The sequence below is a fragment of the Cyclopterus lumpus genome, chromosome 21 (assembly GCF_009769545.1).
Source record: "Cyclopterus lumpus isolate fCycLum1 chromosome 21, fCycLum1.pri, whole genome shotgun sequence".
Taxonomy (NCBI): Eukaryota; Metazoa; Chordata; class Actinopteri; order Perciformes; family Cyclopteridae; genus Cyclopterus; species Cyclopterus lumpus.
The window spans coordinates 9,384,378-9,437,320 of record NC_046986.1 but is presented as its reverse complement, the minus strand read 5'-3'; the positions used below and the strand labels follow the sequence as shown (position 1 = coordinate 9,437,320).

The following is a 52,943-nucleotide window of genomic DNA, read 5'->3' as shown; positions in this document are numbered from 1 at the left end:
TAGAAAGATCACACTGCAATGTGACCGAAATCTTTTTTTCATTTTGGAGATAAAAGCCTTGCAGGCGGTTGCCTTTTTTTATTGGTCTGATAGTTAATTAACTACATTGAAATAAAAAAACGCTCCAATGATTGTTACGCAAAGCCTTTTGAAAATGGACTATTACACAGCAGTGTTTGAGTTTTTACCTATAAAGGAGTGCCATAATGTCTCTGATGAGCCGTGGCCCATTTTCACATGCAGCAGTCAGTATGTTCTGCAGTGGATTCATTGCTCATCTCATCTCCCACTCAAGGCAGGATGTGGTTGTGTACACACACCACTTTCAAAATAACTTCAACAGCCGAGTCTCTCCTTTTATAGTAAAAGCCTTGCTCATTGTGCCAGGGGCCAATGTAAGGGATGCTGAGTGGATATATGTGCGTGTGTCCTGCGTAGGGGCCACTATAATGTCTTTAAAGAAAGATCATACAACTAGCAGGGAGGGGTAACTGTGGTTACCGGAGTCTGCTAATCCTAGTTTCAGCAGCATTATCACATTATAACTCTATCGACTGGTGTCTGCAGGCTTGGAGCCGTGTTAAGTGTGTGGAGAGCATTGGCCTGAGTGAATGCCAGGAAGTGGGGAGGCACACTTCCTGAAAATGTGCAATGCCTCGACAAAGTGCAGCACCACTTGCCAGTTTTAAATCATAAGGAGATGAGAAGAAACGCGATACAACAAGTCGATTCATGTGTCAAGTCTAGATCTAACACATACCCTGTAAAAAGATACAACTAAAGCCCTTTAAGGATCAGAACACCAGAAGACCCAGGAAACAGCTAAATAGACCACTGAATATTAAAACCAACCCTCTTTAATGTGCCTCTCTCTGTTCTTATTATATGATGGAGCTTCCTTCTATATATATATATATATATATATATATATATATATATATATATATAGACAGGAGGGACACAAAGCACACAATAAATCCCCAACACTAGTACAATTTCCACTCACAGTTGAGACTTCTGTTCAGACCAATTATGCAAAACACATTTAATCAAAAAACAATAATTGCTATGCATAGTCAGTAAAGACACGTCCTTTACCACAGTTCAAGAAGTTCAAGTAGTATATGTGTGTGTGCGTGTGTGTGTGCGTGTGTGTGTGTGTGTGTGAGAGAGTGTGTGTGTGTGTGTGTGTGTGTGTGTGTGTGTGTGTGTGTGTGTGTGTGACATGGCCTTTTGTCTTCCTCTTGGCTCTTCCTGTACGTTGGCCATGAAAGTTGAGCTATGTCTCCCCCTCCTGGAAGAAAAAAACAATTGATGAAAAATAAGAAGAAACAAACTCATCTCCGTGGTATTAAAGGAAAAATCACACCAGACCACAAACATACAAAATGACACACTACACATACTTACAAATAAATATGTGTAATAGTAGCACTAAGAACACAACTAAATGTGTCAGGCTTTTGTGAAACTCATTTATATCTAACCAACAGCACAGAGTGCTTCATATTCATACGCGCACAAACGAAACAATCTATGTTTCTTCACTGAATGGATGGATGGATGGATGGATGGATGATTCAGGTTGGAGCACAGGTCTACATGCCAGGGCCTTCTCCTGGACAGGAGATGGTGCTGTTGTTGTGAGCATCATGGTCACCACAGACCGAGCACAGAGGAGCTCACACAGAGGAATGTAGAGCATGACATACAGAGTCAGGTTGCAGACTAGAAACAGAAATGTTATTCTGCAGCATTTAGGGGCTTGGATTGCCAGAGGTGGTGAAGACATCAGGCATGAAATGAAACTGGGGCTAATGACTCCACAGAGGCCAGAACACTGTTGTAATGCACCGTAAAGTATGCAAAACAGGTACGTGTTTGTTTAATGAAATAACACATAGAGCCTGACATCGTACAGACAACCACAACACAAGCCATTGTTTCATTGTTTTATCAGAATACGTCTTCTATTGTCATTCTATCATATTCCATCATTTTAGCTGTAAACAATACAGTGCTAGTCGCACATAATTCATTGGGGAAGAACATTTATGAACACCTATCTCTTCAAAAATACAGTGAAAAATAAAGAAATAAAAACTGTTGCCATGTCAATTTTTCTTTTCGAATACAAATTGTGTGAACAACTAAGCTCCCTAAAGGTAGTATGGTTAATCGGAGGAAAGTAAAACTACCTCTAACTATGTTACTGTCCATGGGGATTGTACGAATATTTCCTCCCCTATTATCAGATATTACATACTTTCTGCAGACGCCACAACGCAATGCTGCATATTTGCGGCAACCACGGCCTGCTTCCCGGCCACCGCACTTCCTTCTGGATTAGCATTTAGGAAATGCTGCATTTGGTGCAGTTCAGGTTCATCTTGCTCTATAAAGGATTGTATTGTATATGAGACATAACCAACTCAAATGTGTATTTTTGCACAGAATTGGTGCAACAATGGGAGTATCCAGACCAGATTTGTGTTGACCTGTCCAAACAAAATGAGATCAAATCAACAATAACGGGCTGAAACATTTCTGCTACCTGAGATGTGTATTGCTATCTGGAGAAATAATCACATACTTTTATTGTTAAGTGTTTAACTTCAGACCTCCATCTCATCTGAACACGTTTTCCAGTACAGTTTTTAAATCTTCAGTTTGAGCTTAAGTGTCACAGGGCAGACATGCGGCATGTAAATGAAGTCTTTATCTTTATGTATTTCAACAACAAACGTGAACTAACACAGAAACATCACCTGTCTGCTTTTAAGGGTGTGTAGAAGACCAGATGTTTTGAGCAGACTTTGAAAGCGTGAAAACTCATTAAACATTTTTATAGCTGAACTTGGAATTAGCCGGTGTGAGAGAGCAACACTTTATGTGCTAACTGAGAGTAAGACATCAAAGAGCGCTGCAGCTGCTAATGACAGGCCCGTGCATGTCTGAGTTAAAAAATTAGCTGATACAGCTAATTATCCCCAAAAAGGGGAAGACCGTCAAGCAAAACAAATGCATGTAAAGCTCAAGTTATCCCAGAAAGAAAAAACAACAACAAATCGGATCAATTGGTTGCTCTTCATTTTACATTTGTCCATCTGCATGATGTTTTCTACTGGTGATCCACAGGAAGATTTTCATGTGGTCTTGTATAGGATTTCAGTGAAGAGAGGAGCACCCCTAAACCTAATCCCCACCCCCCTTACAAACCCAATCCTACCTCTGAAAGTCACAACCTATCCCTCACAGTGCTGTGTCAACCCACCTCTGGAATTTCAAAGAGGAAGGGACATTGGGACAGAGTGTAGCTGCACCACTGAAAAGAGGGAGGAAAAAGAGTTGTTGTTTTTTTTCCCCTGAAGGAGAACTCAACTTTGAGCTTTGGAAATACATAAAATCTGGCGTGCCTTGTGTAGAGGACCAAAGACTAAGACCTGTTCCTGTCTAAGCCTTTTAATGAGCGTAAGCCCTCAGGAGGAATAGTCGGAACTCACAGAAACCAAAATCAGCCCCGTGGGAAGCAGAGCTCTCCGGCTGCTCACCGCCACAGACATGCAGCCGTTCACCTTGGTTGGTGCTCTTCTTTTCATCGTCCACATCTCCTCTGTTGGTGCAGAAGCCCATAGGTAAGTCAATGAACTAGAGCATAAGGACGTTTGATGTCGTATGGTATGTTTTGTACCTTGAAACCTGCAGCAGGTGTTAACTTTATATATTCTAAAGATCTAAAATGTCAGATATATGTATCACAAAGTGCGTATCACACTGGCACCAATAATAAACCAAAAGTGCCACCGACAGTATTGACTCATTTGGCCCACTTCCTGTTGCCAAAGGTAATTACTACCATGGTAACGGGCAGATTCTCTATATGCTTTTTACTTGACGTGGAGCTTCTTGAGGAACAGGAACCCCCATATTTGACACAGAATTGTTCGCTTGAAGTCTTTACAGGGTAAACTGTTGCATTGATGGTATGTACACACTGCAGTCGCTGCCAGCAGAGGACTATGACGGCGATGACAGTGTGTCAGCTAAATGTGGCACAGCAACTGTTAATAACTGAAGAGCACCTGTCGCACTTAGGAGCCGCTCTCCTGTGGGCTATTCTGGTTGATTTTGATCAAGTCTCAGATTCCCCCAGTCCAACTGGAGCCGAGGCTGCTTTTAGGATGCTATCCCTGTGACACCTAAACATCTGGGATATTAAAGTTTGGGATATTAAAGTGATGCTGAAAAAGCTGTAAAGTCAGATTTAGACGTGTTATTCTGACGTGAATTTACGTATGTACTAAGTCGGAGTCAAATGGCATCTTAATGTAATTTACGGGTTAAAAATACACACGTGCAATATAATCCATTTGTACTGCCAGTTATTTTGAATGCAATGCTGACTTGCTGACCGCGACTGAGGATGACTTAACCGTGAATTTAAAGTCGAGTAAAGATCAAGGTACAGTGAAAAAAGAGGACATATGGTTGTGCATAAGGTATCAATGTGCAACGCAGGAAGTGTGGGGTTAGTGTGTTTTTCTCCTGCTGTAGCCTACATCCTGTCAGCTGGCTGTTACTCCACAGGGAGCGCCCTTTTATCACTAAGCAAGCCTGTGAGGGGACATTTTATTTAGGTTCTTTGTTTTTTTTTCACACAACTACCATCGGGACCAACATTAGAAGACAAGGTGGCTGACATCTACAGTCAGGATTCAGGATCAATTCCTGAAATAAGATGTTGCTTTTAGGGCAAATTTGCTATCTGATGTCTACATTAACCAGATTGGGCTATACATTAAGCTGAGACAGTGAAATTACACATCTTACCTTCTGTTCCTCTCTTGCTCTATGAAGGCACTACCAACAAGTCCTCACTGGAAACCAACCAGGTGTATGTCGCTATGGTAGGAGGCTGGAGTGTTGCTATGGCTGGAAGAAAAACATTAAAGGACAGTGTGAGGGTAAGAGCATACATATGTATATAACGTCTAATGTACTGTCACCTACAGTGGTTATTCTTTTCATGAAAGCTATTTTCCGAACCAAGAAAATGTGGAAGCAACGATAATAATAATAATAGTAATGTGTGGTTTGACTTTAATCCATCATTCTCAAACCACTGATATGTCTGCTGGTATTCTCTTCATTTCAAATGTTTTACCAGCTCAGTGTGACCACGGCTGCAAGCACGGAGAGTGTGTTGGCCCCAACAAATGCAAGTGTTTCCCAGGATACACTGGAAAGACGTGTAATCAAGGTGGGTAGCATGGGGTCTGGAAAACGTGGGTCAAACTGGGTACAGGACAATCTGATTTCAAGTTGACACGCTTTACTAATTCTGGTTGTTTGACTTGAAGCAAATATTTTTTTCAGTTAAAAAGTAAATGTTTTAGGTTTTAGAAAAGGTCTACTCTTATTTCTAGATCTGAATGAGTGCGGCCTGAAACCTCGTCCCTGTGAGCATCGCTGCATGAACACCTATGGAAGTTACAAATGCTACTGCCTCAACGGTTACACCGTGATGTCTGATGGATCGTGTGCAAGTGAGTCCCATTGTGCTGCTGTCCGTGCATAACATGAGTGGAAACACATGACAATCAAAGTTTGGCAAGTTTGAATATTTATACGTGCAAGCTTTTTTTGTGCATGAAGATTCCCGGACATGCTCTGCTGCTCACTGTCAGTATGGCTGTGAGGAGGTTCAGGGGGAGATTCGCTGCGTCTGCCCGTCTGCGGGGCTGCAGCTGGGGCAAGATCGGAGGACTTGTGTAGGTGAGCTACTCCACACACACACACACACACACACACACACACACAATAATACTTTCTATGAATGTTTTTTATGCATACGGTGACATGTAAGTTAAACCAAATATGATAAATGATTAGAGACAAGCAAAATGTAAGGACAGTGAAAAATCTGGTGGAGCAATAAAGAATACAGAGTTAAAAAAGACTCATGGGTGGTACGTTTTTGCTTCGGGGAACAATTCTGTACAGATTCTATTAAGTGGCTTTTGCCTGCTTGGCTTATAAATAAGAATGGTAAAATGAAGTTATGTTTCTACCCATAACACAGTTTGACCTGTGACAGAGCCAGACTGGCATACTGATCACACAGGGGAGGTAATATAATAATAAATAAACTTCAGGATTACCATTGATCCAAGACACACACACACAAAAGTATTTTTTTAATCTGAAGCCATAGAGTAAAATTCAATAATGACAGAATTAATTTATGACGGTAAGTTAATTCATTGAATAATTAGATAGGCTGATGACTACAACTTGTTGGCGCTCTCTCACGTTCAAAGGCCTTACTAATGGTGATGTTACTATTAGCTAAAAAGAACTAACAATCCTGGACACATTCCCTCCTGTGTTAAGTCATTGATTCATTGCGTCCATAACAAACACTGAGTTTGGTATGGACTGAGTTTGGTACTACAACTTGTTGGCGCTCTCTCACGTTCAAAGGCCTTACTAATGGTGATGTTACTATTTTTTACTAACATGCATTACGTGAGCTATAGATTTTGTTATGGACGCAATTAATGACTTAACACAGGAGGGAATGTGTCCAGGATTGTTAGTAAAAAAATCCTTTGTCTCAATATTGCCTCATCCGACATGTATGTCAAATCAAACACTCTTTAATTTGCCCCCTCTTCTGTTTCTCTTCAGATATTGATGAATGTGTAACAGGGAAGAACCTCTGCCCGTACGACAGACAATGTGTGAACACCTTTGGAAGCTACTTCTGCAAATGCCAGGAAGGCTACGACTTGAAATACGTCGACGGCAAATACGACTGCGTAGGTAAGGTATACGCGTTCGCAACGAGGACACATTCACGATCAATTCTGCTCCTCAAGGTACAAATAAGCTTCTTCCTATTCCAGACCTTGATGAGTGTGCAGCCAGCACCCACAAGTGCAGCCACCACGCTGTCTGTGTGAACACTCAAGGATCCTTCAAGTGCAGGTGCAAGTCTGGCTTCAGAGGCAATGGCTTTGAATGCTCTGGTGAGATCCGAGAACAGCAACACAGAATTATGAATGACCTCGTTTTGGGGGTGACTTTAAATATGTAATAAAACGTGTCTATCAATGTCTTTCATAATAGATTTCAACAACTCATGTCTCAGGCCTTTTCCCGGGTGAGAGTAGTCAGTCAGATTGGTCAGGAGCAGTTTTACAGCAAGCAGGCCAAGCTATAGTTTCCTGTTTTAGACTCCACACCTCTTTACAGATGTTAGCAAGAGAGAGCCACAGATTGAATACACATAATAACAGGTGAAGCCTCATGATGCCAAATTACAGAGGCCAGCGGTTTCAGCATAAATGAAAGATGCCTTTATTTTTTGTAGTCAAGCCGTTTTATCAGAGATCGTGGGACGGAGACAAAGGCAGTGCAGATGATTTCCTCAATGGTGAGATTGTGTGAAATCCAAGACCGCTTCCCTGCCCCTGCAACCCCATTCGCCCCCCCCCCAGCATGGCTCCTAAAATACAGAACTCGTGTGAGAAAATGCTTGTGCACTTAAAACACTAATTCAAGTTATGTGCAATGAATGTTGCTCTCGTGCTTCATCTGCATGGAGTGGGTCAAGAGCAGCAGCTGCCGAATACATGACAACAAACGCATCTGAAGCCTGGCAACAAAACTGTCTTTCCCTCTCATGATTGCAGTCCCACATGTCTCATGTGATTCCTCTTCCTGCCTGCAGCCATCCAGGACTCCCAAGTGAAGCCCGGGTTTCTGGGAGGTACCCTGGACAACGAGGACATCGGAAATATAATCCCTGAACCAGTCGCAACACCGCCTCCTAAGATCCATCAGCAGCCCTTTGACTATGATGGAGAGGTCTACGTTGGCCCCCGGACTGAGCAAAGACAGGTGGAGGAATTTCCTGAGGAAAAAGAGGAGGAGGAGGAGGAGGAAGAAGAAGAGGAAGACAACCAGCTCAATCCAAGAGGAGACGTTTTCAGTAAGTGCCCTTTCGTCTGCCTCCTTCGCAGTAATTCTGGGTGGTCCACAATGTATTAACCTTACACAGACTAAACAAACTCAGCCTTTGCTCTCTTGTCTACACAGCATCTAGATACAATTATCAATTGTTTTCAGTAGGCAGCTGCAATAAGTATTCAATTGCAGGTCAGGCCTAAGACCTTGACCAGAGAAGAAAGAGACCTGTTGCTTCATGTCCCCAGTCACCCACAGGCTCCACCAAGACCTGTATGACGCCTCTTGGTGATGTTACTAACAATGGAGCATATTTATTGACTCTCTTTAACAAGACATATGGAATATGATTACTTAAAAGATGTCCCAGATATTTCCACCAAGAACCACAAGCATTGGTGTCATGCTGTCATGTCAACTCTAAGCTGACATTTAATAAAACTAATGTCATAATATTAAACTATTTGCTTAAACTAAAATATCTGAATAAGAACCCAGCAATGTAAAATGAATACATTTTTCTAATCAATCTAATTGCTTATGAAACATTCCATTCACGCCTGATTTGCGTGTATTTACGCTCTTTTTCTGACACTTTCATCAGATAAAAAGAGAAGTGTGGACAGTGTGGTCATGTCGTGGTATGCACCTCAATGAGAAACCCCATACATGAGGTTACCTTTCACAACTAATCTTGATCTTCATGGAAACACCCAAGCCTGTGTAAGACTCAGATAGCAAGAGGAGACAGGCCCCAAGACATCCATCACCTCCAGGGAGGAATTTTACTCTGTCGGCATTAGAGAGCCCAGGGATACAACTCGTCCTGCTTCCCCTCTCCTAGGAGGAGGGTGAAGAAGGGAGGGAGGTTACTAAGCCTCCAAGCCTTTTATTATGTTTTCCCCAAAACAGCTGTTGTGCAAACAGTCTTGACTCCTAGTTGGAAAGTCTGTCATCAGCACTCTAGACCTTCTAACACTAGCCCACTCTAGCTGAGCAGGTTCAATAACCCCAGCTGTCACTCGTCTAACTCTCTAAGGCCGCTTGCCATGGGGGTGGTTAGCTGCAAGAGCTTTAAAATACTTGGGGGGGGCTGTTTCCTAAAGTTGTAGCTTCATCTCAAGACATGAGTGACAGCAGGGCAGGTCTACACCTGTTGGTTAAAAGGTACTTTCTCACTTTTGTTTCACTGTGGAAATTCTCTTTGCTGCATCATTTTGGAATGTTTTTTTTTTTTAAGATCACATATTTTAAGAGGAATTCATAGACACAAGTTCTTTGTCATTTCTGTGAGGCAAAATGTAATGGGGCATATTTTATGAGATTTTGCAAGACTGTAATTGTGATACAGTTTTGGCTGCTCTTACTTACTGGTTATCACATGTAGCTGAAATATTATACACTCCACTGCCAAGTTATTAGGTGCATATTGTTAAATCTCAGCTTCAGTTTTTCTTAAACAGAAATGTATAACCTTCATGACAGTTGGTTTTATTGCAGGACTGTTTGAATGCAATAGTTTAAGATAGATAGGTGTAAGTGTACCTAATAAACTGGAAAGTGGATGTATATCAAACTGAAATTTCATGAATTCACACAGATTGTTCTCTTTTATTTCTCAACACAGTATCAGAGGACTTTGAATCAGTATTTGGCCCCTCCACAGAAGTCAAAGAAATCCAAATATCACCGGTTCAGGAAGGTAATCAAATATCTGTTTATGTTGTATTGTTATTTAATGACTGTTTATGAGACTTTTCCTTCACGTGCTCTTTTGGTTTTACCCTCTAGAATTCATCATGGATTGCAACTTTGATCAGGGAGCATGTGAGTGGGTCCAGGACAAGGCTGATGACATGGACTGGAGCGTAGCCTACCATAACGGTAACAACATTATTAATATGCGTATTACAGCTTGTTTAAGTTAAGTTTAGGATGTAGATGCATTCACTTATGCTCCAAAACCTGTTCAGGTGCTGAGTACTACATGGCCATGAGTGGGCTCCTAGGGGAGCCGGAGGATATAGCCAAGCTGAAGTTGCTTCTCAGTGACCGGGCCCAGCACGGCAGCTTCTGCCTCACCTTTGACTTCCGTGTGGTGGGTCATAATGTGGGAACTCTCAGGGTGATGCTGGATAATAACGCTTACTCCGTGTGGGAGCAGAGCAAAAGCAGAGATCAGGGCTGGCAGACCGAGCTCCTCACTGTGGCCTGGAAAGAGAAAGCGCCAGAATCTGTGAGTAATTCTAACACTTATTATCAATAAATTATCCTTGAACCAGGGTTGCAACTGCTAACAATAATAAAACCAGTCTAAGGGAACAGCACAAATATATGTATCAGAGGCCTATGCAGTACCTTTGTGCTGGGGTTTTCCCTAAAACCTAAAATTCATGTAGTTCACAGTAGCCTATGTTTGAAAGACAACCCCCATATTGTCGAATCTACAAACCTAAAATGCCATGGTACCTTTGAATGTCTTTCAGATTGTCTTCGAAGCTCAGCATGGGAACGACGTTGGAGGGGAGATTGGACTGGACAATGTTGTGCTGACCTCAGGGCCCTGTCAAGAGGATGTCAGTCCATTCGTTTAAGCATCTCCACCCCGGATTTACAATTTGAAGAATCTGACACATGTCAAAGAATCCTGTTTCCTGTCTGTTTATTGGTCTGGAGTTTCACACTGTCTTACAAGACATCCACATAAAGATACAGATATGGTCTCAAGGTAGGATATGTACTATCAGTGCGTGCATGTGTACTTAATCATGCTGCTACATCGGTACATTCGGCTTCATTCTCTATCGTGATTTTCAAAATGCTCTCCTACGATACGGATTACCCAGATCTCAGGAATAGGTGGAAATGCTTCCTTTGTCTCTTCTTTAGATGTAACAGTATTGTGCTTAGTCCTTTGTTGTGTATGTGATTGCTGAAGTTACCTGAAAATAATCTATGACATGTGATTCTTAGATGAATTAAATCTGAAATTCAATCTTTGATGAATAACTTTTTTGAAGGCCGGTTAGTTTCAATGATAAAAGTAACAGTACATAACTGCTGTACATTTTGCTTTCATATTATATTGTACTATTACAATAAATCAGTTTTTTTTCTAATTGTTTATTCCTCTTTCTTGATTGTGTCGGTTGTAAGTTCATGCAAACATAAATCTATCATTGCCTAGACTTTTCTGGTAAGGGAAGTAAATGTATCATAAACCAGTGCTATATTGTGAAAAACATCCAAGGTAATATGATAAAGAATGGGGTTAATTTTAGGAATTTCAGTCTACTAACTGAAGAAATGCCAGGACTGGAATTTGATCACAAAAAAACATGTTTGTGGTAGATTTTTTTTTTGCCAACTTCAGTGACAAATGTATGATTTCTTAATGACATAGATATATCAAAAAGGGGAAAATTGTTTGCTCGAACATCTGGTGAAAGGTAACAGAGCATTGGCGGGCACCATCTGTTTTGGGGGTTTATAACGCCAATAATATTGCTGTCTGATTACGTGTGAATCCTTCAAGAAGTAACGCTAGTGAAGGTACAATTAAAATGAGTGCTACTATTAAATGTCAGAAGAACATGCTGTAATCTGTGCTCCATAACATTTGCACCATCAGAATAAAACAATAAAAACAAAACAATAGAAATCTAACTGGACCATTCGGCATTAAAGCACATTATAAATTGAGTAGTGGTCGTCAGCTTTAGTGTATTTTGTTGTTATGATTCTTGCACATGATTTAGTGGTTTGTTTACATTCTGGCTGTCCTTAAAATTCCATTCATACCTGCTGAAGACATCTCAGTAAAAACAAAGTCATAGTGCAACAATTAAAACAACTTTATGTACATCGGGGCTGCTAAATTACATCTAGTGTCGATAGGGTCGAGTGGGTTTTAGTGCAGCTGGGATGCTGACAGATAACAGCTAAACTAACAAAGCTAAATTCGAGATGGGGACGTTAGAGTAACGTTGGATAAACGCACACAGTCTCTGGTTAAATGTCGCCCTCTAAAGGTTGAGCGTGAGTATTACAAACACGTAAAACACGTTACCGATGCAGAACATGGGAAGGCACTCAGCCGCGGTTTGAAACCAATTAACGCGTTATGTTGGTTGCCTTTTTTTTTTACAAATTGAGCGATATAATGCGCAACTCTAATAATATAAGAATATTGTACGTATAAACTGTCAGCAGTCTGTAGGGTTGTCAAAGGCTCTCATTGGCTGTTTTCCGTCTGACACGATCACATGATCCGGGGCGCCCACTTATCGTTAGTTTGTTAGCAGCTAGCTGCGTTGGCATCGAGCCTTTGGGGTTCACCAGGAAGCGGTGTGACCTGACGTTATCGCAAAGCCACGCCAGGGCGAGGGACTGTCAAACACAGGCTTTAACAGTATTCCCGTTGTTCCGTTTCTTGTTGACCCCGTAGCTGTTTGGCCCGAATTGCAAGGTACATTACTAACGTTAGCAATCTCGCCTCCAGGTAAGATAGCGAATGACTATTTCGATGAGCTAACTCTAGCTGTGTTCCCTTGTTGTCATGTTAGCTTAGCTTAGCTAACGCAGAGCCGGCGGACAGACCCACAGTTCAGACTTTGCTCTACCTGCGTGTTTCAGCTATTAGTGTATGACTGTGTGCATTATCTTTAATACGCTAAATGTGTCGCTATATGTGATAAGAGTGCTCGCAAACGGTGTATTGGACCTTTGAAAGCAGAGTATGCTTTATTGGGCCGTCTGTTAATCAGGAAACTTCTGTTTTACAGCTGGTTGAATGTTAACGCCTCGCGTTGCATGGCTGCTCACATCAACATTACACATATGAGCATGTGACCAAGGACCGGGGTCGACAGCACATGATCTGGACAAGTGGAGGAGGCTAACATCTTTCAGGTTTGAGATAAAAAACATTTTGTTTTAAAAGGCTCAACATTTCGACAAAAAAAATGTGGTTGGAGTAAAGTGGTTATTGCTCACAATGTTGTTTTTTTTCAAAATGATATTAAAGTGTCATACAGGTAATAAAAATATATCTTGCACATTTCATCTCTCCGTTAGGTAAATTATTTTAAAAGTGGTCGATCAGGATTGAATAGCCATGACAACAAAGACATCCCTGCTTAAAGTCATTCTGCTGGGCGATGGGGGTGTCGGGAAAAGCTCCATCATGAATCGTTACGTTACCAACAAGTTTGATGCACACCTTTTCCACACCATTGGCGTGGAGTTCCTCAATAAGGAACTGGAGGTTGATGGCCACCAGGTGACCCTACAGATCTGGGACACAGCTGGCCAAGAGCGCTTCCGCAGCTTGAGGACTCCTTTCTATCGTGGCTCTGATTGCTGCCTGCTCACCTTCAGTGTCGATGACAGCCAGAGTTTTCTCAATTTAGGCAACTGGAAGAAGGAGTTCATCTACTACGCAGATGTCAAGGAACCAGAGACGTTTCCATTCGTGGTCTTGGGCAACAAACTGGATGTGACAGAGAGGCAGGTGTCATCTGAGGAGGCTAAGCAATGGTGCCAGGAGAATGGGGATTTCCCTTATTATGAGACCAGTGCCAAGGATGCCACCAATGTAGCGGTGGCCTTTGAGGAGGCAGTGCGTAGGGTGTTGGCATTGGATGAAAGAACAGACCACCTCATCCCCACAGACACTGTCAAGCTCCACAGAAAGCCTCGCTCTGCTGCCTCTTGCTGCTCATAACATCCAGGAGCTATCACTAACATTAATTTGCTGTTATGCGATGAGGCTGTAGGTTTACAATGCTGTTGTAACAACTTATTTAAACAAATTATACCACTGGCTTTATGATTTGTTGAAGTTTGATCATCCGAATAATTGGACTTCTGTTTGAAGAGAGAAGAACACTAAATGCATCCCTAATTCCAAATAAACAGGAAATCATTGAAGCATTCATGTAACACTTCCACAATTCAAAAGTGAGGCTTTGGAGGAGTAGCAGAAAAATGGGCTGTATTTTGTGTTATGCGAAGACTACCTGTGGGGTACTAAACATGTCATGATGGAACAGAGGAAATATATTTGAAAAGTTTCACTTCCCTCTTAAATAGTTAAATGTTCCATTCTGTCATGAAGGCACATTATGTTACTCTACAATGTGTACTACCTTGCAAGTGAGATTATCAAAGGGTTTCTGAAAGTCACTCCTAAATGAAATAATACACACTGATGGCCTATACATTTATAAACAGAAAGTGACTGCATAATTAAATCAGTTTTACAGCCCTATAGTCTTGTTTCTGAGAATTATAAAATTGCTATGTAACTAACCAATTGAGGCTCATCGTGATTAATGCACCTTCAGGTATTGTTTATGCACGTTCTGCTTAGTGAATATATTTTGGCTGTGGGACAAGATCCCCAACAGAAGATGGTGTAATTAAGTTTCGGGAAACTTTTGTATTTTGTAAATTGTTTTTACCTTTAAAATCAATAATACCTTGAGGAAAGTGTAATGAAAGAGCGGTCATGATTGAGTAAACCGTTTTCTTCATTGTTGGGTTTGTTTTAAATAATGATATTGATCATATAAGCACTATCAACATTTTTTCCATTTTTAACAGTTTGAAGTCTTTTCCATGGCTTAATATTTAAAATGGTGAAGCATTAATTTACTTTAACTGTTTGTCATTCATATTCAAAGTTGTACTACTGGTATGCCAAATAATAAATAAACCCCTAGAGAATCGTTTAGGCATGTTTTGTAGCCTTCAAACTGATTGTTCTCCCAAGGTTTTGATTGAACTGGATGTTACCATTCCACTGTGCTGTGCTTAAGCACTGCAATTATGTACTAAAACCATTAGATAAAGTACCTAACTATGTCAAGGATCAAAATTGTGGCTATTTTCCAAAATGTTGTCATTGTTGGTCAAGCTCTCTGGGGATAAGTTAAAAGTCTAATGTTGATAATCAACATACAGTTTCCATACTTACAGCTCATGAAGAAAAAAATAAACAAGACCTATTACCGTAGAAACTACATTAGGCAAGAACATGTTTTATAGAAAATTGTGTTGAATACATTTTACATTGGTAAAACAGGAAAAGAAAGATATGACATAAAATATCTGTTAGGTATATACACAACAATAGACGGGCACATGCATTAAATCCTTGTGCATGTGAAGTGATTAACTCAGGAGATGTTTCTTTCCAAGAAACTGCACTTTCCTCTCAAAAGCTGTTGAGCGGATTGGTGCATTGATTTCATAGAATGGATTCATCGCAAACTGGAAGACAAAATGAATGATTATCAAACACAGAAGGCATAAAACAGACCAAAGGTTACCTCATGCCAAATGCTTGTAATCAAATGGGAGACAACTCACCTTAATGTATAAATCATAAACATCATTAAAAAAGTTTTTGATTCCATCTTCTTGTCGCACATCATGCAGCATGATGAATCTTATATGTACGGCAAATAGTTAAAGAAAATAAAGTAATGTCAAAAAATGTCTTGAATAGTACATTGTACCACAACAATATGACTATACTATCACATTATTCTGCAAACTAACATGTTAATAAATAATGGCAGTGGGGCTTCAGCGAACAATTACTCTCATTATCGACTAATATGTTGATTATCTTATTTGATTATTGTGTAATCTATATTATGGCAGGACAAAATTAAAATGCGTCAACAATTTCCTAGAACTTAAGTGACATCTTCACTTTTGTTCAATCATCAGTCCAAAAATAAGATATGCTATTTAAAATCATTGCATCATCAATGTACAATGATGTCAGCATTGTAAATTGATCAGGAAATTAATATTCATGAAATTAACAAAGAAATGCAAATAATTAACCACTTGTGAATTAGTCAACTAATTGTTTTAGTTTTCTTGCATCATTGTATTCAAATTACAAACGTTAAACATGACCTTAGCCATGAGGGCTTTTGTCTGTCTCTTCACTCAATAAACTACAACACAGCAATATATCATTATTCTAATTGTGATTATTCACATTTATAAAGAAGTATGTATAGTTTTCGTTGTGGGACTAAAAAGGGAAGAATCAAATGAAACAGAAAGGATATGTCCTGCAGTGACGAAGGCAGAAACAAACCACTCGTTGAACTTGTCCACCGTTTTCAAGTACATATTGTTGGACAGCCACATGTTTTCATCCACCAAATCCAGGGCAGCGTGTGCAATGAACTGGTTCAAGTGACGATGGTCATCCTGTGGTCAATGAAGCAAATCTTATCAAACAAAATAATACATTAACAGACAGACAATCTAAAGGCCTTGTACCACCTACAATAAACACTGGTGTGGTCATATGCCTCATAGATTATATCCTGACAGTAAGCTGCAGTATATAGCTATAGGCTCATGAACAACATGTGTTTACCACTGTCATTGCAGTATTAAGACCTGGAATTAATGCTCGTGCTATTAATCAAGTGTCACCTTTGATTCAGGCTTCCCAGCTGGCAAGAACTCCATCTCAAACACTGGATTGTCCTGATGACCAACCATGACAAAATAAAAACTCCCAGACATCGTTCTTCCCTTCGTCTGAGCAGAGTCAAACTTTCCTAAACACAATTCAAACCAAATGAAATGGGTTAAACAATTAAATGTTTCCAAATATCAGTGTCAATATCACGCGATCGATTGTGATCCTTTCAGCTAGCAAGCTAACATGAGCTGCGGTGCTCCACAGAAGCATGACGACGTCTAAGTCTTCAGGGGATTCTTAGTCAAACTAAAATATAGCAAATAATAATAAAACGTCTTGAAAAAGTATAAGGACATAACGTAGACACAATATACAATCGACTTTTATTTACCTGTTAATTTTACTTCCTGGTGACAAGCGATCACAGACGCAGGAAGATGACGTCACGGTTATATGTATCGGTTATCTGACGTAAAAACGGTTTAGCGACAGCTATTTTAAGCTTGGCTTCATATAGAACACGTTTATTATTGCTTTAAATATATGATAAGTTATAGAATAATAATAATAATTATAAACACATTGCAGATATTCTCCTTACGTCATAACTATGAGCCCCGGAGCCGAAATGTCCGTTGACGGATTTAAATGCTCGACGCACATCTTCTCCAAAGGGACGCCGAAGCGGTTTCTGGTCGCTAGGCAGGTAACGAGAGACACTATTCTCCTTTCAAGAATGCCAATTGTTAAGAAATCAGAGTGATTCCAGTCAAATAATAGGTAAGAATACTGTAGCGACCCTGTAAAGGGGGCTCACGTTACAATACTTTGAAAGTAGTTGAACGATAAGCGTTGTTGTATAACATCAGCGGTACTTGAGTGTTAATTCTGTCAGGACCGACAACACTCGGTAGTTGGTGTCATGTCTTCGGCCAAGGAAGACACGTTATCGCCAGATGAGCTGAGGAAAAGACTCTATCAAACTTTTAAAAATAAAGGACTGCTTGATACGCTCAAAGTAAGTCGTGCTAATCAGCTAGTTGCCGTTGACTCTTGTCCCGAGTCCTGTCTTCAGTCCTCTCTGTTACTCTTTTGACCTCATTCAGACACAGCTGCGGAATCAGCTCATCCAGGAGTTAAAGCAGCCGCCTTTGGCTGGAGGAAAACCCGTTCCCAGACCAGTACATGTGAGATCTGAACCCCTTTTGGTCTCGGCCTGTAACAGCATAGTGGCTGATCATCTGCGCACCTCAGGCTATGAGTACAGCCTTTCTGTGTTCTACCCTGAAAGTGGCCTATGCAAAGACAAGGTAAGCACGTGCACGTGTCTGATGTGCTGTAGTTTAATGAGTAAAGAACATCATAGCAGATCAAGATGTTGGTCTCTGGTCCATTTCGGCAGGTTGTCATGACAAGAGACCTTCTTCAGCTTCTTAAAATGAATCCTGAATCAGCGCTTTGCAGATCCCTGGTAATGAATACTATGATTATCATGTAGAATGTTCAAAATAAAAATAATAATGACATTGTTAGCAATAATAGTGTTTATTATTTTGTATTGTTTACAGTCATCAAACGAAGGCAGCGGTGATAAAGGTGTGTGGAGCACACTGCTCCTTTTAAATACAATGGCTAATGCCCCCTTAGGCTTGTCCTTGATGCATCTTCTCTTTGTTTCGCAGGGTTCCTGATCAACCTCCTAAAACACCTAACGCACCATTATACTCGCAGCCCGTGCCATGATGCTGACACTCAGACAACCAGCATCGCAAGTTATGGAGAGTCTCTTGGTATGATGAGATAAAGTCTCACATTGTGCTGCACAAACATTCCTTTCAACGCACATTTTTAATGTTTTTTGTTTGTTTTGTCTTCCATACACAGTTGAGAAGATGAAAATAATCGATAAGGAATATGAGAGCTTCAATTGCAGTGGGGACAAATGGTTTTCATACCAATCAAAACTCGCTGCGTATAAAAAAGAAATTGATGCGCAGTTGCAAGCAGAAATGAACACAAAGGTTTGTGTATTTTTCTGCAATGATAATTAATCAAAAACCATATGAGAAAGTCTGAAGCGCAGCGGCTGATGTTGAAAAATTATTCCACAGTTCAATCTTCACTTTCATGAGAATCAACTTTATTAAATATATGTTTATTACAACACACAATCTGATCAGAGAAGCTTTTATCAAATATTACATTACATTTGCTCAGCCTTATACATTATTCACCATGTTATACATAATCACATATAGTCACGCCACGATGGAGTTGGCACAACAATGTTGTGTAGTCCTCGCACCAGACATGGGAGTCAAGACACCAATAAGGTTAATTTCCATGAAAGCATAATTATTCAGCTGCATACTAATATCTGCATCAAGCACCATTGTAAAAGGTTTAAATATGTAATGTTGTAAATTTATGATATAAAGTGCTTTATTAAGTGCCTAATATATGATCATGTTGCTTTCCTGCTGGCCTCAACATTGTGTCTTGTTAATTCAGATGCAACATTTCAAAGATGTTGAAATTGCAACGGTGAAGATGGAAGAAAAAGCTACATTTCATAAAGAATTTGATAAGATGAAAAAAGAGCTGGAGAGGACTTACGAGTTGAAGGCAAAGGCATTGATGGAGCGAGAGAAAAATGCCATTGATCGATTACAAAAACAACAAGAGGTAGATTACTGCTAATTTTATGTTTTGTTATTTTCTCAAGATAAAACGTAGCAAATCATAATTTCTTAAAAGTGAATTTGGATTAGGCTCAACGTCACAGTATTTGTTTTGCCATTATTTCCAATTGCTCAAATCTAAGACGGCGTAATTGATGCTGTTGTTTGTATTTGTCTCTCCTTTTAGATTGAAGAAAGAAATGTGTATATGCAGAGACAATCGGTCCTGAAAGAAATCGAAACCGTGCGAAACAGAGAGAATGAGCTGAGGATTAGAACGGAGGCCTTTGAAAAGTAAGGCCAGTAAGGCGATGCTATGCTCTCTTGTTGTGAATACTAGTACATAGAGAATGTTAATGTGTTTGTATGATGATAGGACATGTCAAATTCATGAGGAGAAGATCAAGACCACGGAGGAGCTGCTGAGGAGGAGAGAACTGGCAGTGAAGACGATGGAGGACTTATACGACCAAAGGCTGAAGAATGAACTTTCCAGGTATTTCTACGTCGGACTGTTTTTTTGGGTAGGGGGCCGAGGGGGCAGATTGTCACATTGTCACCATCAATTTGGATATATATATATATATATATTCTGCAAGTTAGGGGTATTGTCATTTTGTGACCAGAGGGTGTCACTGTGTTGTAAGTTTAAAAAACTACAGTATCCTGTAAAATCATTAAACATCTGCAGTCATCGATTTATTAAATTCTACAGCAAAGATATTTTAGTTCCAACCGTTTGAATGCTGTCAATGAGTCTCAGAGTGCATTGTTTTCTTTTTTAATGGATTTGAGTAAATAGGAGAAAATTTAGAAAATTCTATATTTAGAAAAGTGAATTTCTGTATGCTTACTATTTTTGTTATTACATCTCTGGTTGGCCGTCAGTCAGCAGCTATGACTACAGAGTAACATATAATAGGGGACATTGGTTTATGAATCTGCTTGTCTGTAATAGGAAAAAGCAACATGGATTTCCAAGATAGTTTGTGTTGATTTAATTTACGAAGCACTTTATTAGTATTTTAATTTCTTTATAACATTAGGTACCAGCTTGAGTTGAAGGATGAATTTATCAAGAGAACAGAAAAACTAACCGAGAATGAGAACAGAAACAAAGGTGAGACGTTTGATTCTTACAAGGTTGCTGTTGTTGTTTCCTGCTGCCCATGTTTCGGTTTGATTTTGTCAACAAAACATTGTGTTTTTTTCTCAGTGGAAAATGTTCATATCCAAAAGGAGTCGGCTGTAATTAATGGCAAATTAGAGGAGCACAGCAGAGCATGTTCCGAGCTGAGACGACTACAGGTAACACAGCACCACCCCAGCCATCCTGCAGTATTAACTATAATGGGAACACTACTAAATAATTGAAACATTTTAATCAAACCAAACTTTCAATCATTTTGTGTGATGTGATAATAGTATACTGTAGTAATTATATGTATGTATGTAATAGATAAATTGGCTCTCCAGCTTTGTCTGCTCTTTTCATGTCTCCTCTGTTGATTTCCAGGTTGAGCTCGGCACAGCACAGCAGCAGAGTTCTCTGCTGACTCAACAGACGGAGCTGTTAAGGGAAAGACTGGAGACCACGAGTGACTACCCCAGCTTGAAAAGAGAGAAAGCCGAGCTGCAGGGGCAGCTGCGACTGCTAAAGAAACAGCTGGAGGAGGCCCAAGAGGAGAACCGCTTTCTTCATACAGGTGAGGATTAGCTTGGATTGGATCACGGTTTTCTTTTTAGCAGTAATGCACCGCTGATTCCTGTGTGACTCGTGAATTGAATGCCTGGGAGTTATTGATTTTAAACCTAGAAAATTGGTAGCTTTTCATAACCGAGATGAATTCAGTTCCTATGTTCGTTCACAGCGCTCGTGTGTGTGTGTGTGTGTGTGTGTGTGTGCTCGCTGTGAGCTGTGGGAGATGCAGTGTACTGTGAAGCATTCATGTTAGTCTGTCACACTGCTTCTGGCTCAGCACTGTCTTTTTTGAATGTGTCTTTCTTGCCAATGTGGGGCCTCTGTGCTGTGGTTGTGGCTCTGCAGACAACTCTCTAAAACAGAAGCAGTGAGGGAATAGGGATGTGAAGGGGAGCAGAGACAGAGGGCTCCCTTTACCCATGGCCGAGAACCAAACATTTGCCTTTCTCTGAGGGATCCCGTAGTCTTCCTGTTAGAGGAGCGGTGGGCCTCTTTCCTCATCACTAACAAAAGGTAGAAACGTGGTACAAAGCCCCATGTGCTGTACTCTCATGCTGGTCAGATCCATACAGCCAAACCTTTTGATCTAGAGCACTTAAACATGACACCCTAAATCAGCTCCTGTGTATCCCCAGAAGCTTATTTTTCTCAGATGGCTCTCCCACTGATATGGACACTGGACTGGCAAAACAAAAGGAAGCGTTTTTAAATCACGTTTTAACTCTTATAACCCCTCTCTCAGATTTGGGCAGACCGTCCAAGGAGCAGCTGGCCTTGCAGATGGATCTACGGAGGCTGCAGAGCGCACGCAGTCTGGATGAGGAAGAGTTTCACAACCAGAAACAGGTGCTTCAGGCACAGCTCCAGAGTGAGGTCAGTCACTTCACAGCCTCCTGCTGAGTGTGGGAAACTATGTGCTCGGCCTTTTTCTCACGGTTTTGTCTCACCTTGGGATAAAATCGTGTGTAATCCGGCGACCTCACGGATTGTTATACTGTGTGGAAACGATAACTTCTCGTGTGATGTCCTGTTGTCTGCAGGTGGAGAGGTGTGCTCAGCTCAAGGCTCAGTTGATAGAGTGTGAGGAGAGGTCACAGTGGATGACGAACCACATCGAGGAAATTAAGATGCAGCTTCGCCAAACTCAACAAGGTACCCCATGACGTGTCTGTATGCGGTCATTAATGTTACAATACATAACTGAAGTTAACTTTATTTCTGCTTTTCACAAACTGGCTTCCTTTTCTTGGTAACAAATATAAACCTCAAACGTTCTCCCTTTTTGAATTACTAGAATATGTTTTTTTTAAAAACATGTAAGCATGTAGAGTTGTAGCAACCCTTTTTTTCCTGATTTGTATTCTTTAATGGTGGTTGGTCTTCAGTATTAGTGTTCATCTCTCCTTTTGTTTGCCTTTTCTTTCCTTTTCTTTTGTGTAATCCATGATGGCAGCTCTTGAAAATGAAGTGCTGCGTAACCCCAAGCCATCTCTTGTTGATCGCTCAATTCTGGAGCTCAGCACTGACAAGCTCGTTCCCCCGGACATCTATATGGACAGAGCTCTGCTGAGGGCCACCGTGGGTTATGATGATGTTTGTGAAGCAGGTGGGCCCTTAAGGGGACACAAGTCGCCTTGGAGTGACTCTCCAGACTCCGACACGGAGCTGGTGGCAGAGGCGAAGGCTCGGATCCAGGAGCTGCAAAAGGAGGCTGAGACCTTGGAGGAAGCCTACAGGAACTACCATCAGAGGGCAGTGCGCTCCACCGTCTCACACATGCTTCCCTCAGGACCTCTTTCCCCACAACGAGCACATCCTTCACATCGTTCGCACTCTCCACTAAGAAAACAAGCCGCTCACCATTCACACACCCACTTGCCAAACAAATCAAAGGTCTCACAGAGACCGCTGTCTCCACCTACTACCAGAACCCTCGCCTCAGCACCCTACGACTCAAGAACTGCGCCACCTGCCCAACAAAGAGTGACCTTCTTAGACGACCATAAGCAACCCCAGTCCACAGTTTTCACTGACCACAGTTTTTATTCATTGACTGAATCTCTATTTCTGAGAGATGGACACCCTCAGGATGCAAACGGCTCTCCTTCCAGACGCCTGTCCTCCACACCGCACTCGTCCTCTAGGAAAAAGCCTCAAGGAGAGATTGCAGAAGGTACATGCTTTATCCCTGTGAAAATACTTCAAAGGGGATTAGACCCACCAACCATTTTGAACTGTCACAAAATAAAGAATGAATTGATTTTATAAATCGTCAGCACCCATATACGGCACATTTAACACTTACTGCAAATATTTTATGAATGTGCCAGAATGTTAAAACAGTTTAAACCATACAAACAGACAGTCTGAGACATTTCCATGTCAGCTTTTGGCTTCTAATATGTATCCCATGAGGATATTGCCTCCCAATAAAGTCTTTAAATTTGATTGAAGCAGTTGGGTCTCCGGTGGCGTTTCCGGAGTTGTCGTTTGACGGACAGCTCCCTCGTGCCCCCCACAACGAGGTGGCGACCACAGGTGACTTTTCCTCTGAGCTCATCAGTCCACCTTGCAGTCCTCAGCTCAAGAGCACAGCACGAGACCAGTCCAGGTACCATCTGGCTTTGTTTGGGCGAGGACATTTTTATACACTAATACGTAGAGACGGTGAATACTAATATGCTCATTTTTGTCCCTGTGTTCTCCAGCTCAGAGTCTTCCCCGCAGCCTGAAAGAATAAGCCTAGAAGATCTCACAGGGATTTTGTCAGGTGCTCTAGACTAGTATTTATTTATTCATTTGTATTTCTGTTTTAACTGTGCTACTGCATAACTCAGTTTTGTTTTGTTCATTGTATTCATCCACTCCAGCCTTCCTCTGGCGATGTGAGACCCAGTTTAGTTCTTTCCCAGTTTGCAAACGCATCATGGGAGTGTGATGTATAGTGTACACTGAACACATGGAGCAGAGATGACAAGCCCTCTAGGTGTCCACTTCAAAAGCACAATTCCCTTAATAATCAACACCGGGAGGTTTTTCTGTTGTGCCAAAAGATTTCACTGTTTCTTGGGTGACACAGCCATACATTATTATTCATTTTTTTCTTTTTCTTGAATTTCATTATCAATAATTTTAAACAAAATCCCAGAAACAAAATGGAGTATATCCGGTGTGGAGGTTTAGGATTTTGGAAATGCGAATGGCTGCTTTTTAATGAGTGTGTGACTGGCCTCCAAAGTGCCTTTTCAGTGGCCTTGCACAATGGTGAAGATGAAGGGCATCTGATTATGTATTCTGTGCCGGTCCTCTGGCCCTTTTGCATTATGGTGGAGCATAAAAGATCTCTTTGTGCATGTCCCCCTCCAGAGCCCGGCCACATTCCAGAGCTTCTCCTGGACACTGCCATCCCTCTCTGTGAGGAGGCCCCTGACAGCCCCGCTGTCCCCCGCCCACAGGACCTCCCAGAAGACCCAATGGACTTGCAAGGCCAGGCGGGTGAGTCGTTAGTCCCCCCCCCCGCCCCCCCCCCCACACACACACACACACACATTATTGAGGCATACTCTTGGTTGACCCCAAATTACAAAAATGGCCACCGTCAGTCTGACTGTATGAATCTCTCATATATTGTCGCCATTCTGGGGTACATTGTGTTGACGGACAATTGAGTTGTCTCATGTCAATCCTTATGTTTTGTAGAAGTCCCACAAGCCTCGGGTGAATGTGCCGGGGAAGAAGCTGAAGAGGATGAGGAGCAGACGTGGGAAAGGGAGCGAAAGGAAAGACTAGAAACGAGGCAAAAGGAGCAAGAGGAAGCCAGAGAGAAGGTGCTGCAAGAACTTGACAGACTGGAGAAAGAGGAGGTAATTGTTATCTTACACCGAGTTATTTTTAAATCACCTCTTTACCAAGTAAGGACAACTTTGTAAAAATTAATATTGACGGTATTTATATCTAACCAGCTTTTGAAAGAGATGGAGAAACCAGGACTGGACAAAGAAAAGGAAGAAGAAACTAAAATCAAGAAAAGTGATGAAGAGCAGGCGCAAGAGGCAGATAATGACGGGGAGGAGTCTAAAGGTGAAAATCCATTACAGAAATACATGAAGATGGTTCTGGAGGCCAGAGAGAAGCAGCATGAACAGGTGAGTGTCTCCTCCTCTGTGACTTGACTTGTAGCAGCAGCCCTGTGTGTTAAACCAAGTGTGTCCGTGGTTTCAGAGCCCTGGAAGAGAAGAAGCAGCACATACCAGTTTGTCCGAGGAGAAAGATAACAGGTAACTAAAATCAGTTCACTAGACTTATGACTTTGCTTATGAATACATCAACTTAAGTTGTATAATTCAAAAGCTATGTTGTTACTGTAGGGAAGTTTAATAAATATATAAGCCTACAAAATACCCCTCCAAAACATCTAGTTTATTTTGTGGTTTTCTCATCTCTTGTTCTTTTTAATGTTATTTGTTCTAAAATGATATTATCTTAAGGATACCTTAATTGAGAAATACTATTTTGGTTCTGCTTTTTCTTTTTTTGTCCCGCAAGGCTTTCACTAATTATCTTGATAATTGTGTTTCCAGTGTTGCATCATATTCACACAAGGATGAAGATGATGATTTCTGGTGAGCAGCTTGTTCCAGAGTGCTGCCATAAACGGATACATTATACAAGCCTCTGCAGTCGTGTACTGTTTTTAACGTGCGTGTGAAGCATTTATTGTTTATTTTAAAAAATTGTGTTTTTCAGAATGTTTATTTGTCACAATTTACACCAACTCTTATCTGTTTTCAAATAAATCATATTGGATTTTTTTGTAATTTTTTTTTTGTTTGGATAGACTGTACACCACCAAACCAAGATCTTTCTGTCACAAAAGAATAAAAACATCACAACAGAGAGAAGATTTTTATTTAAATTGTTTTTATTTTCATAGAAACAGTCAACAGGCCAAAGTAATGTCATAAAGGGGTTTTCAGTCAGACAGGATGCAGGATTGTTGTCCTCCTGGTGATTGATAGGATGCCTTTTTAATATTTAATTATTATTTTTTTGGTTCATTCAACAGGAAACGCAGCATACAAAGAAGAGATGAGATGTACATTAGCTTCATGTAGACATCTTTCTCCCTGGCCACTGTGCCCCTGTGGCTATTAGTCCTGTAGAGAACTAAGCAGGTATCTCCCAGATACTGAGTCACAATGGCATTCTTACTTTGGCTACATTTACCATTTAGATTGCCGTACAATTTTACTGGTGTTGCAACTAATCGTTATTTGAAAGTTGAATTAAAAGTGGAGCACCAGTAAATCACGAGGAAGCCCTTGACAATCATAGAAAATACAGGTACACTAGAGGCTACAAAATAATGACTCGTATACCTTTGACTTGAACCCCCCCCTTCCCCTATAACTAATTATACATCAAATTGATTCATTTGTATGCATTGAGAATAAAAAGGAAACAGGCAAACACTGCCTACTACTGATGTCAGTAAACGTGACTGCACATCACGTGTCACTGCAGAAACAGTTGTCTTCATGCAACAAAGAAACTTATCCCTGTAACTCAACTAATAGAAATAAAAGATTACATGAGTAATTATGTCAGCTTTATGACAATTGCACATCAAAAACTGGTGCAATAATAGAAAATTTAAAAACAAACATGAAGCAATTTTGTCTTTTAAAATAAAAATACTATGAATCCCGACCTTTTTTTTTCAATAATACCAATGCGCACGGGACATAGTTACACAAGTAAATTTGTATCATATATTACATCATATGATGAGATATTACAATAGATAATGAGCTAAAAAGCTGCCGTGATCTTTTTTTTTTTCATTTGCATTAATGAATATACGTGGACCAAACTTCAAAGATATTGAAATATGCTTTTGTTTGATTATTGGCTACAGTTCACATTTAGCAAGCACGGCATTATCTGTAAAGGTTAAATCTAAGATACTGTGATGTCGAGCAGCTCCCGGTGTGAGAGTATAATAGAGGTTTTAAACCATAGTTTTACAAGTATTTGTTCTACTTCAATTGTTCCATAAGCTCTAGTGCACACCTGAGATAGTGTTAATGGAGGCCATGAGTGTTCTGTTTTAATTAGCTGAACAATGGAAATTAGAATCTAGAGCCAATTATTAACACACATATTATCTCTAGGTTTAAGATGCAGTTCAATACTTGAACATCATAATTTGATGGTTCTTCTGACATGCTATCTAGACGTGACACACCGACTCTGAATGTAAGGCCTTTCATGTTGTGTATAATTAATCAGCGTTTGTCATTGAGGCGAGAAAAAAAGAGCAAACAAGTCAAATGTTACATTTCCTTGTTAAAAACTGGCCACCACAGCTCAGAAGAAAGACAGAGCAAGACGGAAAAACAGCATGTCCTCGTCATGCATTGTATGAGAATAGTGCGACGTCTCAAGCTTTGCCACCAAAAAACTGGAGTTTTTTTTTTTTTTTAAAAGGGCTAGAGAAAATCAAACACTACATGAATAGCAGAATTCAAACCTGCTGTTTTTCCATCAGAAATAAAAAGCATGAATGCAATTTTAGTTAGCAGTTCCAAAACACTTGTTGGTGAGTTAGTGCAGCAAGCAACATGGATGCATTAGTTTGTTAGGAGCCTGGTTAGTACTGCACAGTGTCAGGGCAGTTGGCAGGTTATTTTAGCTTGGTCCAAAGGGGCCACAGTGATTGGCCGCAATGTCTGTGTGTGTGCGTGTGTGTGTGTGTGTGTGTGCGTTGTATGGATCGTGAGTGTGTATCCTTATGTGTAGGAATTGAGGCATTCCTTTGAGCGTGATGTGATGTCCTGCAGCTCCCGCTCTTCCTTCATTTTGATGTCTTGGTAGGCATGCATTTGACTGGCGTCCTTAAGGTAGGCCCAGTTTGCGGAGAGAATCATGAGGAAGTGGATCTGGAAGAGAAGGGTGAGGTGGATGGCCGGTGAGCATGTCAAAGATGCAAAGCAAGCTACAGGAGTCAGAGCTACAGTATGTACATCAGAGACGTACACAAACATACAGTTAAGTTCTTCAAAAGACTTAAACAAGGGTGATGAAAGACATTACTGAAAAGGACTCGTTGTAACATTGCTGTTACAATCATCGCTAATCCTGGAGTTATGTTACTATCTCGCTATGCGCAATACTACAGAAGTGAAACTTTTAAGGCGTGAGGATGAGTAAAGAGAAAGAGAGCCACAGGTTGTGTATGTGAGTTTTATGCAGCTGCAAAAGCTTGAGGTTAGTGCAAAGCATGAGATTTTGTGAATCTGACACTGATGCATATGCAGTTCAGTATTACTGCATCTCGCGGTAGGATTTTATAAGAAATAACCAAGTAGGAATACTTTTGTAAACAAAGATTGTTTATTTTATATAGAAAGTAAAAGCTACAGTCTTCAAAAACTTAGGAGAAAATTAAATATATGAAATATGGAGTATAAGTAACTCTAAACAGATCAAAGAATCTGAAAAAATAAGCATGCAGGCTCAGTGTTAAGATCAAAATGGCACTTTGAGAAAGAATAAAAGAAAAAAATGTCGGAAACAAAACATCAACTTCATAGCTGAGGCTATACCAGCATCAGCCCTCAAAGAAAAAAAACCACATTAACTCTACTCTAAAAAAAGGATAATTTCTTATTTAATTATAAAATACATGGAATTAAAGTGAGGCTTAGGGCCTCATGCAGAAGTATACCCCTGGTACTGGCCTAACCCTTCATAGTGTGCTGTGCTAGGTATGTGCAGTTACTTTGAAATCTACAATAAACACAACTGATCACCATAATATTCATCAGCAGAATACAGTTGATGAAAGGGTTTTAGTTCAGTTTAGAATCTAATTTGTGACTAAAGAAATAATACTGAATATGTTCTGTGTAACACTTCATTGTTTCAGGGGTCAGTGGCAACATTGTAAGGCTAAGGAAAGAAACCAAAGGAATATAAGGACAAGGCACTATGTAACGGGTCCTTTTACAGATGTAACACTAGAATGCATCCTCACCAAAGCGGATAATCTGGCATTCAAAAACAAAGCCTGAGAACACCTTGTATATTTGTCATCAGATGTCCTCACAAACTAATTTCAAAGCTGTATTCCGTTCATCTATATGTGCTTGGTGCAGTGTGTATGGCCTCATGTCCATCTTGGATCATTTCTAGCAGTATGTCTTACAGCCTGTAGCTACATAGAGGTCCACAAGTGCCTCAAGAGTTCTGACTGGAGTCGACTGGTGCTCGTCCATTAATTCTGCAAGCTAAATACTGTAAGGTTTTCTCTGCAGGTCGAAATCAGCTTCAAGCATTACAAATGTATAAAAAAAAATGTATGGATTTCTATAAAAAAAGTGATGCCAAAGAAAGCAGAAAAAAAGCCAACAAAACACCGCCCCAATCTGAAGACAACGTTCACCGGTGTCCTTAGACAAGCAATATTCCTGGGTACCAAATACTAAAGGAAGCAAACAGTTGCTATTTACACGTGTGTGATTACTAATGGAGAGATGTTGGTTTTCCTATTTTCTGGTTGTTTTTTTAGTTCAATTTTTTTGTGTCAGTGGCAACCGCCTCTATATAGAGTACAGCAAATGTACTCCTGTGCTCTCAAAACAGTTTAAAACTTAGTGCAGCAGTCTTCTCGACTTTTAAACTTCAAAACGGCAAAGTTATAAGTGGTAGCCATCATGTAGATCAGCTGGTGGAAGAGAACAGAAAAGGTTGTAAGACAACATGCCGGTGACCTCCTCGCCACCGCTCTGACAAGTTAGTAAAGTGACCAATATTATCAAGCAGTAAAAAGTTCAGAAAAAAAAATTTAAGTAGAATTTTACAAAATCGTATTTGTGATTTAGTCAATTAAACTCATGATTGGGATATTTTTGATATTACAGTCTTTTTAGGCACAAACAGCATGCCCACACTGTGCTCTCTTCCATCCATCCTATTATAAAAAAACAGGGCCATGTGCTTCTGGAATTGTAGCTGAGGAAAAAGCCTGTGTGTAATCCTCTCTGGTATGGGAATGGGAAGAGGAGCACTTGACGCATGATCTGCCGATACAAACCGTGCAAAGATGGACTAAAGGGAGAGGATGGAGAGACCGGAGGGAAGCTTACCAGAGCGATCACAGTGGCTCCTGCCCCGGCGCACGCTATGATGTATAGGTGATAAGACAGGTAGAACTGGAAGAAGATAACAAACCGTGGTTATTATCCCCATTTGAACAAGATTGCCATGACATGTACTGCTGCTGTCATTTGCTGATACATCTCTGACATTTGTAGGAATATGTTTGGTTAGAAAACGACCTCTTACCTCACTGGTGTTACAGATGTCACCTAGCGTAGATCCGCAGACCTTGCCAGGTGTGGCGTTCCATGGGATAATACCTGTAATCCATGAAATTCACACGTTTCATATACACTACTTTACTTTAAATGTCTGATAACAAAGAAAAAAAGGACACAGTCAACCAATTTTACACATGAAGATCATTCTTAATTCTAATGGAAAGCGAGTCGAGTTGCATTTCAGGAAGTGTAGACAAGATAACATGGCTCCGCCTCTGTTGCTTCGATTTGGAGCATTCTTTTTTTTTAATACCTTGCAAATTCATAAACGTTATGGAAGTGCAAATAGTAATATGCCGGAAGACATATTTAAGGAAAAGGAGACAGACAGAAGATGAAGTTTTGCATTTAAATTATTATTTATCTCAGGGGTCAGGACCACCATTAGATTAGTGAAGTAAATATTAGAAAAGCAGAAAAAAGAGCATGCAAAATAATTTTGAATTTGAACAGATTTTTCTCTTAAGCTTATTTTTTTGTGAATAATGGGATAATTGTTCACTCTCTGGGCCTTTAAAAAATTATAAAAATAAAAATAAGGGGATTATTCTTTGATTTAACTGGTCACAATCAGAAGGCATAAAGGTGATGTGGGCTCACAAGTAGACATTGCTTGGTGTTATGGGGCCCCCTAATCCCCTAATCTAGAGCACTGTATCAGTTCTAAACCATCTTTACACGTTACACATATTCTTGCACACAAAGTGCTATTCTCATACCGTACTGACGAACATCCACACAGATGGAGTCGATGTTGGTGAGGTTGGCCACAGTAGAACTCATGGCGGCGCAGGTAGACCACATGTTGTAGAAGAGGAAGACTGGCACGGCGGAGAAGCCGAACACACCGAGCCAGGCCACACCCAGAATGTATGTGAGGAACACGAACTGAGGACACAGACACGCCACAATGTTATGCTCCCCCTCCTCATCCTCGTGCGCTCTCTTTTCGATAGTGAACACCTTTCTATGTATGTTTTAATTGTAATCACATGGCATGAAAGCTTGTTGGAAGGCACTCTGTGTTTGAGAATCCGATCGGACACAGCAGTGTGGTTGGATTAGCATACCATTCCACTGATGCAGCGTCCACAGATGGTGGTCTTGAACTCGCTGTGCAGTTCTTTAACTGCACTGGTTGTGTAGAAGCCCTCGGCAAGCAGGATGATCCCATACAGGAAGAAAAACGAGGCAATGCCATAGATGACATACTGCATCAGCTGTATTCTGTTAAAGAGCAATGTCACACATGAGCTAAGTCATAACTGTTAAGTTGCAATAGGTTAAAAACAAAGTAAGCAAAAAAAATCGAGCGCTAACATGCTTTAATACTGCAAACTTAACACCTGGAGAGACCCACTACAAATGTCAGGTAAAGTAATACCATAGCTGTTAACAATCATTTATAACTTGCATGCAATCTTTAAAACATGAGTAACATGGGTTGGCTTATTAATCAGAAACAGATGGTTATGATTAAGACCCTAAGGACCCAGCGTCCTTAAGACGTGAAGAGTGAGACGCTAAGCCCAAATGTGGAGATAACAGGTGATGCATGTCTCTGGACATCATCTGCCGGGAGACAGACTGCCTCTGTAGACATCTTAAATTCAACAGCGCACTACAAATCTACGCCACCATAAAACACATGTGCAGTCCTGTCTGTTGTAATTCTTTTTTTATTGTCTCGACTAATGAATCCACTTCGAAATAAATTTTTTTAAAAAGAGCCATATTTGGACTGGTCTCTGGGAGGAAGTGAACGTGGGAGACGTGGTCATCTAAAAATAGCCGACATAAAGTCAACCTCATTAAAAGTGAGATCCATCTTACTTTTAGACCTCTCTCTGTTGTGATGGTTATGTAAGAGCACGCTGTGTCATGGATCCAACTGGGACATTTAAAAACACAATGTTTTGTAAATTATCACACACGCGTCACAAGCAGCCGTGCAGCGCATACACATGAGGTCACTTACACATCCGTCAGCATGGCATGATCACTGGTGACCTTGGAGAAGTAGGTTTCCAGGATGGTCACGGTGCCAGTGAGAGCCACATGGCCACATCCACAGAACAGGGCGACGCCACAGAAGCAGAGGATCGTAGCCACCAGCGAGGCATACGGCACCCCGCCCAAACATTTGATGCAGCACTCAAAGCAGCCTGAGGAAAGAACAAAAAAACAAGAGAAACTGGGTCAGCGACAAGTGTCATTTGATATTGTGGATCAATGTTTTACACCAAGTTGTCTTGCTTTAAAAGGCAATAGTAACCCCCAATTCCATAAAAGGGATTGTGTTTAACTTGCAGGACAGGAAGTGATCTCAGGGGGATGAAGTACGAGATGAATATTCACATGAGTCATTAATTTATCCATCGAGCCGATTCCCAGATCACCAGTCTATCACAGACACCAAAGGATATTCTGTTTCGCATCAGGACTCATTAAAGAACAGAAACGCAGACTTTACATACGTCAAGAACAAAGGAGCTGAGACAGACAGCGCAGACGAGTCTGTTTCAAAAATAAGTTTCAGAGAACCCATCTGTGGCCGCGTGCTTCCTTTCAAGACGTCTGCTATGTAAACTACCAGCGGCAATGCGCCAGTCTTGAGGCTTTTTACAGTCTGGATTGCCTTTCCTGTTTCATCTGACAATTCATCACTCCACTTAAAGGCCACTCGTGGTCATCCAGCAGGTCAGCACAACGAGTGTCAGGCAAGCTGTAATAGTGATCAATGGCAACTCACAATGAGGGAATGAAGTGACCCAGATGGATCCGCCTCATCCAGTGTGTTCGTATGCAGCCGGTCACCACAATGCTGTATTTGTGGATGCGTGCAAACAAAGCACAGTGTGCTTCCAATCAGATCCACATGTGTCTGACAGTATGTCGTTGAGTCATAGGACATCCAGATCATTGGCTATTTATGCTCCTCAAAGATCCCACATATCTTTGATGTCACATCAAAACTGAAGTGTTTAAAGATGCTTTAATTCATATGTGTACATTAACAATTGATCAAATGACTGTCTACGTGGCAGAGGTCACTTGTAGTGAAACGGAGCTCGATGGAGAGTGAGCACTGGACGATACGTCAGGGCCACACAAACACATCTCCAAATTAATATTAATGGTACTCCGCGTTTGGTGGATGTATAAATAAGCAACTGTTCTGCTCCCAAGCATCAATTATACCAGGTTTACAAACTGCACCAACCTTCACAGAACAGATAATGCAAAATGAATCATTATCCAAACACAGCCCACTGTATATAATAGAAATAAGACAATAAAAAGAGAAGTAGATAGGGTGAGTAGAGGCTAACAAGTGATACACTGAACACATTCCCTGTTTTTTCTTATCTCTGCTCTTCCTTGTATGTAGTAGGAGACGGGAAACGCGAGGCTGCTGAGCATAGCTCAACACTTGACGAAAAAGCCGACTCGCTCGCTGCTTCCATGAGGCGGGGATCCCTGAAAGTTCATCTGTGTTTGTGCTCTTCGGGTGTAACAAAAGGAAATTAAAACAGATATCCTGCTGCTGGGTCAACACTTCTGCAGACAGATGCTTTATCCTGACTGTTTGTGTAGTACAGGGAGATACAACAAAACAGTTGTGTCCCATGGTGGGTGAATAGGAGTTGCCATGGCAGCATGTTAACCTCAACTCAATGAGTGTGCCCACAGGCGAGTCGCTAACTTCTACCGCAGCCCACATTGCTCTGATGAACACGCCGGGGGAGGGGGAGCGGGCTGCTGGGAGTCAGAGCGCAGAGCTCCACCGGATATTGAGCCCAGCTGCAAAGTAAATACAATTCATTTAAAGGAAGGACTGCTCTGGGAGTGCACGTCCCTGTCAGGTAGTCTTGGCCCAGTAGCAGACTGTATGTCCCCTATAAATCCACAAGCTCTATAACCGTTCGCCCACTCGAAGAAAACGTTTCCATATGAAAAGTACGCCTGTTACCAAATCTCTCGTATTTAATGCGCGCAGACTGACAGAGGCAGTCACAGGTCACACTGGTTTACCGTCAATTATTTGGATTGTAATCAATTGTGACACGTCATGGATGAAAATCAGCATGACCGCCCCAACTCATTATGTGTCTGCTTGTCTTTAAAGCCTGACTCGATATGCGTCACCAGCCCCATTAGATCATTTGTCAGTAAGTTGATGGCGCTGGATGCCACGCTATCTGTCAGTCGGTTGCCTGATTTGAACTGGATCTGAAAATGAGGGGAAAAAATAACAATCACGGACTGGGATGTGTTCCGTTATAAGAACCAAAAGGGTTTATACTGATTGTATGAAATGCTTTAAAATGTCACGTTGACCATTGCACCACCCTCCCACGGAGCCTGTCGCCAACAAGGTCGGACTGACATGTTTGCATCTGTCATGCTCGTCTAACTTGGAGCACTTAGGGAGAGAACACGTACTTTACTTTTTGAAAGCCAAAGATTCGATCGATAAGCCATCTGTCTAATTAGTGTCCATTCCACCAGGGGGTGGGGTGGGGGGGGGTGTTGCTTTTAAAGCATCCAACCATCCAGACCGAGACTATTGACACATTAGACATCTTTCACTCTCAATGGATAAACCTTGTGTCACTTACTGGTTGTTATCCTTAATAATGCAATAACTCCAAGGTGATGTTTTCACAGCTGGACCGGACGTGTTGGAAGATTAGTAGAACTCTGTTCTGGTTGACTAAAAAAAAAAACACTGGCGAGGACGGACCCACGGACGAGATTCACCTATCAGCAGCCTCAGGAATACGACTCTGTTCACACAGGGCCTCTGTGAAAGCTTTATTCTTGGTGTTTGACATCTGGGGAGACATAAACGACATCAAAGCCCAACTACACTTTTAAGCAGTGCTGGAAATTGCCGAATCTGTGAGATATTACGTTATCCTTGTTATTAAATCCGCCGTCTTTATAGAAGTCCTCGTGATTCAGAATCAGCTCGTGACACCAGTTTTGTTTGTTTGTGGAATAAATTGACATTTTGGTAAATTCACATATTTGCTTTCTTGTTAGTTGAGAGGATTGATAGCACTCTGACTTTTCCCAGAGTTGTTTTGATTTACAAAAAAAAAAAAAAAAAAAAATTTAATCTTGAAATGAAACATCTCTAATCAGATGTTCTTTCATTCTTCCAAGTTCAACTAAATAAATGTACGTTGCCTCTATTCAAAATACAGAGTCTAGTTCAGAGAGGACGATGGACTCTGCAGTTAGAGAAGACTGATGGCTAACACAAAATGTAACAAGAGAAAGTTGTAATGTATATGAGTTATAAAATAGATAGACAGTATCACTAAATCTACCACACAACAGAGTACAGATCAGAGAGGATTGTGTGGGATGTTGTAGCGTACAGGATGTTGCGGGCAGACTGTAGTTTGAATCACCCTCCTCCACAGGGGACAGCCAGAGCAGGAGCTGGTGACTCTCAACACATGCACATGCACGGAAATGAAAATCACGTTGGGCCTTTTCCCTCTGATGACTTTCACATGCTCCCGGCCCCCTGACCAATACGTCCTGGTTAGACTCACCACTTCAAGAATCTCCATCTCATCGCTACAGTACACTAATAAAGAGGAGGACATGTTGAATGAAAAATAGAGTGAGAGAGAGAAACACACACAAGGAAGCGACTGTTTGTAATGACAATGTGAGGCCCTACAGCAGAGGCTACATTTGCCACATCGGGATCACGAGGAGGGAGAGAGAAGAAGAAGAAGAAGAAAAAAAAAGCCGCCTGCGTGAGAAAGAGAGTGTGTGTGCGTGTGTGTGTGTGTGTGTGTGTGTATTTCTGACATTGTGTGAGTGAGACAGAAACAAATAGAGACAGAGTCCCAGAAGCCCTGATACAAAGAGCCAGTGTGTGCAGCCATAGACTGTCCATCACGCTGGACTCTCGGGGACCAAACAGAATAGCAGTGAACCGCGGTCCCGCTCTTCCGGCCTGCAGGCGCGAGGCCCAGGACAAGCCCACCGCTGAGCTCCATCCTGTGTGCCCCTCCAGCACTGCACACAGCTCGGCCACAATGCGCCGCAGCAGCCACTTCGCACTCCGGGAGGATCCTGTTTGTCAAAGCAGCTCATAACAACCAATGCGTGAGTGAGACGGCTCGTGAAGACCGACCCGCGCGTAGACTAACACACACAGCTGGGCAGAGCAAGAAAGCAGGCGTGGGTTACGGGCAAAGGGTAATTGGATAACTTGCAAATATGTGAAGGTAATTAACATAATTTAAGGACAATATCTAGAGGGCCCCACCGTCTTACATAATACATCTTCATTATTGTGTTGTGTTTTGTCCCGCGCGGTTCCTTTTTCATAAATGAAGTTGTTTGTCATCAAATGACCACATCTTTAGGTACAGATCACCTTGGGGCAAGGTGTATCATCTGGTTCTCTTTGTCTCCTGATAGTATACTACATATGTTGGTGGCCAAACAGAATAAGACCTTTGAAGATGTGTCAACAATTAATCAACGAGTACAAAAAGCAGTTGGTAATTGAATCGATAATGGAAACAATTATTAATAGCAGCTTGAATAACAACACCAGGAATAGGAAGGAAGGGAGTAAGGAATAGAAGGACAATATGTTATCTGGGTTTGCCTAAAAAATATAAAGAATCCGACATAGCGTGCTGTGTGCACTGTACTTGATGGGTACCGGGGGTAACAGGGGCCCCAACAAGATGCTTTCCCCATTGTCTCCAAACAGGTTAATCCATCCATGCCTCTCATCACAGTGTGCTTGACGCATTACACTAACCCATGCAGCTGGCTCTGCTTCATCACCTTCATCACCTTTCTCCATCACGGGAACACAGCCTGTCAACATCACAAAGCTGAAACATTCCAACAGCTGGGGCCCTCAATGGAAAGTGGAAAAGCGTCCCCGATTGAGAAATACCAACTGTATGTGATTAAGTCGGCAGCAGACATTTTGAAAAACATTGTTTGATATGAAGTCCATAACAGACACAAACACAACCACAACTAAGCAAACAACAAATGACATAGAAGCACAACATAACCATATGTACATAGTAAGAGTATGTATATCATATACTATTAAATCCCACATAAACAAACTTGGACACACACAATTTGAGATGAAAACGTTGCAACTCTTCCATCTCATCCCTGAGCCCTGAGCAACAAATTGGCTTTCAGCTCCGATAAAAGCACCATGCACTTTTAATCTTAAATCCAGCCTCATTGTTAACAGATGTGTCTGTTTACAGCTAATGTTAAGTATTGTTGTTTGTTGCTTCACTGGGGCGAGCTGCCAAAACACCATTTATGAGAAACAAGTCTCATTTTCCACACTCTCCACTTTGAGAGGAGACTTAAAAATGCCATAATGGCTCTAATGGACATTCTCAAGGGACGACCCTGCAAATACGTCAAAAAGTGGTCTCCGAGTTCTAACTTACACTCAGTCAGCTAATAGCTGTTGACTGCAGCTCACCCATGGCTGTGTGTGAGTGGAGGGGAGGGGAGATGTGTGGATGTACTCAATGACAATAAAAGGCAATGACGGCCGTAACGGCTCGTAAATGTAGTGTGTGGGTACACTAGAGGAGTGTATTTGTGAACATGAACTGTGTGAAATGCAAGTAAATGGTGGGTGTCAAGTGAGGGCAAGTCTTTTTACAGGCCAGTATCACATACAGGGTCTCAATGGGCTTTACAAGGTTCCCGACCCAGCCTAAACTTCGCCAACAGCTCCTTTTAAAAAGGACTTGGCTCAGAGCCAGAACTTGGTGGTCACGATGTTTGTTGCATGTCATCTCTCACCCATCATTTTGGGACTCTCTACTGTCCTCATGACATTTTGAAGAAATTCAAAGAGAGTGGAGGAATACAGAATATTTGTCAATGAACAACAATTCTTGTAATTGGTTAATCTTTTAAGTAAGTTGTCAAGCTAAACTTCTAAACATTAGCTGGTTCCATATTTGCTGCTTTTCTCATTTTATTTTACTGTAAAAGGAGTAATTAGGGGTATTTTATTATCAGACAAAACTAACTGGGACTATGGGAACCTGAGATGGACATTAACATTGTTAAAGGTGCAACAATACTTCTGAGATGATTAAATATCATCTCTATTGAAAAGAGATGTTCCAAAGTTACAGTTATGTATTATTAGTATTACATTATCACATTAGTAAGCAGCAACACCTTTCTTGGGAAAAGTGCTTGTCTAAATGTAAAATATTTTACCTGAAATAGATGTTTAGAAGAAAGATAGACACATCAATGATTCCTACAAGAGGGCGAGCAATTGAATGACTTTCTCTCTCTCTCCTCAGTGTACACACTCCTCACGGCTGTCTATTTGTGAGACTGGTAGTGTCTGGTTCATTTATCTTTGTCCTTGCCAGCCCCTCATCCACCTCATTAATCACCCACGCTCCTGAAAGAACAAGTCAAACGCACCCTGAGGTTGCATTGATCTGCTGTTGATTCTGCAACAGGCTCGTTGTCCTTAAAAGTGACAGTAGCATGATGATGACCAGCGGCACCACAGTGCCCCTTCTACTGCAGGAGGGACGTCTGCTGAAAATATCCCACTTACTTAAATTAAGTCGATCATAAACAAAGCGGCAAAGAAAAACACGGCGAGAAGCATGACAGAGGCGATGCGAGGCACAATCAGAAACTGGAATATCATTAATTATGTGCGATTATGAAACAAGGATGAACAAAGTCCCTGCTGAGCTAAATCTACCCAACTATTGTGCAGAGTGAAACCAAGCAGGCTGGAGTAGGTTAAAGCCCCAGTAAACACAGTAGTGAAAAGAACTGAACTGGCTCTTTGTGAGCGCTCATTGGTACCTCTTTTGTCCAGCCTCTGGTCTTGGTTTTCTTCTGATGGAGTTTCCATGGTTGTTTTTCTCCCATTCAACAAAAATGCTTTCTTTCACCAAATTCCCTCTTCCTTACTCTCTCCTCTCTCTCTCGCTCCCACTTTCACTCACCTCTCCTTCCTGTACTCTCTCGCTCTCTCTCTCTCTCTCTCGCTCTTTCTCTCTCTCGTTCCTCCACGTTCGCTCTTTTCATCTCCTCCTGCATCACAAAGGCATCGCTGAACTGTACATCCCAGTTCCTTTCCCAAAAAAACAGAGGTCTTGTAAAAAGAGATTTTTTTTTTGGTCGAGCCCCAGTCATATAGCTGGCTCGGGTGCAGATGGGTGAGTACGGATCCCTTCCTGAGTAGACTGAGTGGGTGAAAACCCAACTCTGTTGTACAGGCTGGGACAGAAAGCATATAGGCACACCTATATATAATCACTTCTCTCTATTTCACATCTGACTACAGTTCAAGAAAGGGGGAGTGTATGTGTGTGTGTGTGTGTGTGTGTGTGTGTGTGTGTGTGTGTGTGTGTGTGTTGTGTGTGTTGTGGCTGGGGGGGGTTAGCCCTTCATCTTTCTGATAGGCACCATATGCCCTCTGTTCCTGCAGCATACATTAGTAACCTCTGACCGCTGTCTTCCCTCCATCTGGTGCCTTCTAACTCACATAAAAAGGACACAGGAAAGAAAGGCAAATCTATATTTCCTAAACAAGGACACGGAGCGTATACTCTGGCTGAACAGAGGAAACAGCATCTGAAAATGGGAAATCCAGAGAATCCGGACGGCAAAATCCTGACGAACGCTGATAAAAGGAGGGAGAAAATAAGAGAATGCTCCGAGGATGATACAATGAGAAACAACTTGTTAAACATAAGCAAGAGACGAGTGGCGAAACAGACAGCGAGGGAGACAGGGAAGAAGATCTTGGCCGTGTTTGTTTGGCAACAGCAGGCCAAGAAGCCCCAGGGGCATGCTAATGAGAGAAAGGCCTTTCAGCGCTGGGGGGAGAGCCCTGCTGGAGCGGAGCTGGAGTGGGGTCTTCTCACGGATACCAGACCTCGGAGAGGAGGGGGATCAGCAGGGGAGGGGAGCCTCAGGGGTCAGGGAAGTGAACTTAGCGGGGATCCCACAACAACAAATGGCGCACTAATCTTCCAGCTTTTTCACCGTCAGTCCTGTAAAACTCCAGGAGAGCTGGCTTCCTTGTGATGTGGGGAAGGGCGCCTCCAGCCCGGAAGTAGAATTGACGCTGGTTGGAATTCTACAGCTCATTTCCAGGTAGCTGTGCTTGTGAATTCCCCATTAATTGTACCAAAGAGCTCAAGTGAAGCTTCAAAAGAAAAGCAGTTGATACGAAAGAGTAATAAATCTGTCACACACTTAACCACAGAGGCAGCTTCATATTACTGAGTACAACAAGCGGCCATCTGCAGCCTTTTCTATAATGTGAATGGACAACAACATTATTGAATTTATTGCACTCAAAACATGTAATTAGGCCTGGTCGAATCATGTTTTCAGACTGTAACGTATTTGATTAAATAAACATGTGCTTTCGATTGGAAATAAAGACAACTGTACCCTGCAGTTGAAATTATGTGTTTTGGCTTGGATCTTAAGCTCTGGAAAACCAAAGTTAACAAAGTGTTCTTTAACAGAAGAAAAGTCCTGCAATATAATTTCAGCATGGATAGTTTTGTTACAATGTTCATTCTCTTCCTTATAAAGGCAAATAATAAGGCAATAAAATACTGATTATGAAAAATATTCATATCCTCAATCTTGGCTTTACAGAGACTCTTTTGTCAAGGACAGATACTTATAGCAAATGGTTACTATTTGGTTTTACATTAGCAGCCCAACAACTGATGAATGAGCCAGGGATTGGGAAGCATGACTGATTTCAGCTAATGCAATTAACCTAATTCTAGGAATCAAATGTACAATATTGCGTCCACTTTGTGTTCAATAGAACTCATTTAAAGTTCTGGCTGACGAATATAACATTCACTCTGCTCTGAGCTCTGTTTTGGTCTATCTTGCGCTTTAGTAGTTAGATGTTCGACTGCCTGCGCAGGTATACACAGTGTGTGTGTATTTGTTCTTTTGCTGCAAACAGCATGCCTGCTGCTGGCAACACGGTTGATTTTGGTCAGAGAAACTGAACAACACAGTAAATGCATTGGCCTTAAATCGAAACAATGAGCTAAAAAAGAAGCTTGAACGTCACAAATGAATGAAGCAAGAAAGGTATTGTGAGACACATAAAGAGCAACAGACTGATTGGAGCTTTACCAAAAAATACTGTGAGTGGCTGTGGGAATAATCATGTGAACATAGGAGGCCGGGCCCGAGGGCTGCATGCACCGCTCCTGTGTCGAGACAGCGCCACTCCCCTACTTGAGGACACAATCTGAATGATGATGAAGCTCATACAAATGGAGGAGGCTTCATTGTGGGTCAACCTTTCACGCTGTGAGACCAGGGGCCCTGAATGCTACTCAGTGTTCAGTCACCCGTGAAGACCTGCACCCTGCTTGGCTCACAGCGACGACAGAGTTCTCAGGGATGCAGGCAAGTGCCCAGGCCCGAGTTCCCCTTACCGACACTAGTAATGGCCTGAGAAAGGAGACTCACCAGACCAGAGCAGAGCAGGACAGATCAAACCATATGAGATATGACTGATTGTGAAGGCCAAAGCCTGATGAAACAAGAGAGCAAACTGGTCAAAATGCCCCTGAGTATGTTGCTACTCTCATAGAATAATCTGTAACTTGTCATCTCTTGTAGCAATTGGTGGTTTATTACCACATTGGAGTCGGATTCCTGGAAACCCTGTGTTGGCAATTTGTTGCAGTCAGTGAGTTGCATTCCAATGTACTGTGGTGGTATTACTGTCCTAGATTTAAATGCAGGCCATTTGCATGGGTCAATCCGCTCTGTATGACTGCCTTCATGTTTGGCGTGCTGAATCTAAGTCATCGATTAGTTTACAAAAGCAGCACACTACCAGCCCATTATTCAGATCCATTCACTTGTTTTGCTGACCCATTTTCCTCTGCGATTCTAGAGAATAACAAAAGGCATTACAAATTCTGTACACATTTTGCTTTATGAAATATGATTAGTTATAACAGTCAATACAATAAAAAGCATTTCTCAAACTCACCCTGTAAGAACAGCTAAATCTTCCATGTAAATCCAATCAACGTGAGCCTATATTTTCTAAAAAGAAAGTCTCTCTGCAATGGAAAGAAATTAATATGCTAACTGTCATCATCCATTATGGCAAAATATGTGGATTGTGAGAGGGAAAACCACAGGGGTCTGACTTATAATGATCCTTTTGCTTTCCTTTGGCCCTGGTAAGAAGCTATAAACTAAAGAATATCAACATTGTGTGTATAGCAGGAAAAACCACGTTGGAGTAGAGTGACGGTTAAAGGGTATTTGAACCATTATGGTATCAAACTTAAATAAAGGCTGTCCAACATGTATACTTGAATGACCGCCTTTGATGTCCATCTTTCATTGGACTGTATAAAACAAAAAGTGCAAAAGTCTATGCAATTGAACACATTCATCTTCTTACCCACAATGCAACTTGACTGATTTGGATGTATTATGCTAGAATCAGCTAATGTAGCCTTGAGATGCTAGCCTCCAGCAGAGATGAGGAGCAGGCTACACGTTGAGCACACTGTGATACTTCACATCCACAGACTTGTAGTCTTCAGCGCCAAACAATGCTGACTCAGGTGAAATCACATGTATCAGACTTCACACACACAGATCCCTCTGTAGCCACAAAAGACTTCTTACAATTTTTTCCCACATATAAAAGTATACTCCCCAACCCCTATAAACATGTAAAGGCGTATGCTGAAAAGTGCAAATCCAGCTCTGCTATTCAATTTCAGCCATTTCTTATAGAGACAATATTATGTCTAGCCGTTTCTTCCACTGTACAATTTCCAGATTGCCTTTTTCTCTCCAGTATAATTCTGAGTGTTTGACCAAACAATGCCCACAGTACTGACTCAGTACTCCTCTAATTGCATGTGTGTGATACTATATCTTGTTCGATCTGGAAATGGAGCAAAACACTCACTCGAGGATGCCTGGCAGCCATGTTTTGCTTCTAAAAATGACTTCACAACCCTGCCTCTGGCACCTCCACAGACACTTTTGGCCGAAGTGTGTTGCAGGGAGAGTGAGAGACACAGATGCTTCCTATTATCCAGGCTTCCTAGCTTACAGTACCTTGGAAACTACCACTATGGCTTGGCCGGACAGAAAACCAATGCAATGTCAATGTCAATCTCAATGTCCTTGAGACTAAGAATTTCATAATTTCAGTCTGGAGTCAAAAGAGCAACTCAATGCCAGGAAACAGAAAACTGTAAAAGAGTGAAAGAGAGCGATAAGGCATTTATAGAAGTTGTACCACTACCCTGCTATACAGGCTATTAACTTCTGCCATTTTAGAGAAAAGTATAGGTCTGCATAACTGTTTGTTTTTTCTTTCAACATGCAGTAAGTATTTGAATGATGGCTCCAGTCTGGAAGAGGCTCTTTGCCTTATTTGTGGTCTGCCACTCTTCCATTATGCAACCAATGAACCAACCATAAGGTACTGCAAGCAAACACCTCTCCATTATCCAGCTAGTATAATAACCTCTTGTCTTTTCAATCTACATGTATTGGGTTAATACTTTGCCAAGAAGTTGAGGGAACTCCTGAATAGTTGACAACAAAATGATGGGGTTTAAAACACGGTTTTATTTTCCAACATGGGCCAATTTATTTATTTCAGCAGTTTCTCCAGAATAGATGAGCTTCAGGAGGGATTATTTGTGAGAAGAAAAAGCTTATTCCCCAGTCTATATCTACCAGATATATGGTCTGCTTTTGTTCTCCACAAAGTCTTGAGGGAAATATGTGTCTGTTCAGGTGCTACACGTAGAGCGACTCACTGAAAACAGTTGCAAACCAGGAAAACCAAAGCAATGAGCTGAGAGAATCTATAAAGCAAAACTGCAAAGGAAGGCGTTAATGTGATGTGGATTTGTCACTATGAACGACACATCAAATATAGCACTGGATTTATGAGGATGTTTTTAAAGAAAATCGAGCATGTTATGCCAGGAGACGTAGAAATTGTGTGAAGGCAAAAATATTTCTACAGATGTCATTCTCTCCACAAATCAAAAGTCCTCACACTCTCCTACTTGTTGCACAGGGCAAAAGCATGTGAACACACACACACAAAGAGACATAATGAAGCACAGAGACACAGGGACATTAGACGAGACTTTCCAGCTAATCCTGTGGTTGCTTCCCATGAACAGCCCCCACCCTCTCTGTCCATCCCAGCTGCAGGGATTTCTTTCTCTGCGTGTCTCTCGCCAATCCTATTGTCCTCCGCCTCATGCTGCCAACCTCTCACCCCTGACCCAAGACTTTACCCTTTTAAACCCCTCCTCTGTCCTCCCAATTCATCCCTCATGAGAGAAGGAGTAGAAACCTCCTCACTTTAGCCCCAGCCAGTGAGACAGACTAGCCACTTGGACTCCACCGTGTCAGGATTCATCGCCAGCGCTATGACAACAGAGCATATGACAAGGAGATCGCTTTAATGCCATTGTTCCACGAGGCTCTTGTCTCTTGTCTCTAAGCCCTGCGTCCTGCGGCTGGATCCTGGAAGGACAGGGAGTCGGCCATAACCTGAACATGACACTTCCACCCCTGCAGGGATGTGTTTGTCCTCAGATTCATGATGGAAACAGTTTAGACGTGGACTAAGTGCTTAACAATAAGTGGCTAATACAGCTCATCACAAGAGAAAGATGGGAGCTAATCCCTCTAGGGGTTGGTATATCCCCTGGCTGAACTCTGCGAGAGTGGGTCAATCCATTACTTTGTTGTTTTAAGTACTGATAGGCAGTTTTCCAACAGAACAGGCTGTAATTCCCCTTTTGTACATCACACTGGACATTTTACAGCATCTACTGTGCAATGTAAAACCAATATAGGGCACCATTAGATGTGATACAATCCCTACATCAATATTAGTAAACATGTACACTCTCGCTCTCAGTTTGTGCATACACGATGGAACCACTGGTCTGATAGTATATTCAAATGTGCATAAATGTTTCATAACTGTCAATGAAGCATTCAAACTCTGTTTACTTTGTTTCTTTCTTTTTGCAGATATGTAGCTTTAAATGTGAAAAGAAACAGGATGAGTCAGTGCCTCAAATTCACATTACTTTGAAATTGATACAATACGGAACAAGATGTTCTTATATTGTCTTGGAAACAACAAAGACAAGGCCATCCCAACTCTTAATCCAGACGGTACTGTATACCTCACATTATGCACACATTCCCTCTCTCTCTCTCTCTCTCTCTCATTCCAAATGCTCCATTCCTTCCTTTACAACATTACTTTCCCATTTTCAGCTGTGGACACTATTGTTACAGTATAGTTGTTACATAGAGTGGAGGTCAAAAGCCAAGATGACTTCTGAGACCGCTCAGTGGCGAAGCTGTAACATTCATACTGCTAACTGATCCACTGGTCTGCGTGTGGTTTACAGGGTCAAGCTGTTTTTCAGACAGAAACATCTGGGATTTCCTCTCCCCTGAAGCTGCTGTTAGCTGGTAAGTTTCTCATTTCCTCTCAAGTGAACCTACAATGAGTAGGGCTGCACAATTAATTGAAAGAGTCGCAAAATGGCAAGGTGCAATATGTGTTCAAGGCAAAAATGTGTAGCAAAATACCAATATATAATTTTCAAGGAAAATGCGAATAACTGCGAAAATGGTCCACCCCTCGAATATCGCAATATAACAATTGCAATATCAGTCAAAAATAGTCGCAATTACATATTTGTATAAAGTTGTTTAGTCCTAACAGTAAGTGATATTAAAGCCTGTGTGTATGAATGGTAAAAGCATCATACATTACTAAATGACCGTTTAACAGTTTAGTCAAATTGAAATCCATCTTGTCAAACCCCCCAAACAGTCTGTAAAGCAAAAAACAGTCTCCCCCAAACGCTCTCCCTAAGCTATTGGGTTTCCCTGCAGCTGTTGCTTCCCAAAAGCTCAGCGATTGCAGATGTTCTTCTGCGAGGTGGAAGAGCCTCCTCCTGCATATCAAGACAATCTCTGGAGGACAGTAAGCAGACGATAAAAACTCTAAAACTCTTTTTCTTGAGCAGGAAAATTATTCCTGTGTGTGTGTGTGTGTGTGTGTGTGTGTGTGTGTGTGTGTGTGTGTGTGTGTGTGTGTGTGTGTGTGTGTGTGTGTGTGTGTGTGTCACAAGCAGCACCACATCATGACAAAATGAGAATAGAGGAGTCATGTGCATTTCCTGCAAGGTTAATTTTTATGAAAGTATCATAAAAAAAAAAAAGATCTTGAGTGGGATTTCACAAACAATACTGAATATAGAGGCAAAGGAAAAGTCATAAGGCGTTACATGGGTATTCATTTAAAATTCCTGCTTAATTCCTCCCAAGCGTAGCATTTGGTTGCATCCAAAAGGTCTCAGGCTGTCCGGCGGGGCTCTTCATATGGTGAACATGTCTCATTGGTGTGCTGGGGTACCCCAGATGCTTTTGTCTTACGGTTGTTTAGCAGCTGAGTAAAAAGCGCCGAGGACAAAGACCTATCTGTGGAGGGTTGAATACACTCGGTGGGCACACAGCCAACAGCTCAATCCTACAGGCTCCCACAGTTGAAAAGCAGACTAATGCATTCTGCTCTCACTCCTCACAGATGATCTCGCAGGGCAGTGAGCTGGAGGCCCTATTATTTCTTCTCATTTCACCTAACTTTGCTTTCACATCTGAACTGTGGTCACATCGAAGTCCCGAGTAATCATGTACATAGACGTGTTGAAAAATTTGAAACAATACATGCACGTTCTCACAAAATAAGGAAGAATTAATACATTGTGTTGAAAGAACCAACCGTCTTAGCTGACAGACACACATCCTCACCCTCCTCTCTTGTGATAAGAGTGTGGAAAAAATATCAACATTGCATCTTTGACAAATCCAACAGGTGTCTGAAGGGAGATTCCGAAGCTTGGATTTGGGTTCACGACTTGAAAGACGAAAGCTTTGGTGAAGCTGGAGCAACTTACATTTGAAGGACATTAAGAATGGATCTTTAATGGCTTCAGAACGGTACTTTACAAATCAACGGGTGACGTCACAGTGACGAAATGAACTTCTCATGGGAGAGGTGATGGTTTTGGATGTGGATAGGTCAAACAAACACAGGACTTTCTCCCAGGAGACCGCTGTTCATGTGAAACTAAACGTCAGCCTATGTATTGTCCCGTCAATTATTGGAAAGATGATTTACTCGAGTCGCTATTGTCACGTCGCTCAGAAGTAACTTAAGTAGTTAGTCTCAACTCAACATCATTTCGATAGCATCTATCATGGATCCCAAAAGGTCACGGAGCAAGATTAATCAGCACAAACTAAATAAATAAAATAAGTAAAAGACAACGATGCAACATTACAATAATGAACAATACAATGTTAAAGTAAATAAAAGTCACTAAAGTAGGCTGTAAACTAGTGATGATTCAGACATAAAAACTAGGCACCTTAAAAAAAGCCAAGCTAAAAGTTAACATCAACCACAATATTTTCCTAACTATTACTAAGTGGTTTTGTTGCCTAAATCTAACTACCTGTTATGACTGAATTTTACTTTAAAAAGACACTATGCATGTAACAAGCATATATTGACACGACATCAATGCAGCATCCAAAATTGACGCTCGTGGGGGACATACAGTGTCATAGTTGGAAGTTTGGGGCGACTGACCAAGCCTCGGTAATTGACGAGTTGGGAGTGAGAATGTGTTGACAGAGTAGATACATTAGTTGGCATAGCCCTTTCTGCCGCAGGCATCAATCACACTGTTCAGCCACTCTTAACATTGACTGCATTATGATCTATTTACTTGTTTACCAAAGACTGGAACAGGAAAATAGGTCATTCTCTGAAAACATTATTGACTATTTAATCAATGTCCCCTGCTCATGGGATTCGGAGAGAGTGAATCAAGGCACAGGCAGTGCTTTTGGTGCTATTGTGAATGTGGTCATACAGAGCTGCTGCAATGTGGAGAAACCCCTGCAGTAGCGCTCAATGCCTGTTGAATGAGTGAGTGAATGTTCATCAGCTGTAGGGGCTCTTTGCTTTCCCCAATCTATTATTTCCCTCAGACCTTCTGGAACAATCATCTGACTGTGAACGAGCTTCACTGGCAAACATCGCCACTGCACTACTGCATAGATGCACTGATGCCAACATATTGTAAACCTTATTATGCATGTGTTGGACACTTTAACCTTGAAAATGGGTGTTCTTTCTGACGTCTTGCAGATCAAATAAAGGCCAGATTGTCTCTTTGGCATATTGTATACAATATCCGGGTTCGGCTGCCTGTGCATATCTGAAAGCATGTGGTGTTTTGCATATAAGGAATATTTTCAGATATTTAAATGCCATCTTGTTTCTACCATGTGGTAGTTTGACTGTGACATCTCTTTAACAAGGACACACTTGCGCACACACAAATACACACACACACACACACACACACACACACAAACACACACACACACACACACAGAGTCACCCACGTAACCACTTGCATCCCTTCTGTTCAAGTGTGAATAGGCTTTTAGTAAAAGTGACAGCCAAGGCACATGCTTCAACAAGCATCCCCACTCAGGAACTTCTATTCCTATCATTTCATGTCACAATACTCAATGGCTCTCTTTGTTGTCAGAGGAGTTATTACGCTCAACAAATTATCATGACTGCTCTGGCAGACCTGCAGGGCTGGAGAGAAACCAAAAAAGAAAGTATAAAGGCCGAGGAAAGCAGTGATGAGAGAGGAAAGGAAACCAGAGAGAGAGGAGGAAATAAAGTGGAGTAGGAAGGAGAGCATCAGATGAATGAGGTCTTGATTGAACTAACTGGTTCTCTTTTTTTTTTTAAGAGCTGCAAGGTTGCAAAAAGTATGTGCCTCATCTGCTGTATAATTACCAAATAGGTTCGGTCATACCCTTCGCCAAATGGAAAGAAGCCCAGAAATCATGTAACTATGACAGCAACCACCTCATTATGGGGGATATTCAGTTGAATTAATGATTGCACACAAAAGACGAAGAGCAATTTCAGTAATTATTGATGGTGACATAAAGATTTGGGAATCAGTCGTAGAAAAAAAAAAAAAAAGGGATGCGCGTACTTTTATTTGGACTGAATTCACTGAGGGCATCTTTTTGGAGTCAACAAGAGAATTCTTTGGCTCAAACAAACAAACACACAACAGTAAAGTTGCTCAGCAGCCTTCGACCGTCTCTGCAGTGACTCATTCTCGCAGGCCTGTGGGTTTTTTTCTTTTTCTTCCCCCTCTCTGTATCTCTTGGAAACAGAAGCATGCGGATGACCTACGACATGCCTCTGAGGACCATTTCGCCATGAGTCAACTAAAAGCAGGGGGAATTTATCTGACTCTCTGTTATTGCTCTGCCGTCAGATGACAAGTTGTTGATGCCGAGAGCACAAAAACACCTCCGCCGGCAGAGCGTTAGCAGTCACGGGTCTTTCCTCTCCTCAGACCCAGGATGAAGGGTCACAGCACATGTGTCTCTGACAGCGATCGCCGCTGATGGCTGAGCGAAAAATAATCGGACACTTCACAGACATCCCAGTTCAGATGAAGGAGGAATACACTTTAAAGAGCATCAGACAGCCGACGGATGTAAAACACCATTACGCACACGCTGCCCGACCCCTGCTTTTGTGGATCATTGAAGAACCAAATCAATCAGAAAAAGTCTTCACTATAAAAAGAGACTACTAACACAGGGTTAGGCCTCCACTTGTCCACTAGTGCCATGTGTCAGTAACAACTACAGCAAGATGTTTAATTTCTATAAAGTCTTTAATTTAAGACACATTCAAAGCTGTGATTCAAAGCTGTGATTTACTCTCTTTATCTTGAAATACTCAAAACACTTGGATCTGTTTTGCATCCAACATTAATGACCTTTTCCTCAAGACCACGACGCTGAATACAAAACACACCAGTTCATGAGTTTCCATAAGGAAAAACTATTTTTCCTTCTTTCTTTCTTTTTTTTTTGCGATCAGAATCTGGCTCCAAGAACAGAACACTGTTCATAGCCGTGTCCATAATCTGCTGTATTTGATTAGTTGAATCTTCTGTCATAAGACAGCTTTAAATGTCAAGCACATAATCAAATTGTATCCGTAAAAAAAACATGAATTGAAACGATGGCAACTCTTCCATGAGGAGAGTTTCAAAAACTGTTTTTCCATTGTGATAAATAAATTAAATAAAACTTTGCACAATATGTTTGACAGATTTTCTCCTTAAAGTTCAGGGGCAACAATGTGCAGCACAGACAAACTATTAGGCTTTCTATGCTGCGGCCATGTCATGCTTTTCTTAGTAACATTAGTATCATCATCACATGCATTTTTGTCTTCAGGCTTTCTCTTCAGATGTTGGGTTCAATGATGAAATATCTACGGAGATCTGAAGCCACGATTCTTTCCTGTGTGTTTAGTTATCAAGTAACCTCTTTGTAACCAAACACTGTTGCGTGAGTAATTGTCACAGGACAAACACCAAGAACCCAACAAGATATTTGTGGGAAATAACTTGCTGTCTCCCTCTGAATCGAGCACAGTGGACTGAGGCCAAGTTATCCTCCCACGTGCCTCACACAGGCCGAAACACTGTTAAAAGACAGAGGAGAATTTCTCTTAACAACATGTGGCCCCCTCTGAGAGGTGAAGGTCACTGTAAAATCAAATCAGACACAGGTTGTATAACCTCTTGACATCTTCACTTCACAGCTCCACATAGAATCGCCTTCAAGACATCCTGTTTCTTTGAGGCTGAACGGATCCATGCACACAGTTAATACATGTTCTGTCTTCAAAGCTATTGCACATGAAACGGAAAATCACAGCAGCATGGTATCAGTTTCTCTGACCCAACCAAAGTAAAACTCATCAGCAAATAGCAACTCTCCAAATATGAACCTTCTCATGCACACAACAACGGGCTACTTCTCATGAAAGGGTCGCGGAAGAATCTTTGAATACAAAAATGGGAGCTTTAGCAAGTCGACGTGCACAAAAGGTTGATTGCCATGCAGAGTAATATCCTGCGCGGGGCAGTGAAAGAGGGTCTGTCGGGAATTAGTTCAGAGGGCATCCGCTCTAAAACTTGCAATACTGTGAACTTCTCTCTCGACATTAAGAGCCACTGAAGTCGCACAAAGGAGCAGCTCCAAATTAGAAGCACAAAGACGCCTCTGTCAGAGCTTCAGAGCGAATTAATGAGCATTGATACACTTTTTGCACACAGCGTTCTTCGACGGCCTCAGCTGTGCCGTGGCAAATAGCACAAGCCAATAAATGCTGCCCCAAAAAACAACACCAAAATCTCTAAATGGTCCAAATTAAATGACATATTATTGGATCCATTCTGAGTCTTTTTTTTACGGTAAACTATCTACCCCAGAGCAGGAGGGAGTGTGTTTTTTTTTCATGTCATCTATCCCATCTGCTCCATAGTTTATCACTCTGTCAAAGACTTAATGTTAGAGAGAAGTTAAACATCCATAGCATCATGCTATGGAATCCTCCCGTGCATCCCTCCCCTCTCCCCACGTTGGGAGCACAGATGGCCAACACTTGGGACTGTTTTTAAAGATGAGACAGCCTCAGCTCACATAGAGCAACACGTTCTGGCATTAATACAAAGCATGCATGCTTCAGCTCTGGAGCATCTGACTAATACAATATGTTGCCAGTTAGTTTTTTTCCAGTGACCTATAGTCAATTCGTTACCATGCTGTGCAGTTTGGTTTAGGAAATATACCTATAACATGACAACCGGTATCAAACACAGCAACACGATCAATCACTGAGGACCAATCATAATCATAAAGTGTCCATCAAATAGCTTAATAGTTCAAGGCAGTATTGAAAGCAAGAGTAAGAGAGACAGTCGAGGTGGCTAGTTGATCTGGATTTAACACCTCCAAACTAAGACGTGCAGAGTTGACTGCAGGAATCCCGACAGACTTAATCTCTCTAATCGCTTTCCTCGAGCGGCTCCAGCAAGCTGTTCTCATGCCGATTCTCTTGAAACCGGGTCAGGTAAACAGCCTTCCTCCGCGGCAGCAGAGGGAGTTGAGTGAACGTTACATCAACAACAAAAAGTGTGCGCCATAAGTAACAAAGTAGTACCATGATGTCATCATGAAGAAGAAGAAGAAGAAGAAGAAAAAGAAGCAGATACATGTGTTTACATTCGTCTATGTGCTATACTGTTGCATTTATAGTTAAAAAAAATAAAAAACACGTACCCATTGTTGTTAGTTCCCCAAAGTGTCCGAAGTGAAGCGATCAGCTGAAAGTTGAGCCCAAACTACACTGATGTTGCGTCCCGGGATGCACACTGGCCGCCTGGCTGCTCAAACGCGCTCAACGCCGCGCGTCCGTTTGGAGACAGCGTGGGTGACGTCACCGCGGAGGGGGGGATTAATGGTGGGAGGACGCACCTCCCACCCTAACCCTAACCCTCATCATAGAAGTTTTACTGGTCAACCAACTCATCATCGGCCACTTCTATTCTTAAACAGAAGTATTGTGAGTTTACAAAGTGCACGAGAGATAATGACCGGATTATCATGAACATTATCGGGGAAATTGATCGAATACATTGATTTCCATCAAGATTATTATTGTT

General features: G+C 41.5%; 5 protein-coding genes across 15 annotated transcripts; 3 read left to right on the top strand and 2 right to left on the bottom strand.

The window, feature by feature from the left end:
• Positions 1-3,305: 3,305 nt before the first annotated feature.
• On the top strand, positions 3,306-11,013 carry egfl6 (EGF-like-domain, multiple 6). Of its 3 annotated transcripts, XM_034561669.1 has the most exons (13): positions 3,306-3,635; positions 4,858-4,964; positions 5,168-5,260; positions 5,427-5,546; positions 5,656-5,775; positions 6,691-6,825; positions 6,909-7,031; positions 7,376-7,438; positions 7,736-7,996; positions 9,599-9,673; positions 9,763-9,855; positions 9,945-10,207; positions 10,458-11,013. In XM_034561669.1, exons 1-13 carry the CDS (start codon positions 3,562-3,564, stop codon positions 10,563-10,565), a joined length of 1,635 nt encoding a protein of 544 aa, XP_034417560.1. In that variant the 5' UTR covers positions 3,306-3,561; the 3' UTR covers positions 10,566-11,013. The 3 variants fall into 3 exon arrangements, with proteins under 3 accessions (XP_034417560.1, XP_034417561.1, XP_034417562.1); XM_034561670.1 differs by lacking the exon at positions 7,376-7,438; XM_034561671.1 differs by lacking the exons at positions 6,909-7,031; positions 7,376-7,438.
• Positions 11,014-12,232: 1,219 nt separating this feature from the next.
• Positions 12,233-14,705, top strand: rab9a (RAB9A, member RAS oncogene family). 2 transcript variants are annotated; one of them, XM_034560942.1, is made up of 3 exons: positions 12,233-12,472; positions 12,756-12,882; positions 13,048-14,705. In XM_034560942.1, exon 3 carries the CDS (start codon positions 13,088-13,090, stop codon positions 13,694-13,696), a length of 609 nt encoding a protein of 202 aa, XP_034416833.1. In that variant the 5' UTR covers positions 12,233-12,472; positions 12,756-12,882; positions 13,048-13,087; the 3' UTR covers positions 13,697-14,705. The 2 variants fall into 2 exon arrangements, with proteins under 2 accessions (XP_034416833.1, XP_034416832.1); XM_034560941.1 differs by having other exon boundaries at positions 12,235-12,439.
• Positions 14,706-14,981: 276 nt separating this feature from the next.
• On the bottom strand, positions 14,982-16,952 carry trappc2 (trafficking protein particle complex 2). Its single transcript, XM_034560943.1, has 5 exons — positions 16,824-16,952; positions 16,441-16,568; positions 16,065-16,209; positions 15,346-15,431; positions 14,982-15,246 (listed from the first exon to the last, which is right to left on the bottom strand). The coding sequence occupies exons 2-5, from the start codon at positions 16,531-16,533 to the stop codon at positions 15,148-15,150; spliced, it is 423 nt and encodes a 140-aa protein (XP_034416834.1). The 5' UTR covers positions 16,534-16,568; positions 16,824-16,952; the 3' UTR covers positions 14,982-15,147.
• Positions 16,852-25,632, top strand: ofd1 (OFD1 centriole and centriolar satellite protein). 6 transcript variants are annotated; one of them, XM_034560940.1, is made up of 23 exons: positions 16,852-17,212; positions 17,328-17,450; positions 17,539-17,742; positions 17,835-17,903; positions 18,001-18,028; positions 18,115-18,222; positions 18,317-18,453; positions 18,944-19,117; positions 19,301-19,407; positions 19,490-19,609; positions 20,160-20,233; positions 20,330-20,421; positions 20,630-20,819; positions 21,558-21,688; positions 21,856-21,967; positions 22,269-22,988; positions 23,273-23,426; positions 23,524-23,585; positions 24,182-24,310; positions 24,515-24,678; positions 24,778-24,960; positions 25,037-25,092; positions 25,396-25,632. In XM_034560940.1, the coding sequence occupies exons 2-23, from the start codon at positions 17,355-17,357 to the stop codon at positions 25,439-25,441; spliced, it is 3,156 nt and encodes a 1,051-aa protein (XP_034416831.1). In that variant the 5' UTR covers positions 16,852-17,212; positions 17,328-17,354; the 3' UTR covers positions 25,442-25,632. The 6 variants fall into 6 exon arrangements, with proteins under 6 accessions (XP_034416831.1, XP_034416830.1, XP_034416827.1 ...); XM_034560936.1 differs by having other exon boundaries at positions 16,898-17,138; XM_034560935.1 differs by having other exon boundaries at positions 16,898-17,138; positions 23,270-23,426.
• Positions 25,633-27,550: 1,918 nt separating this feature from the next.
• Positions 27,551-52,709, bottom strand: gpm6bb (glycoprotein M6Bb). 3 transcript variants are annotated; one of them, XM_034560931.1, is made up of 7 exons: positions 52,561-52,709; positions 32,177-32,363; positions 31,269-31,425; positions 30,918-31,086; positions 30,164-30,237; positions 29,965-30,030; positions 27,551-27,756 (listed from the first exon to the last, which is right to left on the bottom strand). In XM_034560931.1, exons 1-7 carry the CDS (start codon positions 52,562-52,564, stop codon positions 27,607-27,609), a joined length of 807 nt encoding a protein of 268 aa, XP_034416822.1. In that variant the 5' UTR covers positions 52,565-52,709; the 3' UTR covers positions 27,551-27,606. The 3 variants fall into 3 exon arrangements, with proteins under 3 accessions (XP_034416822.1, XP_034416825.1, XP_034416824.1); XM_034560934.1 differs by lacking the exon at positions 52,561-52,709 and adding an exon at positions 39,079-39,142; XM_034560933.1 differs by lacking the exon at positions 27,551-27,756 and adding an exon at positions 28,195-29,543.
• Positions 52,710-52,943: the final 234 nt, after the last annotated feature.

Coding starts and splice junctions, on each gene's coding strand:
- egfl6 (XM_034561669.1), top strand. CDS start 3,562: ATGCAGCCGTTCACCTTGGTTGGTGCTCTTCTTTTCATCGTCCACATC. Junction 9,674..9,762: donor AATATCACCGGTTCAGGAAG/GTAATCAAATAT, acceptor TTTACCCTCTAG/AATTCATCATGGATTGCAAC. Junction 10,208..10,457: donor AAGAGAAAGCGCCAGAATCT/GTGAGTAATTCT, acceptor AATGTCTTTCAG/ATTGTCTTCGAAGCTCAGCA.
- ofd1 (XM_034560935.1), top strand. CDS start 17,043: ATGAGCCCCGGAGCCGAAATGTCCGTTGACGGATTTAAATGCTCGACG. Junction 17,904..18,000: donor CAGCGCTTTGCAGATCCCTG/GTAATGAATACT, acceptor TATTGTTTACAG/TCATCAAACGAAGGCAGCGG. Junction 18,454..18,943: donor AAGCAGAAATGAACACAAAG/GTTTGTGTATTT, acceptor TTGTTAATTCAG/ATGCAACATTTCAAAGATGT.
- rab9a (XM_034560942.1), top strand. CDS start 13,088: ATGACAACAAAGACATCCCTGCTTAAAGTCATTCTGCTGGGCGATGGG.
- trappc2 (XM_034560943.1), bottom strand. CDS start 16,533: ATGTCTGGGAGTTTTTATTTTGTCATGGTTGGTCATCAGGACAATCCA. Junction 15,432..16,064: donor TGCCTTCGTCACTGCAGGAC/ATATCCTTTCTG, acceptor TATTTGCCGTAC/ATATAAGATTCATCATGCTG. Junction 15,247..15,345: donor TTTATGATTTATACATTAAG/GTGAGTTGTCTC, acceptor TTTGTCTTCCAG/TTTGCGATGAATCCATTCTA.
- gpm6bb (XM_034560934.1), bottom strand. CDS start 39,127: ATGGAAACTCCATCAGAAGAAAACCAAGACCAGAGGCTGGACAAAAGA. Junction 30,238..30,917: donor TGTGGATGTTCGTCAGTACG/GTATGAGAATAG, acceptor CATGGATTACAG/GTATTATCCCATGGAACGCC. Junction 27,757..29,964: donor GAGCCACTGTGATCGCTCTG/GTAAGCTTCCCT, acceptor CTTCTCTTCCAG/ATCCACTTCCTCATGATTCT.